Below are 57,565 nucleotides of genomic sequence, written 5' to 3' on the forward strand. Positions count from 1 at the left end.
CAAACCCAGAACAAACCGGAGCACAGCCCTGCCCCGCACCCACACTGCACATCCCGAAAACTAACTATATACCTCAGTATCCAGAGGGGTCCAACAACTGGCCGACAGAGAAATGGGCAAGCACGGATCCGAGGCCAACGAAGCAAAACAGGAACGCAAACAGGTCCCTCCAAGCCAATGAGGAGATGCCTCCCCCGGACTCCAACGCACAAACTAAACGCCCAGCAGCCCCACAATCCCACCGCAGACCCCCACCCCCAGAAGCCAGGACACCCTGCGACCCCCCAAAGCGCAAAGGACCCCAGACCGCATGTCCAGGGGGAAGCTGTACCCCGCCCCAAGGAAGAACAGCAGAAAGCCGTGCCGGGAAGCTCGCTACCGCCAGGGAGCGATAACGCGGGAGAACCAGGCCAACGGTCCCCCAGCCCAGCCAGAGGCATCCCTCCCTACAGTGCAGCCAGTGACAGCAGCCCCCGATCTCATCCCCGGACAGGGGCCCAGCCCTCCCCAGTCAAGCACCCCCAAGGAGGAGCACCAAAACCTACCCCGACAGCACCGGTCATGCGCCCCAGAGACTCCCGAATGCCCCCACCGTGAGAGAGCTGGCAGGGGGAAGCAGCGGGAGCCTCACCTCTGCCGAAGAGGGCCCAGGCGAGGAGAGGAGACAACGGGCCCCCAGGCCCAGGGACACACCACCCGCCCAGAAATGAGCAAAGGCCACAAGCCCGAGTCCGCAGAACCCTAGGCCAAGGGCGGGCCCCCACGCCAGGGGAGCCCCGACCCCCCCCAGCCCACCCCAGATCAGGCAAGGCCGCCACCAACCCCACAGCATCCCCAACGCCCGGGGCTCCAGGGGTAGGACACGAGGCCAATGAGACATTTATTCAGTCCCGTCCCCCACCCCCCTAAGCAGGAGGACGCCAGGTCCCTCCAGCCCAGGGCTTATAGCAAGAGCCCCTCTAGCACCGGTAGCACCCCAGAGTCAGTGACAACCCCGCCCATCCCCAGGACGGGCCCAGGGGGGCCCAGCCCCCCCCAGCGCGCAGACCCGCCCCAGACCCAGAGGCTCCAAAGCCCCGTGCCCCAGACCCCCACACACTCCAGAGGCAGGTCAGTGCAGCCCCAACCCAAAGTCCAACAATCCCCCGTCCTCGCCGGGGCCCCTCCGGCAGCCCCACTGCTAACCCCTCACCTCACCGCTCCCCCACAATCAGCAGTACTCCGAGCACCACCAGCCCCCAAGGGAGCAGGTCCGGGGCAGCAAGGACACCACCCAAGGACAGAACGGCCCAACAGCCCAGATCCGAAGGTCGGCCCACACCCAGGAGGCAATGCCACTCAGGCCAGGTCAGGCCAGAAGACCCCCACCCCCGCTCCCTTCCCTCCCTAGCAGCGAAGCATCCCACACACAAACCCCCACCGTCCCCAAAGAAAAGAGACAGCAATCACCCCGCGACAGCAGCAACAGCCCCTCGGCCCTAGGGAGTCAGGAGATGCAAATAGCCCCTAGGACTCAACACGACCACACTCCAGAGGGCCGCGACGCGACTGCAAGCAACCATCGACACACCCCAAAGCACAATCCCTCCATACACAGGATCCCGGCACAACCACCAAGCATCCAGTCCGGGCACTAAAATCCAGAGGAGACACCCCCAACCAGCTCAAAAAGGACCAGCCCGCACCCCCAACCCACCCCGTCAACCCCTTCTTCCCGGTCCCCCACCCCTCCAACAACCAGTCGCCAGACCCCTCAGAGAACCGAAATGCAATTATCAGGATGCACAGCATGCACACAGGACAGAGCCGCACACCAGCCCAGTCCCGGCCCGCACCCGATGCCCTCAACCCCCGACAAGCACGCAAGCCAATAATGACCTACAGATGAGCCAATCAACACTACCCCGCTACCAATCTAACTAGCGGCACACAACAGCCAAGTAATGCGCTGCGCAGGAGAGATGCCAGCCGGCGCAAACCGCCCCATCCCCCCCGACATTTATGTTTCTACCTCTGTGTGTTCCACTCAGGTCTCCTCTTGTCTCTCTTGCTCCTCTCTCTCCTGGCAAACGCATCATACGGGTCTCCTCCTCCTCCTGGCACAAAGATGTTCTCCTTGCCCGTTCTCCCCGCTCTGTTCCTGCTGTTTGGAGGAGCAGCAGACAGACAAGGAGGAGGCTGGTACTGTGCAGAGACGTGAGGAGTCTGAACTCGGTCGGCCTTGAGCTGGAGGGAGGGAGCTTCTTCTACACAAACACACAGAAGATAAGCAAAGATTTTCAACACATCCACATTAAGCCATGAAATATTAAACTGCTTCGCTTTTTGAGACACTAAGCTGAAGTTTGTCTCACACAAGAGTTCAGAAATCTTCATGTTGTCTACTTCATGTTGTCCGACAACAGAATGAGTATTAAAAATGTAAATAAGCCAATACCAATTCCCACAGCGTCAGTAGTACTTGTAGTATTAGCAGTAACAGTAGTAGTAGCAGTGGTAGCTGTAGTAGTAATAGTTGCGTTACCTGTTTGTACAGCAGTGTCTTTGTACAGGGAGGCTGAACTGCTGACCACCTCCTCTTCTGAACACTCGTCATGTCTGGAAACTGCTGAACACACAGAGGAGCGCATATTACAGACAACCTGCTTGTTTTTAAGATTGAATGATTATTTGTTGGTTTATTAATAGTGTTTTTTCTTTATTGATCCTAAACATAAAATTACTTCTACATACTACTGACCTATGTCTCACACACGTTTGTTTCATTTATTTATTTTATTTTTAATTAAAAAAAAATTTATGTTTTGTATATTTTATTTATTTGATGAACCATATGAATTGAATTCATAGCACACATGCTTACTGTTTTATTTTATTTATTTATTTTTAAATATTTTTTATTTTATTTAACACAAACACACACACACTTTTACTGTTATTGTAATTAATTGTTCTTTTGTATTATATTTTAAGCTTTGGCAATACTGTTGTTTGACAATTCAGAATCAGAAAGAGCTTTACTGCCAAGTTTACACATACAAGGAATTTGCTTTGGTGATAAGGTGCTACATGTAGACAAACATTCAGTTGACATAAATAAATGGAATAGTACAAAAATTACTTAAAGTATCAAAAGTAAATGTACTGAAGTAGGATTTTAAAGGCAGTAAATTTTACTTGTAAGGGAGTATTTATACATTATTGCACTGGTACTTTGGACCATACTAAGCGGTAAGTTTTTTGGGGGGTCATTACTTGATAGTACAATTGTTTGAGTCTGTATTGGAGTGACACTGTAGGAGTTTTGCTCACCACTCGGCTCCAGTGTCTTCAGATGTCTTTGGTCGTCGACTTTCTTTGGCTGCTCTTCCGGATGGCTCGGCTGCAACACGCACACGCACACAGATGTCAAACACTGATACAGCTACAGCAAAATTAGATTTAGCCTCTGTGTGTGTGTTGTGTCGTGACCTTCTGCTTCTCCCTCTGAGTGTCCAGCTTATATCGTCTCTCCAGCATCTCTCTCTCCAGCGCCACCCTCCTCTCTTCCTCCTCCTCCTCCTCTCTCCTACTCGCCTCCTCTCGATCCCTCTGACGCCGACGCTCCTCCACCTGGGCCTCGATCGCTCGCTTGAGGAGGAGACAGGAGGAGGAGAGATAGTAAGTGAGTGTACTTCTCCACCTCGCTGTGTTCCTCGCCCCTCTCCACCTCCTCCTACCTGCTGCTCCAGCTGTTTGAGCCTCCTCCTCTCTCTCTCTTCTATCTGGGCGGGATCCAGCAGGGCGGTCATGGTCCTCAGATAGCTGAATGAAACACAGAACAAAGAACACTAAACTCGGATTCACTGCCCACATCTTCAATGTATTAGGCAACTCAGAAACAGAATGTCAAGTGTTGTGCTCACTGAAAGTTTATTATTACTTTCAAATACACTATAACTCTTTTAAACGTGTGTCTTGGTATGTTATTTCTGTAACACTGATCAATCATTTGTAAATTATTTTTTCCCCCCCAGAGCTGTTTATACATTTATCGGTCCACTTGTTCCTCCTTCCTTCTCGTCTTTCACCCCTCCACCATACCTGGCTCTGGCCGGGTATCCGCTCGTTGTGTCCACGCTGGTTCCCCCAACACTCTCTGCTCCACAGCTGCTCATGGCCTCCCAGACCAGGGACAAGCTGGACGATGGCTCCCACTCCCCTCGCTCAGAGCCATTAGATGGGGCTGGAGGTGGAGCTGATGGTGTGACAGTCTGGACAGGAGGCCTTCTCTGCAGTGAGTCAAAGTGTATGGCCCAGAGCTCGTGGTCCTCAGTCTGCAGAGACACGTTCAAAAGAGAAAGTCAACAGAAAAAAAACTCTGCGCCTGCCTCTCCTGCACCTGCCTCTGGTCTCTAGTGTACCTGGCTCCTGTCTCTACTGCATCTCTGCTGTACCTGGCTCTGCAGCAGCTTCTCTCGTCTCCTGCGTTCAGTCGCCTCCTCTCTCTGTCGGTCCAGCTCCTCCAGCCACCGTCTCCTCTGCTCCTCTTTCCTCTCGACACTCAGCACCTCCTCCATCGGAGTGACCTCCTGTAGAGACAACACAGCCTCTTAATGTTTGTTTTTTGTTGAGACAGTTAGATGTGTTCATTCAACACCACCTTTTATGTTAAAGCACTTTGTGTAAGATTATAGACACAAAATACAAACTTTAGTCAAATTCCATGAAAAGGCAAAAGCCAACAATGTGTTTGTCATCTCAATACTTGTTTTACTTACACATTTGTTCCTGCAGAAGATGTAAATCAGTAATTTCCTAAAACAGCTGGTCACTGTAGTTTTTAAACAAACATTACTCAAACTTGCACAGCCCAGATTCATGGCATACTGTGGAGTTCATGGTGGAAACACTCTGGTTTATGGCCCAAAAGGACCTCCTCTCACTTCTTTGCAATAAAACTATCACACTGACATTAAACAGAATGGAGAAACTACCCATTCCCAAGAAAGACTACCTTTTAGCACGTCAAAGGATATTTAAAACAGATACCTAGTGGAAATAACACCAGGCCAAATGGTAAAATTAATCATCCCCACAGGATGAAATGAGTTTCATGTCACAAAAGGGAGAGCAGAGAGTTACCTTTTCCAAAGAAGGACCATTCAGTCCGAATGAAATGATTCGCTGGCCTACCTTCCAGTCCAACTATCTACCTGCACACACTCTGTCCGTGCCCTGATTGTGCATGAAAATGTGTTTTGGGGGGTGGTTTTAAAGTGGTAATTATCACTACACACAGTACTTGTTAGTGGGATCAATTCATTGTTGGTTTGGGTATTTTCATTGGATTTGTAGACATGAAGAAACATATCAAAAACATAACATCACCAGAGCTATCTCTTAAAATAGCAGTGTTCTGTTGTGCTGCTTGTTACATGAGCCACGTGTGTGCAAACTGTTTATCAGCAAATTTTAGGTGTGATATTACCGTACAGATGATTTTACAGAAACTAAAAAAAACAGCCTGCATCTACTCATCTGTGTGTGTGTGTCAGTGCCTTTACATGCACTTTGTTAACCTGGTTATTGTCAGCGTTCGGCAATAACCTGATTTCTTAAATGTCATGTAAATGTGAAACCTTGTTCTAGTTTATGAGGTACTGACTTGATCAGCTTTGTGTTCACCTTGATGGAGAATCAAACAAAAGCTGCAGAGCAAAGACATTTACTCCACAGTTCAGATTTACCCCGAATCTGAGGCTGGATCTGATGGCTGCAGGCTGTTCTCTGTGGCTGACGGAGCTCTGAACTGATAACACACTTTCTGTGTCCTCCTCAGCCTGAAACACAAACACACCCAATCAACAAAGATTATGACATATTTTATGAAAATGTGTTAGCGTTGGATCAAATCTGATGAAAAGTCAGCCTGGTCTTCTCGAGTTGACCCGAGTTTGTAATACTTCAATATTGTTTCTCCCACATAAACAGCCTGCTGGGCCTCGATGCAAATGCATTTCTTTGTTTTTGTTTAATTAAGGTGACAGCAAGAATATAATCTCTCTGAACAAAAATATCAGCGCCATAGTTCAGTATGAGGAAAAGATTGCTAAACAAAGTCATCTTGGTCCCACAATTCAGTTAAAGTTTATATTGCGCAAATTCATAACAGAAGTTATTTCATTGCCCTTTTCATATAGAGCAGGTCCAGACCGTACTCTTTGTAATATTATTTATAAAGACCCAACTATTACCACCATGAGCAATTACTTACAGTCACAGTGTCAAAAACAACCAACTTAGTGATTCTCTAGATCAAAAAGGTTAATTATCTGCTGTACCTGGAGTCTGCCAGGAGCCGAATGCTGCTGCTGCTGCTTCAGTGCCACTTGTTCATCTAACACACACACACACACACACACACACAAAACACACAAGCAAAAACTAGTTCCATTTGTCAGAATTACTTTATTATAGTGCTGCACCCAACCATTATTTCTGTCATCAATTGTATCATTTTTGATTAATGATTTAGTTGTGTCACAAACGACTGCAGTGAGCTTATATATCTGTAGCTGATATTGCTCAACCACCCTGACTAATTCCGACTCCTTCCCACCAGAGAAAATGGGGATGTTGGATTATACATTTATAACAAAAATTGTGTTGAGGTTAATGTATGGATGAATTATGGAGTATGGATTATCTTTATGCATGAAGGTTTGGAGACTTTTAAAAGCATTAACTCTAACACAATAGTTGCTGTATTTAAAGCCCCTGAAATACTGATCTCTCTTTAACATTACATAATGACTAGTGACTAAATAAGTAAAAGCAAGTTCAAAAGAGCATCTTTACGTGTTATTTATTTTCATAAACTCAAGTCTTCTTTATCAGGATTGTGAGTTTTAATCAGCTTTATTGACAGTAACCAAACAACCCACCAACTGTTATCAGGTTCTGATTCAAATGTTGGCCAACCAACTTGACCAACTTTTTGATCCATCATTTGGTTGGTTGGCGCTGAGCAGGTAGCTTACAGTGGAGTTAAGAGAGTTTGTTTTTTTAAACACTGAGACTGAACTAAACAGTAAATGTGTTCTAAAAGCAAAACTATGAGCTGCAAGAGGCTAAAACACTTTGTAAAGATTATTCTCTGTGGCTTTGTCACTAACATGAATATAAATACGCATTACTGGAGTTTTAGTATACCTAGTTCTCTCCTCCACTGAGTCTTCTTGGCATCGAGCGCCGCTCTGCTGTCTGACTGTCGCTCCTCAAGCCAGCTGAACAGACATCCAGACGACCTAAACAACAGCAGCAACACTCTGCTTTAAAAAACTTTTAGAAATACAGATTTCTAAAAATGCATCAGCACAGCATACTATGGAAGCGTAACGGACCTGATCTGCACTTATATGCTACATGTCATCTTGAACAGTAGAACCATATGGGTAATTTATAAAACTAGATATCTCCTAACCAGAAAACTGTTGGAATAGTGTAATTGTTAGTTGGCTGAAGAGAAAACTAAACTTATTTTGTCCTCTTACAGTTCTTCTGAAGGCCAGAACCCCAATGAAACAGTGAAGGGGTTATCTATAATCTGTAAATCATACTGAGCACAAAACACTTTGTGTGTGTTTATAACACAGTGAAGTTCTAGGCTCAAAGAACTCTTGTACAAATGACCGTTCATGTGAGCTGCTCACCTGTTGTCTTTATCCAGATAAGTTCCAGTTTTTCCTCCTTCTCCCTTCTTAATTTCCTCCCCTCCTCCTCTGTCTTCCTCCTTTCTCTTTTCTCCTCCTCCTTCATTCATTGAGGAGTCAGATTTTGATGTATTTCCTAACGGAGAAAAGACATGAAGTTGTACATTATATTGACATGGTCAGAAAGTCCAGCCCATTATCTCAGTTCAACTCTGTGCTGTAGTCCTTGTCTTGGCAGACTGCCACTATCACTATTAATAATACCATCACTACAACTACCCTGGGTCCTGTGGTCCTCTGGTAGGTGTTGGCCATTGCTGGAGGTCTGCACAGTGTTGAGGATCTTCTGTAGCTGCTCACTGGTCAGACACACCTCCTTCAGTCCTGGGTCCCCAATGGCCAGCGTGTCCTTTGGTCCCACCTTTCTACCAGCTTGGGTCCCACTATTCTGAGGCTGTCCAGTTTTCCCATTGGCTCTCAGGGAGCCAACACTAGCGTTGTGTTTGTGTCTGTCTGACTTCACCTTGAGCACACACACACACACACACAGCAGTTAAATGTGCTGTCAGAGGATGAAAGGTCAAGAGTAAAGCAAATAATTGAGACGCGGCAAGACACTTACCTTGGCCCCATTTGCACAGCCGCTACCCCCTTTGTGATGCTCATGTGTCTTCAGTGACGTCAAAGTGGTGCTCCTTCCCCCAGAGGTGGTGGTGGCGTTGGAAGTGAAAGAGACAGCTGCTCCTTCTGCCTTGCTCTTGCTTTCTCTGTGCCTCTCTGCCAGCTGCCGGGCTGGACGCTCCTCTCCCTGCACCTCCTCCACACAGGACGGCTGCCGGGAGCTCAGGATGTTAGCCGCTCTGGGCCTGTAGGACAGCTGCTGGATAAAGTTAGATCAAATCAAACAAAACTATAAAATACCATAATAATAACCTGTGCTATATACTGCAAATGTATGTCGACACCCATGTGTGCTTATATGTTGAAATGTAACGGACAAGCTGTAAGAATCATTCCTACCTTTGCTGGATTCTTGTCAATCGCTGCAGTGGAAGAAAGACACGAATATTACACCACATAGACTAAAAGATGACAATGCAAAAAACACGTAATGGGCAACTTCGGATTTTTTTCCGACCTGGACCTTATTTTCCCTTTTTTTGTGTTAATGTGACTAAGTGGGACAACATTTTATGAAACTGGTCCAGTATTGAGCGCACTGCAGTCAGCAGCAGCACAATAGGGCTACAACTTAATCCTTGCAGGCAACTGCAACCCACCAAAGTATGTCCACTAAAGTGCTTGTTTTTGCCACTGACATGCTCAGATTGTCATTACAAGTGCCTGACTGTGGAAAGGATCCCTACAGAGACAGACCTTTTTTTTTTTTAAAAAAACGTAACAATCATTTTCTGTAACCAGAAACAATTACTTCATCTGATACCAATACTGAAGTCTGAATGTGCATACCAACCATTTAAATGACTCAAATGTTGACATTTTACATTTATTAACAGTTTTACAGTGCTTTTTAATGACATGCATGGATATAAGGGATGAATGTTATCAAAAGGAAATGGAAACTACTGTATTACTTATTAATTTAAAAAAGAAAACACACAATCCTAATTAAATAAAAGCTATTTTTCCAGTAGCAGTAGGTATCTTACATAATAGAAATGTGTTTGAAACAATTAGCAAAAATAAACTAATCATATTTAATAGTAGGAACCTAATGAGAAAAGAAAAGTGTGTGTGAATTTCCCCTGGAAACTACAGAAAATAGGAGCCAAAATGTCTCACCATGAGTGAGTAAAATCAACTTGGGTTTTCCATTTTCAAGTTCAAACAGCAGGCCGTCTCTGTTCACAAAAAGGGAAAATATCAGAGCAAACAACAGAAACACAATAACATAAAAGCAGTAAGCAGACTCAAAACCACTTCTTTTTATGTTTTCCATTATGTCATTGTGTTTTTTTAAAATTGCGTTTATGTTTTAATGCTCTCTTGCGGCATTTGCTCTTGTGGGACAATGATGAGCTAAACTGTACTGACAGGTTTGTTAGTTAGTGCTGTATTAGTTCTGAACCCAGCGGCAAGAGGCCGTCCTGTTTCTGGAGGGTCACAGCATTAAATCTAGAATATTTATTCACTGAAGACGTTTCAGTCTGTTTGACCTACATCAGGTATATGAGCAAAAAGTTGCAAATGAATAAATATAATATTAGTGTGTGGAAGTTTTGTCATTTTTATTCAAATCATGTATTTCTTTCCTTCGTAGCACTGGTCATATATCCAAGAGTGCAGAGACTTTTAGATTCTTTCAACAGCCAACTTCAACAGGAAAATCACACACTCATCTCATGTGCGTGCTTCTCAGGCATTTGGGCACAAAGACGCATATTTGCCTGCCCCTGTACTTAATTACCAAATTGCTGGTTGCTTGAAAGACTGTAGACTATTTGACTATGTAGTCTTTGTGACACTGAGATACTGAGACTGAACAGCACATTGAGACAGAGCAGTACACACTGTATGATGTTGCCAGGTGACAAAAGTGTCACAGCAAAACTCACAATGAGCAAACACAGACAACATTTCACAATGTTACGGATTTACATTCATTACTCTGCTTTCTTGCATGGCTGACATGATCTAGTTTAGATTGGAGAAAATGTTGTTTTACAGAGGAGCAATAGAAAGAATCCTGATTGAAAACATCACAAACTGGCATGGGACGTGCACAGCCCAGGACAGGAGGGCTCTGCAGTTGGGGATTAAAACTGCTCATAAGATCATTGGTACACAACTCCTGAGCATCAGTGATATCGGTGAGGTGCCTACGCACAGACAAAAGGATATTAAAGGACAGTACCTGCCCCAGTCACAGCCTGTTCACCCTGCTGCCTTCTGGAAAGAGATTCCCCCAAGCTATCAGACTCTTAAACTCAAATTCATCCTCAGCACCACTCCACTGAATATACTTTACTTCTGTTTCCCATTTTTAGAATTGCTTTTATATTAATGTATATTGTCTGCTACATAGCAGAAGCACAAACTTAATTTCACGTTACAACCTGTTGTAATGTGACAAATAAATCTACCTTGTACCTTTGATGAAGAACAGGAAGTTCAAATCACACCTGTAACTCATTAGTGGCATGTCTAATGCCACTTAAGTGTCTGTATTTGACGTTTTACCTCAACACCCTGACGAAACGAAACATTTTGCCCAGAAGGCCGTGCAGACAATATACATGGTTTTTTTTTTTTTTACTTCTTTCTTGTTTGCAGGAACCCTAGTTAGAATAATGTTTACAGTACATAAATGTTTGACTGATTTTTCCCCTCATCTCTTGTCGATATATCACAACGAACAGCAAAAACAAAGTTATTTTTATTATCTGCACGTACAATCAATAATGTTGTGTGTTTTACGGAGTCTTTTTTTTGTTCACAGTTTATGTTGCAAGATATAAAATCATGTCACTGCGACACATTCTGTCCTTATGTTGGCCTAGCTAGCTAACACTGGTGATTTGAACAGACTCACCCGAGATTCATGTCGACAGAAAATATTTACCGAGACTGCAACACGTTAACCGACGACCTTTTTAAAACTGTTTTGTTGTTAGTAAATAAGTTAAAATTCAATAAAATCGCTTCTCTCCACGGTCCAGGACTCGCCGCACTGCCAGTCACACGCAACTTCCGGTTGTTAAGCTGTGTACGTTGGTTGCTGACAACGACCAAGAACGGCTTCACCGATTGGCTCATTTTAATTTCACTGTAAATTTAACGGCCAATCATAAGACTTCAATTGTTTAACGTTTACGTTAGTAAGATGACTGAGACAGGAGCAATGACCCAGAATATAACGACTACTTACATTAGTACTTGCTACTACTATGTTTACCAGTACTACTACAACTACTCCAAAACAATATAGATGAAAACATGAACAATCTGTACTTTTTGTTTCAAAAATATGTTGGAAAATTTTCCAGTGCAGCTCATGAAACTCGTGGATTTATTTTATTTTATGAAAAGTTGTTTTTTTCTTTTATGTGTTTCCTAACCTTCATACTTTAGCACCTCTTGCGCCACTTAAAATGCAGTTTTCTTTCTTTAAATTTAGTGTGGGATTGGTACTTTATTTGGGTAGTTCCTCCACCTCTGATGTGTATTGAAAATAATCTTTGAAGTGAATTGAATTTAGGTTATTGTTACACCACAATACTCAAGAAGGCTACTATTTATTTATTTTGAAACATAATGCACAAAGTGTACAACCAACCTGGATGTTTTCTTTTGTTGTTGTTGAATCTATATCAACCCCCACCCAGAACCCAACAGTCCCAGCCCACTCTTGCCAGAAGATCCCAGAGGACTTAATTATAGAAACAATATTTAAATTAAAAAGATTACAAAACAAAAGGAATGTTTTTTTAAATGGAAAGAAGTAATACAAAAAAGTGCTTAAACTCCTATACACCCATTCATAACCGTGCTTACATGCATACCCAGATCACTACATACGCAGACTTAAATATGTGTAAATAAGAAAAGATCCTCTTAATCCTCTACAAGATAATTCAGGTTGACATAGCAGAACAGAGGAATGTGAAAAAAACAGATGCAATACAAGTAGAATCAGTAACATTCTACATATAAATAGGCTATAAATACACTGTATTCTATCTATCTATCTATCTATCTATCTATCTATCTATCTATCTATCTATCTATCTATCTATCTATCTAATTCAAATGAGCTTTATTAGCATGAATGTATAGCAACATTATAACAACATTACCAAAGCTACATATAGAGTACATAAGGACAATTAATTTCATACATTTCATTAGATAAGGAAATAAAACAGCAAAAGTTGTGTTTGTTAATACAAAATAAAATAATAACAATAAAAAATATATAAAATATAAAAATTCTATAAATAAATATTTTAAAAAGTAAATAAGTAAAACAATAAGCATGTATGTGTTGAAAATTAAAATAATATAAATTAAAATAAATAAATAAAAAGTAAGCATGTGTGTGTTAAAATAAATAAAAATATATAAAAAAATTAAAATAAAATAAATAGATAAAACCATAAATGCGTGTGTATATTAATAGACAAAAAAATTATTAATTAATTAGTTCATTTAAAAACACAACAATTACTATTATTATATTTAGGGCATGAGGTTAGAAAGTGCAGCTTTGTCTCTACCTATCCTGTGTCACACTGGTAGCAGAGTCTCTCCTCTTGTGGTAGCCAGCTCTGTCTGTGGCAACCCTTTTCTATGACCAGGCTGTGTTCACTCAGTCTGTATGTTGTCAACATTATTCTTAGTTTAGAACATTTTATTGCGCTCAAGTAATTTGCCAGTGTGAATTCTCTTTTTAGGGTCAGATAACATTGGAATTTACTTTGTGTTTTGGTCGTTTCTTTCCAGTATTCAATATATTTTTCTTTTTCCTTGTTGATAATTTGGTTTGGTCTGCTTGAGTTGGTGTTGCTGTCCTGAAGCTGTTGGGGACTTGTTACTGCAGAGAGCCTCAGGACCAGCTGGCTGAGGGGACTCTTCTCTGGTTTCAGCTCCTGGTATGTTAGGGCTTTGTGATGGTATGTCTGGGGGTTAACTGATTTCAAGTGATTGTAAAATTTAATTTATCTTTTCTGTATTTTTAGTAAGAGGGGGTGTTGGCCGAGCTCTGCTCTGCACAGATTATTTGGTGTTTTTTCTCTGTACCTGCATGATGCTCTTACAGAACTCGGTATGGAAAGATTCTATGATTGTTTTGTCCCATTTGTCAAATTCTTTATTAAGATTTGATACCAATTTAGCTTTAAGGTAAAAATAAAGATATTATTATTATTATTATTATTAAATATTAAACGACTAAATTAACTAAAAAAAAGTACTATTTCTAAGATTAACTCTTTCTCTAAACATTAGGCTACTGGGCTTGTGGATGAGTGCTGTAATTCAGCAGTAGGAGGCGCCAAAGAGCTGCAGTCATGCAAATGAACCGTAAACTGGCTGCGTTAGCTTCACTGTCATGACGTTACTCTCCTGGATGTTTTCTCCACCGTTAATGAGTGTGGATACCGGAGACAGACATCCATGAACCTCTCCAGTCTCTGACGCATAACCAACGTGAAGTCAGCTCAGTGTCCACACAGCGATCCAGAAGGTAATGTTGTTATTGTGACAGCTCGGTGCCTCTAACCGGAGAGACTGCGTAACGTCAAACCGTGATGTTAGCTATTTAGCTAGCGTTAGCATGCAAAGCTACTTATTAAACGATAGTTGATGTCGAACAAACCTCAGCATTGTCCGGGACACAGAGCAGCAGGTAAAGAAGACTTTCAAATCGAGATGACGTGAAGCGTTGTGAAGTTTTACTTTCATTCTAAGCTGATTAAAGATGAGCTGACTTAGCTAGCTCGCTAGCGTGTTGTCAGGCTAAGGTCAAGAAGCTGGCCAGTCTGACAGCTAACGTTAACGCTAACTAATACGGTACCGGAGAGTCTATAAACGTGTTGTGTGACAGCCAGCCAGTAAACGGCAATACCGGGTAATGTTATGTTCTGGTTAACATCAGAAGCTGGGCTGGTTTCGTTTTCAAGATTAAGAGGTGGGTCCGTAAAAGTTTCATTAGCTTGAAGCTAGCTCGGTGTAAATATAATTAAGGTCTTAATGGAGGTTAGTGTACCTCGAATTCACATACACCTGACTCCAGTATTTAGATGGACTAACCTGGGTAAGTTACTGTCATAGGTTATAAGTAGTAAGTAGATTATTACCAGCTAGTTACTCCATGGTATTTTGACAGTAGAGGTGGTGGCTTTGACTGGGTTTAATTGGGCAGCTTCAGATGCGCTGGGTGTGATGGTGACCATGCTGCTAGTCCTGTTTATTTATTGTCATACAAAGTACTACAGCCTTATCATGCTGTTTACCATGCTGCTCTACAAATGACAAAGTTGCTTCCTCTCTGTCTGACTGGTATCTCTCACAATCAGTAGATGTCCAAGGGCATGTTTACAGATCTCCACACTCAAAAGTCTGGGATTGTTATCACTAGAAATGTCTATAGAAATATGGGTTGCTTAGGAACAGTAATCAGTATGGTAGCTACACAATTATTACATGATGAATTAGGCCCAGTTTGTGCCTCTTATCCTCAAAACGGTAGATTTAAAATGATTATGTTCTCTGCAAAATATTTAACCAAACTGCAGCACTCTTTTTCATAATCCAAACAAAGATGGTAGCTGGAAAAGACATGTCCCCACTCGACCAAAATACAATTATCTGTTATATTTGATTAACTTTATTTTATTTTATATTATCAAACACAGTGACAAGTGTGTACATTTATTTCATCCAGCTGTCTGAGTTGGAAAATATAGTTGCAATTTGATAAATATTCTAGGGCCAGGCAACAAAACAATAATGAAAATTATTGCAATATAATTTTCCTCAATAACAATATAACAAATGTTCAATAAATGTTTGATTTAATTCATTTAAAATCACAAACGATAATTTTTCTATTAAGATATTTATTTTGCTGAGGAAAAGGAACTGACAAAAGATTTTACTTACTTTTACTCGTGCATATTTGTTGAAAAAAGATTTTATCATAATTGTTTTGAGTGTTCTGGCTCAGATTTTTTAAGTGATCCACTTTTTAGCATCAAGTGTTTGTCATGTTCTGACCATAAAGAAAACTTTAAAACCACATTTAACCATCTGGTTTCTTCACCCTGTACTCAGGACCATAAATCAGCCATTAAAGTTGAAAGAAATAATGATTTGACATTTATCGTGATAATTATCGATATCAAATAATCAGAGATTTTTGGCCATTTCGCTCAGCCCTTAAATAATGTACACAAATATAATGACAATGCATAAAAGGTACAAACTGCTGCAAGTAGGGGTGCCCCCTAATAGTCAACTAAACCCTTAGAAGATTCTACAAACTTTTCATTAGTCGGGTGGTATGGCAGTCCAAGCGCATTCTCAACCATAGTGAAGGTACTCTGTCACAGTCGGGTAGTGGAGAAAAAAACCTCAAACCTCAAACCACATTCAGAAGCTGTGCCTTGTCACCGGAAAGTCTTTGGTTGGGGACAGCCCTAGTTTCAAGAGATAAATGCATTACTATGGAAGATTTTGGCAGATACTGAGCTCTCACAGCCATAAATTCAACCACTCAAATGTGGTTGTAGAAGTTAAGTCATTGAAATAATTTCTTATGGTGACCAAATGAATGTGTAAACGCTCAAATGATCCTTTTTAAACATAAAGTTACCATATAGTTGTAGCAAATATTTTAACATGACTTCTACTGTAATGATTTGTTTCAGTAATGATGTGTAAGGAAGTAAATTTGCCAATCCAGGTTTGTGTGAATGTTTGTGGACAGGGACTTACCAATGACAGAGGTCTGTTGTGAGTGTGTTTAAAAGAGGGTTTAACTTGAGTCCATTATCTTAATTCAGTGTCAACAACTCTGGTGTTTGTGTGTGAAAGTCTTAACAAGCCTAGCTACCTGCCTGGCCCGCTAAAGGAAAATCCTGACATACTTGGTGAGAATATGGAGGCAGCTTCTCTGAATATCCTAAAATTTTAGCTCTTTTGGTTGGGCTTTACTCTATTTCTCCTTTTTCAATTTAAAATCTCTGTACCTCACAGTGTGGAACTGATTGGGATAATTTTTATGGTAAGCCTAAAACCACAAATTACTTTTTTACTGTTAAAGACACATACACTCTTTTGGATCTGGGCAAATTTTTGTTATGCGGTGCTTGAAGATTTATAAATATGCAATCCTTCAATTTTATATTGGCTGTCATAAAGGGAAAAAAAGTAGTTAGGTGGTTTTGGTTACATCTGGCCGATACCTGATCCATTTAATTAGGTCAATATTTGTGCAGATGTAGAAAATATTTCCTTCTCCAGCCGCTCAACCTTTTTCTCCTGCGCGACTGTGCTCTCTTTTGTGCAATGTAAACAAACCTCAGCCAGGCTTGGCGTCTGGTCCTATAAGATCATATGCTGTCGCTAAGCTATAAATAAAAAATTACGTGTGACAAAGTTCTGTCGGTATGCTGAAGTATAATTAGTCTTTAGTCTATAATTTGATAATTTTGCCTTTTCCAGGCAACCAACCAACATCTGGAGCGCTTCTACTCAAAACATAGAGCACTCCATTCAGACTAAAGCAAGGGTTTTGAAAGTCTGAGACTGCGGGGCATCCCTGAGACAAAGCTCGGAAAAAGGCCCCTCCCTTTCATGGGATCATGATTTTATTTGATCCCATAGCCACTCAACAATTGAGCAAAGATAGCCTAATATTACTGTTAAATGCAATGCTTCCATTTACTAAGCCTCACCTGAAACCCGCCTCTCACATTGAAAACCTCTGGTCTAAAACCAAGGAGTTAGGATAATCTTGCACGTGCCTTTGGTTTGAACAGAGTTAAACAAAAACAGGTAGGGTAGCTGGCTAATTTTGGGCTCAAGTCTGGCTTTTTGCTCCCTCAAAGATGGAAACTCTTACAGGACCCTTACATGGTGCAAATTATATTAATTATTATTATTTTTCTCTTTTCTCTATGTTTGTCTATGTGTAGCACCTTATCACCAAAGCAATAAAGCTACTTCTGATTCTGATTCCAAAAGACAACATTCATAATAAAAGGTTAGAATACAACCAGTGCTATAAAACAGGGCTTCGAACAAATAATGGTTAGTTACTGTAGCAGTAATCAAGACAATTTCCTGTTGCATATGAAAGACTGATGTTTACTCTCTGTGTAGACTATCGTATTCTATCAATGCAGCCCTGAGCATGAGCATGAGATGACTCAATGAAGAGAAAGTCTTTATGATTTAAATCAGGGACAGTATCACATAAATGAAAAGTATTCCCACTGTGAAGATATGGCAGGCAGTAATCAGCTGTTTAATTGAAAAAAGGAAGAAAGGGAAACGATCTGCATGTTAAAAATTAGCCCCCAGTGATTTATTAACAGATCAGTCATGCAATTTATTTACATCATCAGGACAAATTATGCACATCTAGTAATCTATTTCCTTCCACAGTGGCTCAAGCCTATTAACATATTAAACGTGTCTACATATTGTGTGTGTGTGTGTGTATATATATATATATATATAGAGAGAGAGAGAGAGAAAATGATACTTACTGGCCCAAAGACAATTTTTACTGGCTTATTTATCAGTGTTAAAACAAAACCAAAGACTTATAAGTTGTGTTATTCTGATAACATGTTTAATCTGTTATTAAATACATCGGGATATAAAAAAACTAAACTAAAATGTAATCACAGTTAAAACAAAATATACTAACTGACTCAAACATGACTTGCTCTCTCTCCTGCTGACAGGCATTTAATAAAAAGGTAGCCATGGTAGCGACATGTCAATCACAAGGTAGTCCCGCCCAAAAGTATATGCTGAATTATCGTCTATTTGCCACTAAATAGGACTCACATTTACTAAATGAGCATCATGCTGTGTTGAAGAATTCTTGAAACTAACGACTGAGACCATAAACTCGTTATGACAGCGATTACTGAGGTAATAATTCCGCTGAGAAGTAGCAACATTTAACCATTATTTCTAATGGAATCGGACTTCTTTTTGCAACCAGTCGCCCCCTGCTGGCCGCTATAGAGAATGTAGATTTAAGTTCCGTCTGCATGGTTTCACTTTCAGACCCAGAGGTTGCCGCATGATTGAGATTAGAGAAATAACATTTGACAACCACTCACGTAATTACAACTCTGGATTGGACAATGGTGTGCGCCAAGAGCTGCAAAACAACTGCAGGATGTTGAGTTTACTATTAAACTATTATTTTTTAAATACTAATGTTTTGGAGTTGCTAGTTCAACTGTCACGACTTTACTTTTTACTGGCCCCTGCCATCGGGCCACTGTTGTTGTCGAGCCCTGGTACATGTCTGACATGTCGTGTGTTTTGGTTGCCGCTGTAACGCTACAGGTTTGAGGTGAGGATGGAGCCCAGATGGTAGACGTGTGTGGTCTTGATGGTTATTGTTTTGACTCATCTGAGCTGTTGTTTCACTCAAACGATTGTTGATAGGACGGATTGTTCTCCTTGTTCTGTGTGTGTGTCTGTTTGCATTTGTGTGTGTGTGTCACTCTGCAGCTGTTGAGTCCTGTCAGGGGACATGGGCAGCAGCTGTGTGTGTGTGTGTGTTTGTGTTTTTTGTGTGTTTTTCCCAGTCGTAGTTTGTGTTTCTTGAGACTGACAGATGTGTTTGGGGTTTCTCTCCCACAGGGCTGCATGATACAGCAAAGAGCTGGATCTCTTTTCCTACACTATTTCCTCTGTTCCTTCCCTGCCTCCTCCTGTCTATAAATATGTTTGATTGCTTCGTCTGTCCTTCAGTGGCTTCTCCTTTCCTTCATTAGTCCTTCCTTTACTTTACCACCTCTTTCATGTCATTTCCTCTTGTCCTCCATTACCCCCCACCCCCCTTCACTTCCTTTCTTCTGGTGCTCCCTCTGCTTTCAACCCCTTACTTTCCTTTTACTACCTCCTTCCTTCATTGCTTCCTCCTTTCCTTGACCACCTTCTCTTTTATAAAAATATAACTCATATTGATTACATTTTTTGGATGGCTAACCTCTGCTCAACTTACTGCTCCAGTTTACATCAAAGGAAAAGGAAAATGAAGCCCTCAGCTGTGTGAGAGCACTTTAAACTGAATGATGACAACGGCAGTGTGGCAGTTATGGGGTTTATTCATTTTACAATTGCTTAATTTCATTACAGATCACAAAAAGTAAAATAGCCTGCGTTTTAAAATGAATCCGCTTAAACTGTAGGCTACAACAAACTAACAACAACATAATAAACACATTTATATCATTATATTAGGCAGATTGAAGAAGAACATGTAGTAGACTATAATAAAAGTTAAAAGTGATAACGTATAATAACGTGTTGTTTTAGTCCCGCATCTGGAAATGGCGCTCATATCCTGTCTGCTCTCCTTGGGCGTCCGCCCGACTAATATATTCCCGTATTCTGCTCTGCACGTGCTCAGTTCAGCCTCTCAGTCTGGACTCTCATATAGGTACGGTTCCAACCTGCTCTGCACAGCAGCCACCAACCCGGTTCGGCACACACTTAATCTTCCACTTTTCCTCGGCTCAAACCCTGTAGTAAATATTCCTCTTTTATCTAACTCCTCATTCTCTTAGTCCTGCACTAGGGTCTACTAGCCAAGACATAACACAGTTAAAAACAAATAGTTGGTAATAATAACTTGCTGTTTTAGTTTGCCTGCTCTGTGAGAATTAAAAAAATGGAGCGCTAATCCCCCATGGGAACAAGTGTCACTCCCCGTGGGGACCTCATTTATACTAACCCATGGGGACTAGTGTCACTGTGGGGACAAACTATGAGGTCCCCACGGGGAATGACTGCTTTTTGAGGATTAAAGGATAATTTTGGTATTTTTAAACCTGGGTCCTATTTTTTTTATACATATTTTGGTGTTGAAATGACTAGTAGGTACAAAAAGTTTTGGAGTTTGAAGTTCGTGCAGTTGTTGGCTTCAGCTGGCAGCTGCAATGTATTCTTTCGAGGCAATTGCACCCGTAAAAATTACGTCCACTAAATGTGCTTCTGTTTACAAGGACTGTTGAAAAATGTGTCTGACAACATCATGGAAAGCATCCCTACAAGTCACACCCTTTGTTTTTAACCAGAAACAGAAGTTTCACTCATGGACAATTCTTATTCTGAAGACTCTTGAGAGGCGAGTTTTGCAAGAAACGCCAGTGGAAAAGAGGGAGAGGAGTTTGGTGTTTACATAGAGGAACTGCTAGCAATACTTTATATCCTAAAGTTACTCCAACACAACAAACTCTTCTCTTCAACTCTGACAGGTTTACCCGTCGTCTTGCTGCAACAACTTGCCTCACAACATTTCAGAAGTGAGAATTGTCCTTGAGTGAGACTTAGGGCCCGTGCCCACCAAAGCGTTTTTTTGCCAGCTGAAAACGCCAGCTGCTCTTCTGAAAACGTCCAGCAGGGAGCGCTAGTGGGCGTTTTTGAGGCGCAGCATTTTTGAGGGGGTGCACGTCTGGTTACGCCATAGGCAACGGCTTTGGGTACGGGGCTACACAGAGGCTACGCCGTCGATTTGACGCAGAAGTATAAATTGCGCTTTATGTTTCTTCATTGAAAACAACAAACTGGTATAACAGTCTGAGCAAAAAGAAACTCTTGGACGTAATTTTAACAGGCACAATTGCCCCAAAGGAATATGTTGCAGTCACTGCAGCCGGTTCGTGGCTGCCGGCTGAAGCCATCTTCTTCATAGATTCCAAAACTTTTGTACCTACTAGTCATCTTGACACCAAAATATGTGAAAATAGGTTTTAAAAGTACCGAAGACTTGGTTTTAGGGTTACAATTGTGCTAGGGTAGGGACTAGATAGAGAAACAAACGTGTGTTTTATGTTCTTGTGTGTGTGTGTGTGTCTGCGTCTGTGTGTCAGCAGTAGCTACCTCCAGCCCTTATTTAGCGTAATTTAGCCAGGTTATGCTACGCTTCACTAATGCAACTACTCAGCAATAACACACATAAATTCAAACATCATGATGGCGTCTTCGCTCTTGCTCTTGTGTATTGAATTCTGGGATTTATCTTGAACACTGACTTGTCAGTCTGGAAGCGCACAATTTACCATCAAGAACAAAACCACGACTTTCAAGATTGATTATTATATCATGAAATTATTTTAAAATATGTGCTCAGCTAAAATGCTGAAATGGATAGCTGGTTTAACAGTGATTTTGTGCAGTAGTTGTATCTTCCATGTACATCTAGCATTAACATGCATGTATACAAATACACAACAATTACTATGAAGCAGTCATTGGCAATTAAATTCTTAGACCTCAGGCTCCTTCCAACACTAATATGTTTAAATACATATGTATTTAAGAAAATCATGTATGTGGAACAAAATCTAAGTAGAATCTAAGACATAAAATAGCACAACAGCTGAAATATAGGAATATAATATAATTTAAAATACAATACAATACTGTGGTAGACAGGTGAGTAATATTAAATGTATAATCTGGAATGTAAACAGGTTGTGCAGTAATGTTGTAAAATAAAGACATAATCAGAACAAGTGGTAGACAGGTGTGCATATAAATATATATACACGGAAACTGAAAAGGTAGTAAAATAAATATATTTATACTTTGTTGTGTACAGGTATAAACAGTTATAAATTAGGGCTGGGCGATATGGCCAAAAATGTTAGATAAATGATAAATGAAAAAAAAAAGTTTTTTTCAAGTTTAAAGTTTGTTGTTTTTATTATTTTTTATTATTGTTACGCACATCACTTCTTTGTATAATATACAGTAATGCCTCATTACAACAGACAGGAAGCACTTTGTGTTCCTGTCTGTTGAATTGTTATTGGGTTATCGGGACGCTAAACAAAGACCTCCCTGTCCTCCTCATCTTTGTCCTCCAGCTCCCAAGGTGTTCTCAGGCCAGGTGGGATGTATTAGTCCTCCACTGTGTGTGTTAGTCCAGTACAGCAGCTGCATTATAGCTGATGCTACTACACTGATGTGCTTGTCGGCCTCATCTTACCATCACTCATGAACCCCTAGATACACTGCAGCTAAAAGTGGTTCTTTCCCCTTTGAGGATGGTTTAATCTGGCCAGCTTAATTAATGAAGCAGCAGGCACTGACCCCTCTGATGTAAATTTGGTTAATTATGTAGTGACTAACACAGCTAAATGCTGTCATGCAGCATGTCAGATGAATGTTGTACTGCCGAGGACAGGGCTATTCAACTATATTATTCAGGGGACCACATTTTCAGAAAGCCTTAGCTATTATTCTTATTACATATTTACCTCTGACACAACGCGCCACCATATTTTCAAAACTTTTATTTTGCACCACATCCAACATTTTGCAGTTTTGTTTAAACTCTCACAAATCGGAAACCACAGATAGGCTTAGTCTACACGCCTCTAATGTTGGGGGAGGGATGTTGATGTGTTAATGTGTCCCTCCCTGGCCGTTGTTGTGTCTTGAGTTTGTACCTGCATAACAATGTGGTTGACCTCAGATGATTTAAATGCAGGTAAAAACAGGCGTCTTTGTTGATTGTAATCATATTTGGTCAACTGTCCGCTGAAATGAGATGAGTGTTTAACAGATGAAAAACACCTTTTCAAACCTTTGCAAGTTTGAAACATCACATTGGGGTTGATCATTTGTCATTAGTTTGAATATTATATTAAGTAGTGCTGGGCATCGATTAAAATTTTTAATCGCAATATATTGCATGATTTTCCGCGATTATTCATATAGTTATGAGCAAAATTGATTAATGAATTCTAAAGTAGTGTATTGCGCACTTTTAATTTAAATGTACTGCTATACACAAAAGTTCTGTAACATGTGGTTTGCAAACACCTTAAACAAAGAAGGTGCTTTTTACCAGCAGTATTCCCTTTACACAGTAGCAATAAAATATTTCTTGTAAAACTCAACTTAAACATTAATGTAATCAAATCAAATAGTAGTATAAAACCAAAGCTATTTGCCACTGCCAGGGCATTAAGCTACCTTTCATCTAGCTGGTTAAAACAAGTTACCATCCAGAGTCCAGAACCATGATCATAACATCATAATAGGCACCTTTGGAGCAACTTGTTAAATAAATCTGTTTTCTTGTTTTTTTTTCTGAATAGGTATCAGCAGAAACATTTTTCTTTTATCAGGGAGCAGCATAAACAGTCTGTTCAGTAGCAAGTGTCCATGTTAGAGTGAGGTGAAGTGGTCGCCTCACGCGGCCGACCGCTGCCGAAGTTGAATTGTCTTGAACTTTTTGAATGCGACGTGCAGCATAGATCATTGGAAGAGAGACTGATCCTCGCTGTTTGTGAGTTTCCAGAATCTTTTACTGTTTACTAAATACGAATTCAACAGGAGGGAATTCGCATGGCAGAGCATCCCCGCAAAACTAGATGTAGGACTCTTAACTAAAGTTATGTATAATTTTAACTTAAGTTAAATAGGCAGAAGCCGTTGCCATGGTTACTCTCCATAGAGCGCCTGCCATTTACTCGCGGAGCGCTTGTCTCCCTTTCTGATCACCAGAGTGCAGAGCGACCCTACGGGGCCAAGCAACTACGTTGTGATTTTAAGATTATTCCTAAGACCGATATCTTCCCCAGTACTAATCAGCATGCAGTGTGTAGCTATCCACTTCGCTATGGCATTTGATCACCTGTCTTGCTTTTGTTTATCTACTTCTCCCACATGCTGCATCCAGCATAGTCTGCCGAAGCCTCCCTCCGCAGCTTGTTTTGGTGCGTGATTTGCAGGTTGATCAACATCCTGCCAATCCTGTGACCCATGGTTTGACTGTATGTGTATTCAGAGCCAGTGAGCAACAGACTTTCAAAATAATAATAATAAAAATTGCTTTAACGTGCGATAAAATAATTGTCAACGTTAATTAATGAATGTGTTAAGGTGATAATAACGCGATGATGTGTTAACGTGCCCAGCCCTAATACTAACTAAACAATTACTTGATTAATTGAATAAAAAGGCAGTTACATAAAGCTAGAGATATCCTAAGCATAAAGAGAGGTATCAGAGCCAATCGGTGCATATTTTAATGGATTGATATCGACTAAAATAAAGCAGATCAAAGAAGACAGATTCTGTCTTTACTGTATAATCATACAGTAAAGACATAATCCTCATTATCGTTCATTCATATCATATCAATAATTTAAGATCATCAGTTCAATAGTATTTGAATCAAGTAGCTCGTAGAAATAATGTATGTCAGATTTTATAGTTTACAGCTGTTGTTTCAATGTGTCAGATACATTTGTAATCACATTTAGGTAAATAAGAATCGGATCTGACTCGATGTTAAAAGACTCAGATCAGGTCCAAAAAACTTGATCAGGACGTCACTGGATGAAGAATTTTATATAAAGGTTTTTGATTAAAATGCACTGAAGAAATTACCCTGTAAGTGCTCGGTTTAGGATACATTCATACATGTTGTTTGATATTATGGTGTGATTTTTATGTTAATGAATTCTTCAAAAACAGTCAATGTTGCGTAAACATCCTTAACAACAAACTACTCTTACATACTCCTGGAATTCCTTAATTGGCTCTATCTCTGACTTATTGAAGGACAGGAGGATTCCCTCTCTCTCTCACACACACACACAGACTTTCAGAAATAGCAGCTTAATCAGTCTGACGGTGTCGTAGAGCTCTAATGAGCCCACTGCTTTGTCCCAGTGATGGTTGATGATGTAAGCTCTGCTCACACAGAGCCTCTAAGCTGATTGGCTGGCTGCTCAGGTAATTCACCACACCTGGCAGGACACAGGGGGATGATTAGAGACTTTGTTGTTTGTCTGTTTGTTTGTTTGGACTGTGAGCTTCTTCAATGCTTCCTAGTCTGATAGACAGACGGTGGCACACTCAGATTTGATGCACAGAAAAAATTATGCCGGGAAGTCTGCTGAACTCAAGTTATTCCTAAAATCAAGTCTGACATGTTGTGCTCACACTGGCATGAGGTGGAGGAGGTGGACCGGTAGCCAACACTTCATGGACCGGTACCAGTTCGCAGCTCCAAATCACTGATCTTGTCAAATCGACAAAAAAATCATTTTACAAAGCGAACAAGACAATGCAATACGAAAGCAGCCACCACCCATAATACACAGGCTACAAACAAACTGCATGTGTAATGTTTGATTTTATGTGTTACTGACATGAGAAAAAGTCCAATGTACACGCAATTTAAACTACCGAATAGAAAATTTAGTTTATACCATACACTGGTGATGGCACAATGGATAAGACACATGCCCTTGGTGTAAGAGACCTGGGTTCAATCCCCCACTGTGACACTTACCCCTCATTGCTCCAGAGGCGCGCGACCTCTGACATATATAGCAATTGTAAGTCACTTTGGATAAAAGCGTCAACTAAATGTCAAATCAAATCAAATCAATCACTGGAGGATTAGAAATGCTGTAATGTAATGGCTGATTATTTATACTTTTCTTGAAACCTCCAACAACTAAAACTTTTGATGTTTTGGAGAAACTTTGGTCGCTTCTAGCTAAGGAGCTAAAGCCCTTTGTAGTTTGTAATAGCTGTGATACAAACTCTTAATGAAATCCATGGCAATCATGGTGTGAAATAATTTTCATTTAATTTAAAATATAATTGAATCCACAGTATGAAGAGTTTCCCTGTGAGTAAATATCTTGATAAAACCACAAAAGGCCAGTCATAAATATATAAAATAATATTCAATATAGCCCCGCCCTATGAGACAGAAGGATTGGAAGAGGGGAGGAGATAAAAAGAGGGGATAGGAGGTGAGGTGAGGAGTTTTGAGAGGGATGAAAGAAACAGGAGGAGGATGTCCTTGACGTTGCCCTCTACCAACCGATTCTCAACCGCCTGCATCACACTGCGTAAAGCTGCCTGCTGGAAACACACACCTGTTGTCTGTGTGCCAGGAATCACCGGAGACGCATATAGATGCACTAACAGAGACAAGACCACCATGCAGAGGGCCAGCTGTTCACTGAATACTAGGGTTGGACAATCTTCTCTTTTCATATCGTCTGATCATGGCTACTTTAGATCGCCAATTGCCGATCTGATGGGGGGCGGTGTTACATTGCAGCAAGTCAGTGAAATGCCAGCATGGAATGAACAGGCTTATTAGCTTTAAGAGAAACTACCAGAAACATCTGTAAATGCGCAGTACAATGCCACAGAATTTACTGTGGCGCCGCGTGGGGAGGAGGGGGTGTAGACTCTAGAGACTGTTTTTATGTCATCTCAGTTCTGATAGTGAGTTACTTAAATTCGCCTTAATATCGGTACATGAAAAAACAATAGCTGATCATTCCTTCAATCGTCGATGAGCAATCCAGTCGCTAATCGGAACAAGCCTACTGAATACTCTGTACAAAATTACAATGGCGTATTAAGGCCATAATAGGCTTAAAGAAAGTTAAGAGAAAACAAATTCAGAGATTAAAGTCACTAGGGTTGGGCTGATAGACGATGCCATCGACTGAAGTTTGTGAGCGAACACATGCACGTAGGACGACCGCCACCCCACAAATGTGTCACAAATGTGCAAGACTTCTTTTTTTTCAGATGTGCTTGTGTCATTAAAGCTCTGTATTCTCTTTAAAACAGGGTATGCAGATGTTAGAAACAACAGACGTCACATCAGAGGTACTTTCACCAACCAGTATTATGAGATACTTGCATAAACAATGAGGAAGACCTGCAGACATTTTTAAATGACTAAGATGTGAAACATGCTTTTAGGTGGCGTTGCATGTCCTCATATCTGCCTTACTGTCTGAAAGCTCCACCTCTTCTCTGAATATCTGCACTTCCTCTTGTATTATTAATGACGAAAAGGAACTCAGAACCCTATTTGTCCGTCATACAAAACTGATGATAATGCATCAAAAATTCAATTGAAAAAACAAAATAATGTGCTCCATCCAGTAAAACGACCTCCTATAAAGTTAAGACCACTGAATCAACACGAGTCTACAAGTATTTTCTTTATTTGGACATTACTGAGGAGAGCAGCATTAATGAGTAATTGCTAATTACTTTACCACCAATACCATTCACTTCAAATGTACAAAGGAACATTACAAGTCAATAGTTGCTTTGAGCTAAATGCTAACATCAGCATGCTAACTTGTTCATGATAATGTGAACATGTTGATGTTTAGCAGGTATAATGTTTACCATGTTCACCATCTTAGCTTGGTGTGTTAGCATGCTTATATTTGCTAATTCACACTAAATACAATATACAGCTGAACAGCTGAGGTTGATGAGAATATAAAAGGGTTTGCAGACAAAATTAAATGTTGGCCAGATGGTGGCACTAGATGAAAGGGGATTAAATTTATTGCAAGTCATCCTCTGGGAACCATGAATGTCTGTACCAAAGGTCTGTGCCAATCCATTCAAGTAGATAATGAAATATTTTACAGAATTAGTGAAAACTAAGACCTGCCCATTGTTTGGGGACCATAAAGGTCCAATCCAATAGTTGTGTTGAGATATTTAAAAAATGTTGGACTGACTGACACAACAGCATCGCTTTCCCTGGAGCCATGCAGCTAGCATGGTTAAAAAGTGCTATTTTGATAACTGTTGAAATGTTGGAAAGGTTTCAGTGTCTGAAGTAGTGTAAATTGTGGTCTAATGTTTTATTATTTTCAGTATTAGATATCACTTTATCTTATTGTATTTTAGATTATTAATTATTATTGGAAGTGAAGAAAATATTTGCGTTTTTGTGTTTTAAATAAAAACAAACTTTGTGGTCTAGACTCTATTATCTACATTTACAAAATGACAGCAGATTAAATGAATACAATGGATTCTAACACTTCAGTTAGGATTAAAGCATTTTTAGCAATAAAATATCAACCATATAAGGGTTAGTCAAGATCAGTTTTATTTATTAATAATCTCTTGGCACATCCTGAATGTATGCGTGTAGAGCCGGACAACAGACGTGTTCATTTTATCTTTTAAGCGTTGGATAGACTGTGTTTGTGTTGGTGTTGTTGAGTGCAGTGGAATGTTAGAAGTCATGGATCATCAGGGTGATTTCACTGATCCCAGAACAGATGTGACCCGATGTTTACTGTTTAGGGCTAACTTTAGAATCCATTGCTCATGGGAAACACTGTTTACTGCGTGTGTACGCTCTCCAGCCTGCATCTGGGGCTCATGCTTGGTCAAGCTTGGATCGTGACTTGAGATCAGACTGTTTAAATCGCGACTAAATATGAGAGTCTGTGGTGTTGGCCCGGCGGGCATGTTTTTGTACAGCAGGAACAGCAGGAGCACTTCTTACCTTGATGAAATGTTGGAGGTTTGAGGTTTTTAAGGTTTTCAAGGAAGCGTCTTGTGCTTGCTGCTCACCATGTAAGCATCTCACTCGTAGAAAAGAAAAGATGTCCAAATCAAACAGAGAACTGAGGTTCTATCAAACAAGCAGTCAGTTATCACACTCATTAATAAAATCACAATAAAAAATGTTTTACTGGACACTGAAAAGCAGTTTTAACTAACATTTTCATCTTGTTGTTTAAAAACAAGGTCTTGTTTTTGTCCTGTCACAAGGCAGCGTGCCTCTGGTTTGTGGGACACGTCTTTCGCCTTTCTTGTGGAATGCAGCCATTCATTACACAGTATTTGCATGACGTTATTACCTCTTTATATTCTGTAGTAGGTTTTGTTACTGGTGGGGTCCATGTTTCTTTGCAAAATAAATTGCATATACACACACACTAGCTCTAATGATTATTTTCATTACTGATTTATCCAGCAGTTATTTTCTAAATTAATCATCATATAAGCGATAAAATATCAACAAATTGTGAAAATGCGAATCGCAATTTCTCAGAGCCCAAAGTAACAAAATTCATATAGCTTGTTTTGTACGATCAACAGTCCAAAACCCAAAGATATTTAGAACTTTCATATGACTACGTTTGGTATTTTTACTTAAAAAATGGCTGAAACATCTAACCCAACATGAAAACAACATGAGGCGAGGGATCTTCTCAGTCCTCAGTTTATTCTAAACTGATCCGCCAGTTTCTTGTCTCCTGTTGCAATTCTGACAAAGTAGCGCCCCGCCTCTGCTAATGCTCGAAGAAATATTAGGCTTATTAACCCCAAGGGAAAACAAGCAGACATGCTACATCACACAGCAACATACGCATATTTAGTGAGTTTTTATGGGTTTTTAAAGTTGTGAAAAGCTAAGACGAAAATTTTAATCACAATCAGGTGAGGATGTGAGACAAAGAAAATAACTGGCTGATGTTCGCTTGATAAGAACCAATTACATACACTTTTTTCATTTAGTTTATTTCTCATCGGCATTGCATATTAATAAACATTCCTGTAAATCTGCCTGAATTACCAAAAGGCTAGTTTTCATACATGGTCCCTTGTCAGGTGTAAAGTTGGCAGCCTAAAGTCCATCTAAAATCAGGAAATAAATACAGTTTAGTCTGCATTCAGTTGAAGTTATTTTAAGGTTCGGACTTAAAAGCCGATTTCTTAGGGAAACGCTGCCTTTCCAGTAAGACTCCGGGAACTGCATTATTGAAACATACCTGTTGTAACCAGCGGCAAGCACAGTCAACGCCAACCAGGACTGACAATTTAAGGATTATAATTTTAAGGACCACATGAATTTCACATAATCTGCGTTTCTCAGCTGAGTATAATTCAAAATTAATGTCTGTTTATCACTTTACATGGTGCATTAAGCTGTGTTTGGAAAAATGTCTCAGCTTGTCTGAAGTGTTACGTATGGAGGGTGCGTTTAGTGAGCTTCATGTCTCACTACAGCCCTGACACTGACCAGATGATGCCTGCAGAAACACACACAAGCAGGCTGTGACGTCATTAATGGGCCTGCTCATCTCTTCCAATCTGCTTTGTCGTCTTTGTTCTCTTATTTCTTCCATTCTTCTTCTTCTCTTGTCCTTTCTTCTTATGTCATCAGAGGCTGGTGATGATGAGTCATATTGGGGCAGCTTTGAGGTGCATGATGGGATGGGAGGTGGTAGAGGCAGGTTTTGAGAAAGGACAGGCAAAATCTAGTCAAAAGTGAACCTGAACACCTGAACATTTCATCCATATGTGAAAGTTCAATATGTTTCCAGAACCATGGGCATTTATCTGTTGATCGTCATGTCGAAACAGGAATGGGTTTACCAAACTGTTGACACAAAGTCGAAAAAATCCTGCCAACTAAATTATCATTTTATGCTGTAGCATTAAGATTTAATTTAAGTAAAACAAAGGGGACCAAACCAGGAGAAACACACCCAGACCAAATGTACACCGAAGAAGCTGGACTGGGGTGTCCACATACTTTTGACCATATACTGCAGTGTCTGTGGTGTCGTTCTTAGACCACTAATACACCAGGTAGCAACTGTATTTCTTTTTTTTAGAGGTGGAACGAGCTACCACACGCCATCAGAGCAAGGGTGTGCCTCTCTAACTTCAAGAAGCTCTTGAAAACTCATCTCTTCCGAGAACACTTCCTCTTATAACACCTCTAACTCCTAACCTCTAACATGCACGTGCTCTTCTTCTATCCCCTACAATGATCTTGTATTGATTGCACATATACTGTCAGTTGTAGATCTGTATTTGATGCTGTGTTGATGCTTGCATGTTGTTCCTCAAATGTCAGTGGCTTTGGATAAAAGCGTCTGCCAGATGAGTAAATGTAAATGTAATGTAATGTGTGTCTTTGTTAATCACTGTTTACGTAAAAGCAGTAACAGGCTTTTAGGAGGTTAATGATGAGTTAAACTAAATTTTAATGCAGACCGTCCCTAGTATACTTTATAACTATACTTCTCATGCTACTTTCTCATTATAAAAGTATTACAAAATTAATTATAGAATGGACACAGCATTAAACCAGATCATATAATTTTCAGGAACCCTTAGCCAACCAATTGGGATATTTTTTACTGTGTCATCTCTTGAGTACACTGAATGATAAACCTAATACATTTTTATACATTCTCAGAAATAAATTCACATTGTTTTAGGGACAATCTCTTTCACTGTTTGATGTGGTAATTGCAAAAGAAAAATCAGGTGTTGTACTCCATTGATAGCGTCTCCAGTGTCAATGTTTCAAATGCTAATCATTTTATAATTGTGTTGTTTTTTTATTTCAGATGTTACTCAGCAACAGATAGGCATTGATTTAATTCTGTTGCTCATTATATTTGTGAAAGCGTGTGATGAATGCTTATTGGAGAATAAATTCTGAATCACAAAATATCCTCTGAGATTACAGAGGAGGATGTTTTAAAATTCAAAACAGTAGAGTTTCAAATAATCAGCCGAGAGCTTGGAGGGTGTCTGGGAGTGCTACAACAAAACCATGGACTGTATCTTTAAACAGTTGTTTTGTGTGTTGACAGGAAGTTGACAGTTGAAACTGTTAGGATTTTTAATAGGATTTTTAATTTTTCCTTACTTAAATTGATTAATACGTTTCCTTGTTTAGTAGGGATGCACCGAATGTTTGGCCGATAATAGCAAAAAGCAGGAAAAAGCACTTTCGGTGTTCAGCCTAATAAGTCAAAAGACCGATTAAATTTTACCAACAATTATGTTGACATGTCGGCAGTGTGGAAGCATTTTAAAGTGTAAAAATCACCGTTTCCAGACACTGTTCTGCTGAATTGTGTCCTAGCACATCCACACTCATCTATGGCAGACCGTTAGAAAAGGCAACAAATGGTCTGACCCGCTTTGAGTGTTTCTCTCACTCGATTGTGAGAAGGCGATTAAGCTAGCCACACCTACATTTGGAGTGCACATGTATTCAAACCTTTATGGTAACGTTAGATCCACTTAAACAGACCGGTGCGAGCTGACAGGCAGGTTTGCGACTTTGTCATTTTCTCTCTTTACAAAGACATTTGTTACAGTATAAGAGTCCTACCAGAAGACAGGCTGTGAAGTATTCATGTTACGTGATACGAGAACCACATACAGCATTATTTGTCAAATTGGGTCGGACTTGATGAATTTAGTGCAAGGATACACATGTGACAACGTCCTGTTTTCAAAATAAGGTGTCTATACAGGATGAAAATAAGATTAATTGTATTATATTCACAGAAAGTATAAAACATATTACGTGTCCATTAAAAGTAAAAGGGACACATGTACTTTACGGACTCTCTTGGGCCAATGACTCACCAACCATAGTCTCTCTAAATCCTGTGTGAAACATGAGTAAAATGCACATTTTGACTATTTAATTTATGCAATGGTAAAAAAATAATTGGCAAAATATATGGAAGAAATGTGAATGTAGTTGTTTGGTGTTCAGTATTCAGCACATTTTGTCATTATATTTGGCTTCGGCCAAGATTTACATTCATTAATTTTGGTGCTTCCCTATTGTTTAGGAGTGGCTCTCTAAACACAAACTTAAAAAGAGTAAAAATTATTCCTCTGTGAATTGTGCACATCATTAGAAGCAGTTGAGAAAGATACATATACAGGTAGTCTTTTCTCACCCTGGCAGTGCTGCTGCATTGCCCTACTCATTGAGCTATGTAGAGAATCAAAATGTGTGTGTGTGTGTGTGTGTGTGTGTGTGTGTGTGTGTGTGTGTGTGTGTGTGGTGTGTGTGTGTGTGTGTGTGTGTGTGTGTGTGTGTGTGTGTGTGTGTGTGTGTGTGTGTGAGAGAGAGAGAGGGACACAGTCTGGTTGAAACTGACGTGGTTAAACATATAATGTCAACTGTTTGTGGCAAAATGCCCAGAAAATTGTGTTTGTGTTAAGCTGGCTGGTCAGATCATAACTGTTGTAAATCACAATGTGCTGAAGGATGTGTCTTCTCAGGCTACATCCACACTGCTACGTTTCTGTAGATTATTAAAGATTATTTATAATAAAAAGGATCTCTGTCATGTACACTGGGCATGCGCGTGCCAATGTAAACATAAAGCAGATTGTCTAGTCCGCAGTTGCAGACGATTTAGTGAAAGAATAAAGCACTACTACAGACGGAGAACCACACCAGGGATTCTTTTCAAGGACTGACAACAAGGTAGAACTGGAGTCCAAAGTGACTGTGGTGGCGGAACACAGACTTGAGTCGTTGGAAAGCAAATGCACAGTACAAGTGTATGCGTATTATTTGCACAGTACAACATATTTTAATAAGAATACCAAAACAAAAACGGTGTCGGTAGCATTGTTTTTTTTTGCTTTGTAAGAACCAATCAGGAAGCTCAATGTGAGCTTCAGTGTCATCGTTTTAAAAGTTCTCCATTTTCGCCTGTCTGCACTAAAACGCTACCCTAGAGTTTTAAAATGAAATTGGGGTTTTCGATTTTCTCCGTTTTAAGTGTTTTGAATGGTCATTTTAGTCTGGACGGGAGGTGCAAACGTAGGTCTGCGTTTTAAAACAAAACCTAGTCGTGTGAATGTAGGCTTAGGTGGTTGTTACTCCCAACTCCACCACAGCTGTTGAAAAAACCTCAACTAAACATTAATTTAAAAAAATAACTTTAAAATAACAACACTCATCAATATGTTTTTATTAACAATGGATCCGGTGACTAAGTGTAGTGGGTCACTCATAGTAACAAACCCACTGAGAGCTATCACCCACTTGAGTTCCCCTCTATGTACTGTTTGAGCCTGATGTTTCTGTAAGTGTCTAAAAAATCAATTAACAATTAAACTATAACACTTAACATGGTGTCATCTCCTCTCTCTACAGGAAGCAGTGACCCTGCCTAACTGACACCCTGCTTCTCCTGAACACCCAACTCTGCCCCCCCACCCCCTATCCTGGTTTGGCCTCTGTGCAGCCGGCGGTGGATTGGAGCACTCTGATTGGAGGATTTGCGAGGTGGTTTTTCGGTCTGGCGCCGCCTCCCCCCGGGGCCGGCGTGCGCTCCCAGCAGCCCGTGGTGCCCTGTGCCCCCCCCTCCCCGTCACTGCACACCAGAGCCCATGCCCAGGGTAAGACCAGGACTTGGACCACCTTCATATATTACAGTGGACACCCCACAGATCAGTCTGTCAGTGGCAGGTCATGGAAATATTTTTGTTTTTATATCGGGAGTTTCAGTGATCACACCCATAGTTTGGCGTCCTTTGTCTAGAACCAAAGCAGAAATCATAAATCAAAAGTCAGTTCCTCTTTTCGAAACAAACCAACTACATCTTTCTTGGTGCACTGCGCTGATTATTATGTGCATACGGCGTCACCACATCAGTGTAATGCTGCAGTGGCAGTTAAATTGTTGCAATAAATTCCCTTATATCAGACCAATAAAACTGTGACTAATTCAAAAGCCAGCACATTGTCCACATTCAAAACTCTTCAGATTAATTCAAATGTACTTGTATTGCCTAAAACCACATATTTGCTTCGAAGGTCAGAATTTTTATATGGCTGTTTAATTCAAATGCAAAGGGAAGTAATCAACATGTATAGTAGTGAAGGTGACAGTTCAGACAGCTAGTCGATGAGAGTTGACTTTTTTCACATTTCTGCCGCATCACACCACAGAAACCACATTGAGGAAAACAATACGTGAATGATTTTGCTGGTATCTGAGTGAACTCCGATGAATTATACACCTCTTCACCAGCAGTGGACAAACAAAAATCAGCCATTCTCTCAATTTTAAACTACAATAAGTTTTAAAGCAGTAGTTTGATAATAGCAACGTGTAGCACATGGTACAGGTTGTTAGTAGGATCAATCAAATTGCACAACATGGAGGGCAAATGCAGCAGTACCAACTGGCTGAAAGAACCTTTATTGTCTCTTCTGTCTGTCAAAACACAACAGCTTTCTGTACATAGTTCATAACCTTCAAAGTTTTATTGTTGACGATACTTTCATGAAAATGTTTTGTTGAATCAGTGCTCACATTCTCCTTTGTCGGCTGGTACGGGTCACTTACCCTCAGAAATGGATACTGCAGGGTATCGTCAAAGTGTGTAGCAAAATTGCAGTGATGATCTTGAATGACCTTCTTCATCTGTACAAAGTTAGGACTTTAAAGAAAAGCCCAGTAAGTCCTGGCTGATCCTAGCCCCACCCCTGTTCAAGGACTTCATGCTGCTTCCGTCTGGCCACAGAAATAGCCTGCCAAGATGCAGGACCGGTAGATTTAAGAACAAATTTTTCTCTGATTCCACTGGCCTTTTTAAAAAACTCTGTGATTTTTGTATTATATTTATTGTGTATTGTCTGTCTGATTGTGTAGTCACTGCTCTCTGTACAACAAATTGCCCCTCAGGGCATGTTTGCTTACGTTGATTTGGTGTGTTGCAGGCTGCAGTAAACACCTGCAGGTCTTAACTGTAACTGAAATGTGTCTTTATCTGGTACACTGAGCATAGATTTTACCATTTAGACACAATTTAACATTTAAAAAACGTTGGCTTGTTATATGAAGTAAAAATAAGTTGTTTTTTTCAAATTTCTCAAAGTAAGGTATTGAATAAGGTATAATTTTGATTGCTAAAATTGATTTGCGGTATCATGGCAGAAGGTCTGGTACTGTATTGGCACTAGCATCAAAACATTTTAAATGATACTCAGCCTTAGTGAGAGCTGCTGCCTGAGCAGAACCAGGCCTTAAAGCCAGGTTATACTAGAAAAGAAAAGTGTTGTCTGTTATGACAATGTGGGGGTTTCCGAAGCTATTTGACCCTCCGATGAGCCGTTCTGATGGAGTATACTGGTGGGTTTACTGTGAAACACGGTGCTTCTCAAGTCTCTTAATTGCATCCGTGTTTCCCTCACTTGCATCTTTTCCTTGCGTCTTAGTCCCGCCCACCGGGGATGCATGGAGAGAGGAAACCAAGCAAGGAGAAAAGGAACAAGGAAATATGTTTCTAGAAACATGAGACGTCCTTTCCTCCAAAGCGTCACATGAAGCGACGTCAGTTTGTGATGACAGTGGCAGCTGATCACAGCCGGATCAGCTGTCAGTCCGCTCTAACAGCTGTAGAGACTTTTGATGGAGTTTGTGTCGGCACACATGTGCACTGTTCTGATACTAATAAAGTCTCAGTCTCAACACCTACACATGAATAATTATAGGTTATTGTATGTCCTGCTCAGAGGCACAGGATCATTTCTACTGGCACAATGCTGATGAAATCTGCATTTTTATTTATTGATTCTGATCGTGAATTCGCTAGCCTATTGAATAACGCAGAATATATATCATGGTGTCTTGGGATTTATTAGGCTAAATGTTTCAGGGAAATTGAAATGATGTAACTCTAAGTCGACGCTCAGTTTTAGCTCCTGACTACTATGATTTAAAGTCGTCTATTTGGACTTAATACAGGAATGACCCGCCTCACACGTGACTGAATAGAAATGACAATAAAATATGTAAAAACATGTTTCTTGCTGACAGACTCTCCAAATCTCTCTGACTTTAGCCTAGTTGTCTCCACAATAAAAGTTAATGGGAGAAATAAAAGAAAAATACAATAATTCTAATAGCCTAAGTAAAGAAAGTTGTGTTTAATGTTATCTATTGTGATGTCTCACATCAGTCCGATCAGCTGCAGCGTCCAATCAATATAACGGCAACACAATAAGGTGGTGTGTTGGTCAGTAAAAGACTTCCGCGAAGGATTCACTGGTGTCCTCGCTCATAGCTCCTCGGAGATCGCTCCTCGATCCTCGGAGCGCAAATAAGAGCTTTTGGACGGTCTGCAAAATGGCGGAGCGGAACAACTTCTGGTTCAAGCGAGGATCGGGGAGCAAGGAAACGGCTTGAGAAGCATCCACAGAAACCCTTTGATATATCCTTCTCTCCTTGGCAGGAGGAGTCACCGTACGTCCTCCAGGAGCCATGTGCCTCCCTCACACCAACAACATGGACAGCAAGCTACAGGGGGCGGGGCCAGGGGGAGGGGCTTCACTTCGACGCGCAGGAGGCGTTCCACTGGAGCCCTTCATACACCAGGTGGGTATGAATGTGTGTGCAGAAAATAGCTGAAATAAAGATAGATAGCTCTGTGATGATAATAATATATATATATTTTTTTTATCTGAAAGAAACACTTAACCTCAAACATCTGAAGTGTATGAATAAAGTCACAGCATGACTTAATTAAAAAACAAAATTGGAGGCAGACTGTCGTCATCAGCTGGGTACACCTGTGTGTAATACGTTTTGCATCGAACAACAAAAAAAGAAAACAAAATTGTAGCTGAAAACCGCCTTCCCGGTCAGCTGGCTCACTGGCTATTGTAGGTTTCTGCTCTGTATTGCATTGCCGTCCCTTTCACACTGCAAGATTTTGAATCAGACATGTTTGATATATGTGATTCGAGTCAGGGAGACTCCAAGCCATGTGGTTATATTAGGATTACTGTATGCCTGTAAACTCCTCACACTACATGATCGTTTGGGCAGATAATCTGTGTAGACCAGCCTCGAGAGTGCGATTATCAGGAGGGACGGATCAAACCCAAAATCTGCCAATAATACTCTAGTGTGGGGCCAACATTAGTGTATCAGTATATATTTAAGTTTTTGTGATACCTGTTTTGCCTGTTTTCTCTCTTAGCTGTGTGTGTGTCTGTGTTTCCAGGTGGGAGGTCACACCAGTATGATGCGTTACGATGACCACACAGTGTGTAAGCCTCTGATCAGCAGAGAGCAGCGCTTCTACGAGTCTCTGCCTCCAGAGATGAAGGAGTTCACTCCTGAGTATAAAGGTCAGTCAAAGCTCACTGATGTTTAGTATTAGTGAAGCCATGGATGTAAGCTGAATTTGTAGGTGAACTACCTATACCGATCTCTACTCACCCTTTTTGTCTGACATACTCCACTTTACAGCCCTATTATCAGATGGGCTTAAGTACCCCGTCATCGTACCCCTTCATGAAGTTGTTCAGTAGAATTTTACTGCAGAGAAAACGGTGAATCTATAGCTGCACATCCAAAATACATGTTAATTCTGTAGTTGTTGGTGTTTAGGCTTGGACCTTTTGTTTCTTTTCCCCTTTTTCAGGTTTGTTTGATCAGTTTGTATTCATACTACTACCACACAGAGATGGTAACCATCTATCTGTTACTTTCAGCTGTCCATTTTACCTTTTCTGCTCACTTGCTAAGTAGTTTGCACTCTCTGGCAATCACAAAACATATGAAGGTGTTACAACTGAGTCAGGTCAGTGGGAAACTGAAGCATGTCCTGTGCAGTCCATCTGTTGTAGCTTAATTTCAGCCACTCTATATTGTGGACACATATTCTCAGACGCTGGTTCTTGTACTGAGTGTCTTGTTGTGGTCAATTCACTGTAGCCACAACACAAGATTACAGATGATGTTACTTTAGATAAATCCATCTAATCTAACACCACATCCACACATTACTTTCAGATACTGTAACCAATATGAAAGCAACCCACAGACGTAATACTTCAAACCACAGCCTGCCACGTCTACATCAGTTATGTTAACAACAGACAATAAAGACCAGTTCAAATAGCCTCAAACACTTTTAAAACTGGTGCACTTGTGGGATCTTTACTTGATTTTTGTTGTATCATTCATGGTAGGATTAAAAATGTTTTGAATAGAAGTGAAAAAGTGTGCACACCATCTTGCTTCTATCCTTAGGGAAATATGAAATAAGCCAGCAATAAGAGAGACAGCGGGCGGAGTTTTATTCAACTTTTACAGCCCTGCGATACACCTTTTCTGTTTTTTGATGGCATTAAGAGATGTCATTATATAATGGTTGATTATATCAGTCTTTCCCAAGACTTGAACTTGTCCTGTTTTAAGAGGAGCCCATGTCTCTGTTAGGAGAGCTCAGGCCTGCCTCCGGCTACCCCGTATTTCAAACACTGCTCTTAAATAATATTTTACCCCTCTGGGTAGAAGTACGGATGTTTATTGGCAGTGAATTGCTTTAGCTGCTCTGCTCTTCATCTCCCGGCAAAAGGCCATAGCTGATTCCACTTGCTTTTGCTGTAGTAACGGAGCTAAACACACTTTGACAGCCAGCGAACACACACACACGTCATCCTCTCCTACATGTATGTCACCTATTTATCATTTTAGCAAACTATGTAAGAGGAGACGGTGATGAAATCAGGAGTATGGGGGCAGGAATGAAGGGAGGTTGGGAGGTATAGAGAGATTTTGATGGTGGATGGAGGTGTAACATTAATGAAGGCTCTGTTTCCATTAACTGTGCTTGTAAATCACAAAGGTGAGCCAACCAATAAAACACAAGGGCCCTGACACTTTTTTTCTTTGAAGTAAAATGTCTGCCATGAGAATGGTTTGTCAGGAAAGCACTATAATACATTAGCTGTGTCCCAGTTCAACACTACATAAATTATTCTAAACAGGTTTGTAGTGGGGTCACATAGTCACGTTTCTTGTTTGCATACTAACAAGATTATTTTTTAGGGCTTTTTTTGCCTTGGGATGACAGGCAGCAGAGGAGCAGCAAAGGGCCACCAACTGTTCTCTCAGTTAATGAACTCTAATATTCACATAACAAAAGCGGATGGAAACGCACATTAACTTTGGATGGAGAATTGACAGTTGGCATTTTCTTTGCTGTTTTGGTGCACCTCTGGCCAGTTTCAACCAAAGCAGGACTCCAGTCATCCAGAACACCTGTGAGGGTTTGCAGGGTCGTTAAATACCTTGGAAAACAATTATGGTTTCTCTTTGGGAAGTTGAGTTGTTTGTAGAATTCTGAATGAATTTAATTGATGTCCAATGCCGCAAGATATTGTAACAATTTCTCATAGTATTAAACAGTAAAGTGTTGTTTTCTTGTATACTAAGTACAAAAACAGTATACTATAAAGTATTATGGAATTGGGATCTACAACAGGAAAGGTAAAACTTTCATGAGCTAGATGAAGGATTGTGTGACACACAAATGATTACTTAAAACTGTATCCCACCTAACAAACTAATGACATTCCCATAAGTTAAAATTAAGATGGCATATTAGGATTGTCGTTGGCAGCATGTGAGCATCAATTAAGGAAAACACTTAAAAACTTCCTCCCACCTTTGTCCTGCTATTCAGTGTCTCTAGCACACTCAGCTACTTTACATGGAACCTGTTGGACCTATTCCCAATACACTGACCTGCAGTTAATGGTATGTCTGTATTCCTACCAGTTTGCATTACTGGTGTTGTGGGTCCCAGTGCCATGACAACAGTGGTCCATAAGGAGTCTATATTTAGCCCAGGATCTCTGCCCACTACCATTGTCCTGCTGATTAAATAACAGCAGACAGACAGACAGCTGCCCAGGGATGACTTTCTGAATATGTCAAGGTTGTTTCCTCCAGAAACTGTTTGACATTATCAAATTATATTTCTCCTTGTGTCGTGGGTGTGGAGGAGGTGAAGAAGTCCAGTTGTCTGTGGACAGAGTCCACATGCTGTGCTGTTCAGGGTAGGGTAAGGTTTGACTCTCAGTTTGGACTTGATCTTTGGAGCTGATTTCCCACCAGAGAGCAAACTAACAGCAAAATTCAATTTGGACATACAGGGAGGATGTTCAGTGTCTCACTTAGCAGGGATGAGATGCTCTACTCTGTTTTATTAAAGCTAAAAATAACAGTTGTTTAAATAAAACATTGTCATCCTATCTGGGGGATTCCATCTATAAACAGTTTCTCAATTGAATTTCCAGAACATTAACTATGTCTTTATATACAGATAGATGACAAATGGCAGTAAAACCCAACATTAAGCGTGTTGGTAAGTTTTTCTTCCACCATGTGCCTCCAGAATGGCTTTAATTGTTGAGGCTTCGTGGATGTTACTAACAGCACGTCTGATATTTACTGGTGAACCATTAAGAGCTCTTCACACCAGCAGGAGGATCTTAAACTGAATTGTGAAAGTAAACAGGTAAGATAATGGAGGTTTTTTTCATTTTTTTCAGCTGGTTAAAACATGTGCAGCTAAATTCTCTGGAAGTAGCTGTCTTCAATTGTTCAAAACCGATAGAAATACCCACATGAACTTACAAAAATTACATTTTTTTTTTAAAAAAGAGACCCGATCTGAAGGGGACCTGTGATCAGTCGTAGCGAATAGACTAATCAAATCCATAATACAGTGGACTCAACAGAGAGGAGAGCAACACTGGAAGCAGCATTATGACATTATCAGAAGTAGTGTGTATGTGTGCGCACATTTTTATTTATTTAACTGGGGGGAGGACCCATTGAGATAAATTCTCTTTTTCAAGGCCGAACTGGCCAAGAAATGCAGCAGGACAGCAAGTCTGACAGTACAACCCATATATATGCAGTAACAATAGTAACAGCCCACTATCAAAACAAGTACATTAAAACCTCATGCAGATAGAATACTCTAATAAAATGCCTGTTCATTTAAAATAAATTACATTCATCTACAAAAACCTCTGTAATAAAGGATTTAAACTTCGCAAAAGGCACCTCCACCGTGAGGGTCCTTTGCAAGGAGTTCCAAGTAGGTGGGGCACATAGTGCTGTGCAGAAGTTTTAGGGGTGGAAAAAATGCTGTTAAGTAAGAATGCTTTTAAAAAGGGAAATGTTAATAGATTGTATTTATCAATTAACAAAGTGCAAAGTGATTGAACAGAAGATAATCAAATCACATCCAGACTTCTCCAGACAGCAGATGGGAGCTGATGGCCCTCCTAAACATCTTCTGATTGTGAAGGTAGTAAGCATGATGGATCTTTCATCTGCTGCAGTTAAGTGTCCTTGGCCAACCACTGTCTACGGTCCTCAACGTTGCACATTTCGTTGTGCTTCTTCAAAAGAACTTGGACAGCACATCTGGAAACACCGGTCTGCCTTGACATTTCTGCCTGTGAGACCTTGCTGATGCAGTTTAACTAACTACCTTATACCTACCTGCTGCGCTCATTCTTGTAATGGTGTTTGACTTTTAAGAGTAAACTGTCTTCCGCAACCTCAAAAGTTAGCTGAGTTTGGCTTTTCCTCTCCCAGGATTATTCCTCCTACACAGCTGTTTCTGTTTCAGTTAATGATTGTGTTTAAACCTACATATTGAATTGTTCATCAACAGCACCTGTTTGGTATAATTATTTAATCACACCTGATGTTATGTTTACAAAATCCCTGGCTTTGTGTAAGTGGTGTACCTAGAAGAATCAATGATGTTTTTAATGCAAATGGTGGTCATGCCAAATATTGGTTTGATTTAGATTTCTGTTCACTCACTTAAAAAAATTTTTATTAATAAACAAAATCTATTAACATGTCTATTTTTGAAAGCATTCTTACTTTACAGCATTTTTCCATGCCTGCCAAAAACATTTGCATAGTACTCTGTATCTATAAGTAAAATAAGATAAAGAATAAATATAATAATAAAAACATGTAGACATACAGTTACAAAATACAAGTAACAGAACTATATAAACACTGCAACATTTTTTGTAATGAATTGTGTGTGTGTGTTTCATGTTTTATCCCAGTGACCTGAATCCACACTAACCCACGGGGACTTGTGTCACTTTGGAGACTAAAATTATGGTCCCCATGGGTGGAAACTGCTGTTTGGGGGTTAAGCCTTGGTTTTAGAGTTCAGGTTACAATTGGGTCAAGTCTGTGGTTCTCAAATGTTTTCTGTCATGACTCCCTTTAGAAACCGAATAAAGTTCAAGCCCCCCGACTCCAGCAAAAGTGGATTTCATTTTTATCAATCATTAACAACACGGGCGATTAAAATAAAACAAAAAGATTTGGGTTAGCAAAATTACCTTTCATGCATGAGAGCGCTTTGGTCTGCTCAACATCCATGCCCCCCCAGTTTGAAGACCACTGGGTTAAGTATAGGTATGTAGTTGTTATGGCTAAGGTTAGGTTAAGGGTCTAGGGAATGCATTGTGTCAATGAGATGTCCCCACAGGTATAGTAGAAGAAACGTGTGTGTTTGAACGCTTGTGTATGTGCGTCTACGTCGCTCACTGTCCCTCTGGTTGTGGGATGTTGAGATGTGTTGGGCAGCAAGATATGCCCTGTCTCCGTCTCCATGGAGTATTTTTAATTTTGGGAGCCCATTTAGCACTCTGAGATCTGCCAGAGGTAAATGTTCCTTATTTTGTTGAATGTTTTACATAGTAGGAGGAAGTGTGTCTCTGTCACAGCTTCATTTGTCCAACAGTGACCGCACATTGTGTTTTCTTTTGGTTGCCATGATATTGTGTCTTCCTTTTTTTGATTGCCAATTTGTGGTCACTGAGCCTGCACTCTGTTAGGATCAGTCTCTGCTTTCATTCCTTGATAATAGAGAAATATTCTGCCAATTCATAATCTTTTTAGTGCCAGATAACATTCTGATTTGCTTTGCCTTTTAGTTTCTTCTTTCCAGTGCAATTAGTCTCCTTTAGTTTTGAGTGCTGTGAATTGGAGGGTGTCTGCCTCGACAAACAAAATTGTTGTTTTGCAGTGATGATAATGCACCACCACATGATCAGAGGTGATAGAGACTCCTGGATCCACCTTTGGTATTATTAGACATATTCACACGCACCTAAAGACCTGTGGCAACACATTAAGACCCTACCACACCTGATTAGACTCAGTATAATTTGGACCCAGCCCAACTTGTCTCAGATCTTGGTTATTAAGGACTGAGCAGACCCATGAATCTCTTTAAAAATGCAGTAATTGTGTGTTACTTCTTCCTTGTGTGCCGCAATGCTATGACGCGCTTGTCAGTTTTTTATTTAGTATTTTAGAAGAAGAATTATATTTCTCTGGGTCTGTCTGGGTATGGTAATAGAATATATTATTTCTAAACATACTGACAGTATTTTGCTCCGTCCTGTCAGGCATGGTGCTGGTTTGTTTCGAAGGCGACTCTGACGGCTACATCAACCTGGTGGCCTACCCCTATGTGGAGAACAACATGGAGGGAGGGACCGCTGAGCACGAGGAGCGCGACCCCCCAGAGAGGGAGCAGCCGAGGAGGAAGCACTCACGGCGCAGCCTCCATCGCTCCTCCTCCGAACACAAGGACGAGCGACCCGACAGGAGGGAGGCACATGACACAGACACCTCTGAAAAGTAAGATAGTATTAAAGGAAGAGATATAAAAAATAAAAAAACCAGGGGTGAAACAGTTAGTCAATTAATTTATTAGTTGGTGTACAGAAAATTAATCAACAGCTATTTTCATAGTGATAATTTATCAAGGAAAAATTATCTGGTTCCAGCTTGTGAGGATTTGCTGCTTTTCCCTATTTTACATCACCTTTATACTGAATATATTTGGATTTTGGGCTGTTGGTTTGAAGACATCACATAGGAAATGGTGGTGGGCATTTTTCACTATTTTCTGACATTTTATAGACATTTATTGACTCATCCAAAAAAGATGAATTGCTTATTAAAATAATCATTAGTTTGCACACTCATCTGGAGTCTTGCTCCAGTCAGTCATGCCCAGAACACCTCCAACTACAGGCAGCCAGGATGCAGATGATAAGATATAATATAGGTTATAAGATAAGTTTGCCACTTTGCTCCAGATTGAAATGTCTCAACAACTATTGACAAAATAACCTGCAAAGCTAAAGACATTGCCATCAGCCGCAGCTGTACTTTAATTTTACTTTACACGCTAATCTAAGATCATTATAAGAACATTGTACCTGCTAAACATCAGCATGTTAGCATTGTTATTGGGAGCATGTCGGCACATTGGCTGTTTGGGCCGAATAAACACAGACTTGAAAGAACAGTCCAACCGTCACATGTCTAGTGTGATAAAGACAAACTTTTAAATCCATTGTAGATGCGACAGTATGCACAGAGGGCCACCAACAGTAATTTTTGAAATATTAATTATCTCCTCCTCAATGTAGTCTTGCAGAGCTGAAGAGTCCCAGGCTTGACCCAAAGATCCACTCAGATGTTCCCTTCCAGATGTTGGACTGGAACAGTGGTTTGAGTTCAGAGAAGATCAGTTACAACCCCTGGAGCCTCCGCTGCCACAAACAGCAGCTCAGCCGCATGAGGTCTGAATCCAAGGACCGCAAACTCTTCAGTATCCTTCCTCAGCCAATCACATCCACTGATACTCAACAGGTTTTTTTTTTTCATTAGACAAAAAAGTGAGGGAGACCGTGAGATGCGGTTTAAAGCTCTGCGTCAAAATACTTTGTACAAGATCAAAAATAAACAAAATATGTGTATAAAAGCTCTGATGTTTTACAAAGTATCTGTTGGAATGCTAGTGTTGATGGCTTTAATATTATCCTCGAGAAGTCAACTACTGCCCTGGGCTCTTGATTGGTGGTTTTAGTAGTCGACTAGTTAAGGTAGTAGTGTACAGGTTCAATAAGAGGCTCTGAATGTAAATGTTAGTGAGACTGTGAGAATGAGGACAGGAATAAAGGGGAGGGTGGGAGGTCAGAGGTTGTCTTTTGATCTTCAGCTTCAAAGGGAGCAGGCTGCAGCTGTGTGGAAAACACAGCAACACACACTCACATCAGTGTTCAGTCAACGCAGATTCAACAGGGCTTCTGTCAATGAAGGTTCTCTGTGCAGATACATTGTACATGGTTGAGGTTTTTCTGCATTTCAAAAAAGAACTTTCCTTTAATCCTAAAGAGACTGTATCATACAACAGAAAAGGCAGTGGGCATTGTGAAATATACGTATAAGCCATTTACTGTACTTTAACACACAGTAACACTGTGACAAAGATAGGTGGAAAAATAAAAGTTACAAGCAACAAAAAAAATCGACATGTAAATGAAATCTTCAAGTAGCCTATAATGTATTCAGAGTGATTGTCTGGAATATTTAGTCTCAGTGAAAGCTGTGTTAGCAAATTTGCACACTTGCCGTAAAGGGAAGGAGGGAATTCACAGTGAGCATTTTTGTGTACTCACCTGGAAATATTTTTAATAGACGTGGAACAGACTGATGGAGAAATAATAGTATGACATTGCAGAGATATCTCTATGGCAGCGGTTCCCAAACGTTTTAGGCAATGCACCCCCTTCCGGGTATTTATCTATCTATATCTATATATATATATATATACATACATACATACATATATATATATATATATATCAAAATATGCGTATCTATCTATCTAAACATCAAAATATGCGTGTCCCTGTTATACCAGTAAACATGCCCGAAGTTACAACTACGGAGTTTTACTCAGTGACACTCTTGAAAGTGACGGCTTTTAAATCAGTCGCTCTCCCCTTACTACCCACTTTCAGCTGAAACACAACATCCATCTGTCTTCTTTTCACTGCAACTCTGCATCGTGATGTAACATTATATATTTATTAAATTAAAAAGTAACCGTGGCAGTAAAACCTTTTGTCATACTGTGATGGTTAGACTTTGTAATCAATCCACAGTTTACCTGCGTGCCGAACCATGTGAAGGGAGGTGGGGGGTGTTTTCATGACAAAAAAATAACATTTCGAAACATCCCTCTGCTGTTTTCTCACAAATCGCACGCTGTGTGGAGCCTTATAAACAGATGACATGGACTAAAAGAGGATCCATGTGAGGATTTGTTAGTACAGTGCTTGTGTCTCAGCCCGAGAGGGAGAGGGGAGAGAGAGAGGGAAAGAGGTGTGTGAGTAGCCATTTTCTGTGAGCTAACTATTAATAATAACGTTTTTTAAATTTAAAATTAAATATACAAAGGAAAGTTTTCAATTCAGTTTTTTTAAATGAAAAATTCCACAAAAATATAATTGTTGTAGTTCTTACACTATTACACCACCATTACATTTTTCCTGTCGCGCATCCCCTAGAGGCAGCTCACCACACTTTGGGAATCGCTGGTCTATGATATTATGCTGTCCACATTTCCATGAATGGACAAATTCTCATATAGTGGGCGATAGTTTTATATACCTCATCTGTAAAGAGACCGTTTGTTTGAAACAGGCTTATGTTACAGACAGGCTTTTATTTCTGACTGGTTTATATTTGATCTGATCATCTGTTTTCTGACCTGCTCCTTTTTTAATTTTCTTGTAATGAAAGCTCAAGACTTCCTCCACGTGTTGTCTTGATAAGTTCACTATAATGGATATTTCCACAGCACTAATTCATCAGCACAACAACACTTTCTATTTTCAACAGAAACTGAGTAAATGTCAGTCTCTTTGGTTTGCCCCTTTTTTAAATCAATGCTAAGCTGAAACTCAACACCTGTTGCAGATTACATCACATTGTTACAGCAGCTGAAAGGGCCAAGGGGCTGTTAATGTGAAAAGCTTGCAAGAAGTGCTTATTGACAATAGCTTAACATTGACATTAACGTTAAGTAACGTTAGCAGTTCTACAACTTTCTTTTGTGTAAGAAATGCAAAAGAAATAATTAAATGTGATTCAAGTACAGAACATTATGAGCTGTTTGTATGTATCTCTCCTTCCTCTGTGACAAATCTCCAGATTGGGTAAAGATCAGGGATGGTTCGCTTGTCAGACCGACTGCTCCTTAACGGCAGTGTTTCAACCAGAGTTCCTGTTGTTGGAGAATGTGGTTCACCACTTCTCTTACCCCTGCATCCTGGACCTGAAGATGGGCACCAGGCAGCATGGAGATGACGCCTCTGAGGAGAAGGCGGCCAGGCAGATGAAGAAATGTGAACAGAGCACCTCAGCGACGCTGGGAGTCAGAGTTTGTGGCATGCAGGTACAACAAACGCTACTAATGTGCAGACAGCATCGTCAAATGTGTCGCAGCATCAGTTAATGACATGCACATACACACAGAGCCATATGTTGTCAGTGTTGATTTTTAGGCTCCAAAAATAGGTAAATAAGTTGGATTCTTGACATAGGATGTTGTTGCATTCTTCTAACGGATTTTATTTTGGAAATATGACTGCATGTGCAGCATAATTACATGATTAAATGCATTGAACAAGTGAAGGTATGTAAATGTCTTTAATGTGATCAGTTTGCACTTTTCAATCTGTCTCTGCAGGTGTACCAGATGAACACTGGTCAGTACCTCTGCAGGAACAAGTATTATGGCCGCGGTCTGTCAATTGAAGGCTTCCGCCAGGCCCTCTACCAGTACATGCACAACGGAAATGGTCTGAGGCAGGACCTCTTTGAGCCAATCCTGAATAAGCTTCGCAGCCTGAAGGCGGTGCTGGAGAGGCAGGCGTCCTATCGCTTCTACTCGTCTTCACTTCTCATCATCTATGAGGGACAGGTGAGTCGGGACTTAAAACACTTTGAAGGGTTAAAATTTGTGTCTTGGTGTCAAAATAAATCTGCTGTGATGTGATGATGTGCTTTTCAGTTAAACTAAGTGTGACAGGATTATTTTATTATTCAGTGAACACCTGTCAGATGACATAACTTTGTCATGTTTTGTATTCATAGCTCAGAATGTTCATTATAAAAGCAAGAGGTGAAGCTTGAATGAGGTTTGTTTACATTCCACAAATGTAACTGCAGCCAAGCCTGGATTACCAGCCAGGCCCAGGGACCCCGATCACTAAAGGGTCCCAAAGGCCAAGATGAGCTATGCAGCAAGTACTTTGTTGTAATTCCATGTAATTGCATTTTTTTTATATTATATATTATAGTATAATTAACACTGAAGTGTATCTATCTATCTATCTAAACATCAAAATATGCGTATCTATCTATCTATCTATCTAAACATGGCGTATTTCCTGCATTTTGACCTTTTGTTGTAGAAGGGCCCTCTATTAAAATTAAGTGTTAATATCATGCTTACATACATATAATTCATCTGTTTTCAATCAAATTATAATCAAACTAATTTAGGCCTCCTAGTGAGTTAATCCTGCCCTGACTGCATCACACTGTGAGATGTTGGATACCTCTCTTCATGCAGACACCTCAACCAACCAGTGCAGCAAAGATGTGATCCCTCACTGGCTTCTCACCCAAAAACACAACTGTTAGAACATAAATATAAATAAATATCATACTTATCCCTGTGTACTGTGTCCTCACCAGCAATATATATTAATCCTTTTTATTTAGAAAGGCCTTAATATATAATCTTCTCAGATTTAAAACCATTGTTCACTAAAGGATAAAGGTTAGTGGAAGGCAGTGTTCCCAAGTTCAGTATTAACCAAATACTAAACTTGGGAAGACTGCCTTCCACTACTTTGCACCTTTTATAAATGGACTAAATCACAGAGGATTTTGAAACTGTCTCATCGTACTTGCAGATTTTAAACTTTTAACTTTTGAATCCATTTAGTCAAGAAACGTTATCTAATCCGCTTTATTTGGAGGTCACACTGAAAGCGAGTGTACCAAAAACGTCGCAATAATCCCTCACTGCACAGTGAAGTGTAAGTAAGTACTGTGGGTCAAAGTGGGTCTATAAACTGATGGATGTTTATAACAGGTGATGATCATATGTACGTGTTGTTTGCAGCTGGTTTCTGCTGCCCTCTAGTTTCCAAAAAATGTTTAATTTGTCTGAAGGTAAAAAAGATGAAAACATTTCTTTCTCAAACTGATGGACAGTTTAAAATTACCTGAACTGAAGTTTGGTTTTTGTTCATATTGATCACTACTGTGTTTGATTCTGTCGGTAGAAACCTGAGGGCCCTTCAGTCCTCAGCTCTGGGCAGCATGCAGCCTCGCACCAGAAGACTCCTGCAGCCACTGGAGAGCCCCGCTGTGGCCCCGGGCCCCATGCACCTCCGGCCCCCGATGCTCCCTGTGAAACGGACATGAGCCGGAAGCCAGACCCACGGTCACTGTCCTCTCAGGGTCCTGGACTGACGGCTCCACCCTCCCCATCCCCTCGTCCTTCCCCAAAGGCCCCGCCCACCAAGTCAGACTGCCACGCCTTCGTCCCCCCTCTCTCCTCGCCTCACCCCCATCCAGACTCCTCCTCCTCTCCTGCTCCCAGCTTACTTCCCTACCTCCCTCCTCCCGCCCCTCAGCCCCAGCAGCCCCCCCTGGTGGACGTACGTATGATCGACTTCGCCCACTCCACCTTCAAGGGTTTCCGTGGTGACACGGCGGTGCACGATGGGCCGGACCGGGGCTACGTGTTCGGACTGGAGAGCCTGGTCCAGATCCTGGAGAGCCTGCGGGACGACAACCTGCCATAGCTCCGAACACACACACACAGACACGCACGCACGCACGCACACACACACGCACGCACACACACACACACAGACAGCTTGTTGTTAGTTCAGGTCGTGCCGCCGTGTTTTCAGCAGCTGTGAGACAGTCTAGCTGTAAATATTGAACAGGGTCCTTCAGCACGTCACCATGGCAACACAGGCATCCTACAGTTGAGTAGTTACTATAGCAACAGCCAAGAGGTGGGACAGTGGGAGCCCAAATGGCCGCAACTTCAAGCTGATATGGAGACACAACACACATACATGTTTGTACTTCTATACTTGTGAGGACCCTAATAGTCATAATGCATTCCCAAGCCCCCAAACTTAACTATTACAACTAAATGCCTAACCACAACCTTCACCCCAAACTGACCTCTATCCTTAAAGTTCCCCTACACTCGAAAACGTATTTTTCTTATTCAGTTGGATGTGCAGAATGATGTATCTGCAGGGTTTGACACTAGAATGCTTTGTTTTCACATTTGTCTGCTGAAGAGGGGAAGTTTCTCTGTGCTCACCTTAACTCTGAGTTTAACACGTGTACAGACAAGCATCACAGTTAGCGTGGGAGCCAGTCCTGGTCTTGAGTGAGGATGTATTCTTTAGTGACATCAAATGTTTGCATATTCCTGGATTCAGGATTTTTCAATCAGGGACAAAGAGTAGATTTTAATGAGATCACTTTTTAGAGAAAAAACATACTTATATACATATTTTTATATGACTTAAAACATGTCTGGAGGGGATGTTTTAAACTCAGATTTAAGGTGAGCACAGACAAACAAACGTCAGTAGATGAAGGTGAAAACAGCCTTCTAATATCAAACATGCGTCTTTCTGCAGCTCAAACATCCAAATGAGTAGAAAGCAAAACACATATGAGTGGAGGAGGTCTTAAACCGTAACATCAAGTCAAACTTTGACGGATCTAAGGGAACATCCAAACTGTCCTCACTCACAAGGTCCTTAACTCTAATTGGTCCTCACCAAGATAGACGAACAAGATCACACAGACACACTCAAACTCACACACATCCTGGGAACAGTTGTCTGTGGCACAGCACAGCGGGACAGAGCGTCTTCTCTGAACGACCAATCAACTGGATCCCAGGGGCTGCCCACCCCCCGACCCCAGCTCCTCTCCTCGTCACTCCTCTTTCTCTACAGAATCCAAACCTGGACAGGTGAATAGAGTATTTTGAAAACGCACTCAGAATCACATCCAAGCATCTGTTAAAGCAATAGATGGCAACGATAGACCGCAACTATTTTCAGCAGTGCAGAGGGCAGCATCACCCACAGGGAGAACGGCGATAAAGTGCAACAGAAATTTGCATCATAGAAGTGGGATTTAAGAAGAGAATATAGATCATTTCTAAAACGCTGTGTTCTTTTTGGGGGGCTTAATTCAAAAACATTAGTAGTTGATGTCCTGTAAAATCATCCTCTGGGTTATTGTGTAATATCGAAAGCATAGGTGTTTCTCCCCCAATTCTGGTCTGGAGATATTTTTCTTACTGTCAACACATCCAGTGAAAAGACCCAAACCAATACACACTTAATCCACAAACAAGTATTATCTGTGCATCAATCTCTGATATATCTTATTCCCCCGGGCCACAGAGCTCCATTATTATCCAAAAAGTATTAAAAACACATCAAGTGAGTCATTTTGTTGCACATGACATGACTTGTACCTTCATTACCGTGAAGACACACTATAGTCTATTATGATTCCATCCCAAATACATCATCCTGCTGCAGTAAAATAATGCCTTAGCTCTATTGTCATGCAATTGTAGCTGTTCTAAATTTTAAAAGCTTTAAAAACGTTTTGTCCATGTTAGCCTTTAAAGATCAAATCTCCAGAGCTACTAATTGATGTTTCCCTTTGCTGTTTCCAAGTCATGAATGAACTTTCAAATCATTACTTATAAGCCAAAAATGACAAGAAGTCCTTAAAGTGCTCAGAAAAGAGTGTTTTATATGATCAAAATCTTCAGAAACAGCTACTTAATGGACTTGTGTATGGATTGTTTTGTCAACTATACATTTGTGAGCTATTCTTAAAGTTACAGAAATTTCATAAAGTGTTGAGAAACAGACGCATTGTTGGTTTGGGTCTTTTCATGGGATTTGTTGACAGCAGAAAAATACAGAATAAAACCAGCCTTGTTCTTTAGGTTTTGGCTGGGTGATATGGTTGAATGACAAGAGTATTTAATAAGAAAGAATATTTTCTTACTTATATTATATACATATATGTGATAAAATCACAATGTGGCAAAAATGCGCAAAATCACACAAAATAATTAAATTAATGCTCATTGCAATGAACTGTTATTCTTGAAATCAGAAAAAAACTACAAATTTTGCCAGATTTCTTCTTAGAATCATTCATTTGGACAGGATTTTGTGAAACGTGATGTTTTTAAATCATCATGATCAATTCCACTGGATGTTTTTAAACTGTTGAATTATTCCCCAGCCTCAAATGTGTCACATACACACAAAGCATACAGTCCATCATCGTGTAACTGTCAACAGAAACGGCCACAGTGTCTCATTTGAAGATTTTAAGGTTTGTCTCATCTAATTGGTCCTGATGAGAGTGTTAGCCAATCACATTTGTCCATTTATGCTTCCTTCAACAAGTTCCAGAGGCCAGCTGTGAAGCAGCACCGCCCCCTGCTGGACAGCAACAGGAACTCAACCCCAGGAGCTGGAATAAGAGAGCAAATATGAATATTTTATTTTTGGTTTATTGAGGTGATAATTTATTTTTTTATTGTACCTTAACCCTAGAGTGGGTAAATGTTTTGTCTTTGACATGTCTTCACCCCAAATGTATAAAATGTAAAGAAATTAAGTGCATCAGAGACACAATGTGTGAAATGTCAGGAGAATACGCAGTATTAATTGAGCTAACTGAAGTCTGTTTTATTTGCTGCTCACTCGGCTTCAGTCTCATACTTGAGTTGAGTATCAGACAAAACCACATTGTGTTTCATGACGAAAACTGTTGCAGCAAATCCAGACATCAGTCAGCTCACTAAGCCCAAAACTTGTGCCTGCTGTGGAGTTATTGCTCAGGTGGGAAGCTCAATTGAACGTGTGCGTTCACGCACGTGTGTGTGTGTGTGTTAGTACAGGGATAGACGCCATCTTTAGTCTTTGGTTTGTTTCACTTCACATTTAACAAGTTGGTAAAGAACTGCATGCACATTAACGTCCTCCTGTTCGGGTCAGTTTTCACCACAGCGACAAACATTCTTGTTACAGTCATCACAGGGTGTAAAGCAGCCATGGTTCATGTGTCCTCTCAGATCATGATATTTCATCATATTAGCCTCAATGATCAGTTATTCAGCAGCATTTTCTGCATCTGACTGCATCCTGACTGTTTGTTAGAACAGTAAAAGTAAGTGAGATTAAATCTTTCCAGAAGCTTTTGGGCTCATGTTGTAATTGCTGACCATAAAAAGTCATCCAGCTCTGCCCGACAGGTGAATCCTGCTGCAGCACATTGTCATGTGAAATGGTTTTGATACAGCACTGCTAGGTCTCTCCAGTCGGCATTATAGTGCAGAAAATCTCAGTACACATTCACTAATAGCCCCTTTTGACCAAATAATAATACAGAGTCAAATTCAAGTCCAATATTCACTCTCTTAGCTTTGTTTTTGAGCCAGTCACTAACTGTCTGTCGGCTATTTGTTGCTGAGGGGAGAGAGTGAATCAAAATAGTAAATTTGCAGCCGGACAGATAAACAATGAGCTGAAACTCATTTTAAAGTTCCACAAAGTTGAGGGAAGCTGCAGATTCAGGTGATGATCTGTAGTGACCCCTTTCACTTTGGGTGATTTTATACATTGTCATTATAAAAATATAAATTATAGCCACTTCAATGTCACATTCCTCTGCGTTTTCATCACATACGGAACCGTAAAGTTTAGGAAAATGTGACTGACAGATTAAAATGGCTTATTTGAGGCTTTTTTAAAAACTTGTTTAGACAACAACAGTTATAGTGTTGGTTTTTCAGACTATTGTTAGTGTCTGAGCTTGAATTTGAGAACAGTGAGATGTAAAGAGATTGAAAAGGAGCAAGTTATAAGGATCTGCTGACTGTTGTTTCTATTTTAGTAGGTAAACTGTTAATCTAAGCACACCTACCTGTCAGTAGGTGGGCTACATTAATGTCAAATTTCAGTAACATTCAAATATATATCTTCAGATTTTGAGCTGTTGGAAACACGAGACAAGACATTTTGGGACGTCACGTTGAGCATTTTTCACAAAGTTTCTGACATTTTATATTTTTTGCTGGAGCAGTTTCCAGGCTTCAAGTATTCAGAACTGCAGATTCTGCCCTGATAGTTCCTGGACCATCAAAAAGTCCTTGTTCAGGCTCGTCCTGTGAAAATGTTATGGAGTTCCTCAAAGGTTCCTTAGAAAGTTAAAGTTAAAAAGGACGATTAGTACTGAATACAAGCTGCACTTCCATCACATCACCCTCAAAACCCAACCATGTCATCCTGAACTCAATTAAAAGAGACCTTATATTGTTATTATGACATCTGTGTCTCGTAATTATGAGATGGTTATCCTGTAATTGTGAGGGTTTTTTTATGATTTTGAGTCATAACTATGAGATAATGCCTCCAATTTGTTTTTCTTTGATTAATGCAAGGCCCTTCTGTAGATGTTAAATCATAAGTAAGAGATTTTACTATTGTATTTTCAACTTAAATTAATATTTTTACTTAGGAAGTCAAATCTTTTACATATCTCATAATTTGAAACAAGTAAGTCAAATGCTGATGTGTCATAAGTTTGTCTCATAATCAAAAAGTTGTGTTTCACAATTTAGATGAAGAAAGTCCTTTACATATGTCACCTTTTTGTATGTTTCAGGACTTTTTAGGGGTTCTTTATTAGGGAGTCGACAGCATAGAGATGACTGGAAATGAGGGGAGAGAGATGGGGAACAAAGGTCTCCTGGCTGGACTCAGAGTTAACGTTTGTGGTCAGTTTATTAAAATTCCACTGATTTAGCATTGCACCCCAAAGCCAGTTTCAAAATCGATGCAGCAGACACAGACACCAAAAACTAGTGCCTGCATTACCCATAATGCAACTCAACCCCAGACAGTTGTATCAAAGATACAATGTGTTATGCTAGTAGTTGCTAATGAAGCCTTGAGCCTTTAACCTCAAGCGAACTACCGACATCTGGCAAACTCACCTCTCTCTAACTCCCAGGTCAACATTTTTGAATGCCACCCACCAAAGTGGCTTGTATGAGTGACTGCGTTACACGTTACTGCCTGAATTCAACAAGCATCTCGCAGGTGGGCGGGTGCTTAGGCCAAGACCTGGTCACACCCCCAGATTTTTTTTAATTTCAAACTTTTAGTCTTCAGCCGCAACAGACCTCACTTGCTTCCTCGGGATCCACAAACGGCTTTATACGATGTTTGTCACATACGTAGTAGAAGATCTACCAAGACCTGTGAAAAGACTTGGAGTTCCCCTTTAAACCCCATCACCACCAGGGCATTGCGTATATCATCATTTTGAGTTGGTGGCTTTTAATCTTGATTTACCATCCATTATTTATTTTTGTCGTTCCCGCATTTGTTGTTCTTTTGAAGCAGATGAAGATCTATAAAGTGTGACTGAGAGAGAAGTCTGCATATTTAAAGTGAGGTGACGGCTCATCAGTGAGTTTCAACACAACATGTGGAGGGGTTGAACTCAGGTTGTCTCGTTCTTAAAGGAGGTGTCTGTGACCTCTGGGACTTCCTACTGTGTGTAGTCCACATCTTTTGATGTGTCACAGCAGAGTTTTCAGATCAGATGGTCAAATGTAAAAATATTCATCCTGAATTTTTCATATGGTATTCAATCTTCAAAGCCAATTTATTTCCTCAAAAAACAGATGTTTCAAAATCTTCTTGCAGCAGTTAAAATAAAATCTGAGACTTCAGTGTGACTTGGCTCATTTCATCACATACCTGTTTGTTTCATGTCGAAGTACTTTTATGTATTGTAAATACAGGAAATCATCATAAACCACCTGTAAATGCCACTCTTCATTTAAATTAAAACATTAAGAATAGGAGGCAGGGAAACATTTAAAACATCGGAGATCAGAGTAGGTAAATCCAAGAGCGTAGGTTTGGTTTCAGAAGTGGCAAAAGTAGGTGGATGCTATTTCCTACATATATATATTTATATGTAAATACTGTATATATTCCATATTAATGGTAATCTAATAAAGAATTTAAATGAATAAATTGAAGGGTTATTAATATAATAATCTTTACATTTATGTAGTTTTCTTTGACAGACCTCATGCTTTATAATAGTTATTTTATTTGCATCTTTACTACAAAGTATCCTGTGCTTTTGAGGTAAATTGTTCTGTTTTAAATTGGTTGTTTAATTTTTGGGAGATTTTAGTCAAAACTACTGAGATTAATCTAATTTCATAAATAAATAGCTTTACAACACTATTGTCTGTTAATATGTATTTGAATTTTCGCACACACTCATAGTTCACTAATCAAAACACACATAAAATTATTGAATTAACTTTACGAAATACATTATGCGCTGTTATTTCTAAACCATGGCATAATAAATTACTTTTTTGGCCACTAGCAGGTGAAAGAACTCCACAACAACCTGAAACAACATCACAATAAAGTTGTTGTGGCTCACATGTTAGCAATCTCCTACATCCATACACATAAACAGCAACATGATCATCCCATTGGGCTGAAAATAATCCCCCAAAAATATCTGACTCTTTAGCTGCCAAATGTTCAGATTGAGCCGTCTGTTAAACCTGACGACTGCTAACCAGCACCATGAGGCTCTTCCTGGCACTGATTCTGTTCTGGTGTGGTGTGAAGGATTATTTTGCTCTGTGGATGTCAATGTTAGTCCATCTGTCCACCACTTTGA

At 40.3% G+C, this 57,565-nt stretch overlaps 2 protein-coding genes across 9 annotated transcripts in view; one reads left to right on the forward strand and one right to left on the reverse strand.

The window, feature by feature from the left end:
* Positions 1 to 11,411, reverse strand: part of ccdc66 (coiled-coil domain containing 66) — a 21,811-nt gene extending 10,400 nt beyond the window's left edge. The window contains exons 1-16 of one of the 6 annotated variants that reach the window (XM_038697341.1): positions 11,248 to 11,411; positions 9,498 to 9,556; positions 8,715 to 8,737; positions 8,317 to 8,574; positions 7,974 to 8,217; positions 7,695 to 7,830; positions 7,195 to 7,289; positions 6,324 to 6,379; positions 5,730 to 5,822; positions 4,404 to 4,571; positions 4,084 to 4,316; positions 3,720 to 3,804; positions 3,472 to 3,630; positions 3,313 to 3,382; positions 2,525 to 2,605; positions 2,012 to 2,246 (exon numbers count right to left, since the gene is read on the reverse strand). In XM_038697341.1, the coding sequence (XP_038553269.1) occupies positions 2,012 to 2,246; positions 2,525 to 2,605; positions 3,313 to 3,382; positions 3,472 to 3,630; positions 3,720 to 3,804; positions 4,084 to 4,316; positions 4,404 to 4,571; positions 5,730 to 5,822; positions 6,324 to 6,379; positions 7,195 to 7,289; positions 7,695 to 7,830; positions 7,974 to 8,217; positions 8,317 to 8,574; positions 8,715 to 8,737; positions 9,498 to 9,556; positions 11,248 to 11,258 (2,006 nt within the window). In that variant the 5' untranslated portion in view covers positions 11,259 to 11,411. Of the gene's footprint in view, positions 1 to 2,011; positions 2,247 to 2,524; positions 2,609 to 3,312; positions 3,383 to 3,471; positions 3,631 to 3,719; positions 3,805 to 4,083; positions 4,317 to 4,403; positions 4,572 to 5,729; positions 5,823 to 6,323; positions 6,380 to 7,194; positions 7,290 to 7,694; positions 7,831 to 7,973; positions 8,218 to 8,316; positions 8,575 to 8,714; positions 8,738 to 9,497; positions 9,557 to 11,247 lie in introns of all 6 variants that reach the window. The other 5 variants (XM_038697340.1, XM_038697339.1, XM_038697338.1 and 2 more) reach the window with 5 other exon arrangements.
* A 2,307-nt stretch (positions 11,412 to 13,718) lies between these two features.
* ip6k1 (inositol hexakisphosphate kinase 1) lies at positions 13,719 to 56,582 on the forward strand. 3 transcript variants are annotated; one of them, XR_005441409.1, is made up of 10 exons: positions 13,719 to 13,899; positions 34,177 to 34,421; positions 37,263 to 37,405; positions 38,037 to 38,163; positions 44,290 to 44,524; positions 45,325 to 45,506; positions 47,965 to 48,140; positions 48,435 to 48,668; positions 50,044 to 51,773; positions 53,245 to 56,582. XR_005441409.1 is itself a non-coding variant. In XM_038696438.1 (9 exons), the coding sequence occupies exons 3-9, from the start codon at positions 37,292 to 37,294 to the stop codon at positions 50,566 to 50,568; spliced, it is 1,593 nt and encodes a 530-aa protein (XP_038552366.1). In that variant the 5' UTR covers positions 13,719 to 13,899; positions 34,177 to 34,421; positions 37,263 to 37,291; the 3' UTR covers positions 50,569 to 56,582. The 3 variants fall into 3 exon arrangements, 2 of the variants coding, with proteins under 2 accessions (XP_038552366.1, XP_038552367.1); XM_038696438.1 differs by having other exon boundaries at positions 50,044 to 56,582; XM_038696439.1 differs by lacking the exon at positions 13,719 to 13,899 and adding an exon at positions 27,059 to 27,077 and having other exon boundaries at positions 50,044 to 56,582.
* The last annotated feature ends 983 nt before the right edge of the window (positions 56,583 to 57,565 follow it).

Source organism: Micropterus salmoides, unplaced genomic scaffold (assembly GCF_014851395.1).
Source record: "Micropterus salmoides isolate LMB-PRFRI ecotype aquatic unplaced genomic scaffold, ASM1485139v1 Ms_hic_scaffold_4, whole genome shotgun sequence".
Taxonomy (NCBI): Eukaryota; Metazoa; Chordata; class Actinopteri; order Centrarchiformes; family Centrarchidae; genus Micropterus; species Micropterus salmoides.

Excerpts from the sequence above, each read along its gene's own strand:
- ip6k1 (XM_038696438.1), top strand. The coding sequence starts at position 37,292 with ATGTGCCTCCCTCACACCAACAACATGGACAGCAAGCTACAGGGGGCG. Across the intron at positions 37,406-38,036 it reads TGGAGCCCTTCATACACCAG|GTGGGAGGTCACACCAGTAT; the intron begins GTGGGTATGAAT and ends CTGTGTTTCCAG. Across the intron at positions 38,164-44,289 it reads GTTCACTCCTGAGTATAAAG|GCATGGTGCTGGTTTGTTTC; the intron begins GTCAGTCAAAGC and ends CCGTCCTGTCAG.